Source organism: Marmota monax, unplaced genomic scaffold (assembly GCF_021218885.2).
Source record: "Marmota monax isolate L192 unplaced genomic scaffold, Marmota_monax_Labrador192_F-V1.1 WCK01_AAM20220418_F8-fsc00101, whole genome shotgun sequence".
Taxonomy (NCBI): Eukaryota; Metazoa; Chordata; class Mammalia; order Rodentia; family Sciuridae; genus Marmota; species Marmota monax.
This window is the reverse complement of record NW_026692786.1, coordinates 2675480-2736427: the sequence shown is the minus strand read 5'-3', so window position 1 is coordinate 2736427 and position 60948 is coordinate 2675480. Positions and strand designations below refer to the sequence as shown.

General features: G+C 50.6%; 2 protein-coding genes and 1 pseudogene across 3 annotated transcripts; 1 reads left to right on the top strand and 2 right to left on the bottom strand.

The window, feature by feature from the left end:
• Positions 1 to 1401: 1401 nt before the first annotated feature.
• LOC124094924 (high mobility group protein B1-like) lies at positions 1402 to 1878 on the bottom strand (annotated as a pseudogene).
• A 24668-nt stretch (positions 1879 to 26546) lies between these two features.
• Positions 26547 to 39077, top strand: Lrp3 (LDL receptor related protein 3). The gene is made up of 7 exons (XM_046447951.2): positions 26547 to 27031; positions 28782 to 28829; positions 34756 to 34894; positions 36149 to 36363; positions 36731 to 37847; positions 38062 to 38194; positions 38424 to 39077. Exons 1-7 carry the CDS (start codon positions 26959 to 26961, stop codon positions 39009 to 39011), a joined length of 2313 nt encoding a protein of 770 aa, XP_046303907.1. The 5' UTR covers positions 26547 to 26958; the 3' UTR covers positions 39012 to 39077.
• A 473-nt stretch (positions 39078 to 39550) lies between these two features.
• On the bottom strand, positions 39551 to 54041 carry Slc7a10 (solute carrier family 7 member 10). Of its 2 annotated transcripts, XM_046447952.2 has the most exons (11): positions 53789 to 54039; positions 45865 to 46069; positions 44002 to 44153; positions 43653 to 43778; positions 43429 to 43582; positions 42569 to 42692; positions 42381 to 42484; positions 41966 to 42062; positions 41594 to 41743; positions 40776 to 40953; positions 39554 to 40521 (listed from the first exon to the last, which is right to left on the bottom strand). In XM_046447952.2, exons 1-11 carry the CDS (start codon positions 53937 to 53939, stop codon positions 40388 to 40390), a joined length of 1575 nt encoding a protein of 524 aa, XP_046303908.1. In that variant the 5' UTR covers positions 53940 to 54039; the 3' UTR covers positions 39554 to 40387. The 2 variants fall into 2 exon arrangements, with proteins under 2 accessions (XP_058436419.1, XP_046303908.1); XM_058580436.1 differs by lacking the exon at positions 42381 to 42484 and having other exon boundaries at positions 39551 to 40521; positions 53789 to 54041.
• Positions 54042 to 60948: the final 6907 nt, after the last annotated feature.

Sequence of the window (60948 nt, the reverse complement as noted above, 5' to 3'; positions counted from 1 at the left end):
TTTGTGTGAACCTAAGTTTTTATTTTTCTACAGTAAATACCTAAGAGTGGGACTGATGGGCCATGGATTAATGTATGTTTGCATTTATAAGAAACTGGACGTTGTTTTTCAGCCTATACTGTTTTGCATTTTCACTTATAATGTGTAAGAGTTCAAGTTGTTCTGTAACTTTGGTATAATTATAATTTCATATACTGTTTTAAAATTTTTTAGTCCTATTAGTAAATGTGTAGTGGTATTTCATTGTGTTTTAAAAATATTTTACTTTGGAATGATTTTCAGCTTTCAAGAGAGTTGCAAAAATAGCACAGATAGTTCTTATATACTCTTTACTCAGCTTCCTACCTAACATATGTTTATCAAAACAAAATAATGATATATTGGTGCAGTACTGTTAACTAAACTGCAGATTTTATCCAGATTTCCCCAGCTTTTCACCAATGTCTGTTTTTGACTTTAGGATTCACTCCAGAGCCTGGTATTGAATGTGCTTTTCCCAACCTTGGATCTTTTGAAGAATACCAGTCAGGTGTTTTGTGGCACCTCCCTCAATTTAGATGTGTCTGATATTTTTTCATACTTAGAGTGAAGTTTGGATTTAGAGAGTGAATACCAAAGAAAAAAAAATTTAAAGCACTTCTTTATTTTTGGATTTGCCAGCTCTTGTTCTGTATTACCTGTCCCATCCTGGAATCAACCCATTCTACCTCCTCTCCAGGGATCCCTGTTTCCTTATATTGGAGAATGGGATTTAGAGATCAAGACTTGAGTGTTGAGCATGCTCATTGCTACTGGGGAGTAGCTGCTCCTGGAATCTTCTCAGTGGACAGCTAGGAAATTTATGTATGTATTCCAAACCATGCATATTTGTCTGCATCTATCTATGTACATATTTTTTTAATTAAAAAATTGTATTTACTTAGAAGCATTCAGAATGTCAACAAAACAGCTGCAACTTTTTTTTTTTTTTTTTGCAATTACAGAGTGGTATTCAGTTAACAGAACAACAATTATTTCATATAAGCTGCATCAGAGACAACTGAAGATGAAAAACTACCATCCCTATATATAACTAATTTGTGCTGTGCACCCACAAGGACCTGTTTAAATTTCCATGCCAATTTATAACCCCCATACTGTACCAGGCAAGGTTAGTGCCTTTGAAAATACCACCAGGACAGGGCTCTCTAAAGACACATTTGGTAGTGTGTTAACTGTACAAAAAAAGACACTGCACAGTTTAAAAACAAATCTTACACAGCCTTACATTTCAATTTTTTTCTTTAAAAGGAGTGAGTTGTGTACGGGGCAGGGTGTTAAATGCTTTATAGACAAGAAAAAAAACTGTGCTAGAACCAACTTATTCATCATCATCTTCTTCATCTTCCTCCTCCTCCTCCTCTTCATCTTTTCGTATTTTGCCTTCAGCTCAGCAGCTTTCTTTTCATAAGGCTGCTTGTCATCTGCAGCGGTGTGATGCCACCTCTCTCCCAGTTTCTTTGCAACATCACCAGTGGGTAGGCCAGGATGTTCTCCCTTGATTTTGGGGCGATACTCAGAACAGAACAAGAAGAAGGCCAGCGGAGGCCTCTTGGGTGCATTGGGATCCTTGAACTTCTTTTTTGTTTCCCCTTTAGGAGGGATATAGGTTTTCGTTTCTCTTTCATAACGGGCCTTGTCCGCCTTTGCCATGTCTTACAATTTTCCTTTCTGTTGAGCAGACATGGTCTTCCACCTCTCTGAGCACTTCTTAGAAAACTCTGAGAAGTTGACTGAAGCATTTGGGTGCTTCTTCTTGTGCTCCTCCCTGCAAGGTTGCACAAAGAATGCCTATGATGACCTTTGGTCTCTCAGCTTCTTGGGATCTTAGCCCATGTTTAGTTATTCTTCCTCAGCGAGGCACAGAGTCGCCCAGTGCCCATCCGGCTCTCACTTGCCCCAGCGCTGTCTCTATGGAGCTCAATGAACTGCAATGGCTCTCTATGTACATATTTTAATAGATGAGTTCATACTGAGATGTCCAGTTCTACTAGAATTCCCCCTGGCTTTCTGTGGTTAGTTCTTGATCATTCAGTAAACAGCCTGTCTTTTATCATCTCCGGTACATTTTCTTATTTGTTCAATCCTACTATACATGAAAAGTAGTTTTCAAAACCTGTATCCTTTTGAGAGGCAAATACATCAACTAGAACACACTTTGTATTCTTTTTTTTTTCCCCTTTAGAGTAGCTAGTCAAAACACTGTCTTAGTTTTTGTTTTCTTTGTCATTAGTGGAATTAAGATATCTATTTGTAAAGAGATTCATTTGTCATAGTGTTCATTCTATCTTGGGTTCCCCCAATATTCTGGGTGATTTCTAAAACTTTTCTTACAATAAAATTCACTTTTTGAGCCAGGTGTGGTTCGGGTGGCTGAGGCAGGAGGATTGTGAGTTCAAAGCTGGCCCCAGCAATTTAGTGAGGCCCTAAACAACCTAGTGATATCCTGTCTCTAAATAAAATATTTTTTTTAAAAGGGCTGGGGATGTGGCTCAGCGTTCAATCGCTGTACCAAAATAAAAAATAAATAAAATAAATTAATTCATTTTTTTTTTGACAAGTTACACTAATGGTTTTTCTAGTATTGAACCTGTCTTGCATTCCTGTGATAAATTCCATTTGGTTGTAATATGATTGTCTTACTATATTGCTGGATTAAATTTTAAAAATGTTTTGTTAAGGAATTTTGTGTCTATGTTTCTGTGGCATTTTGGTCTATAATTTTCTGTTCTTGCAAAGTGTTTGACTGGTTTGGGCATCAAGAATATTTTGGTTTCATAAAGTGAGTTGGGAAGTGTTTTCTGCTGTTTCTTTTCTTTTTTGAAGAATGTACAGAATTGGTATGACTCCTTCTTTAATTATTTGGTAGAATTCATCAGTGAAAACATCTGGGCATGAGGCTTTCTTTTTTGGAAGGTTTTAATCACAAAATAAATTTTCTTAATGGACACAGCACCATTCATATTATCTATTTCTTCTTGTGTGAGCTTTGGTAGCTTCTTATAAGATTAAACATTCACTTACCATATAATTCAGCAATTTAACTCCTAGGTATTCCCTGATGGAAACTGAAAATTTATGTGTACACCAAAGCCTTTCAATTCAGAAGTTTTATGGTACATTATAAGACTCCTACAGGAACTTCTTGGAATAACTCCTGCTTGGTATCAATTCTCTGGTCTTTAAAAACCAGTCAGGTATCCTTAACCATCGCTGGACACCTGACCCACGATGAACCCATGCAGTAAGTCTCTAGCCAAGGCTGGTCCAGTCTGAGCCTTTTCATAGAATTTGGAATTTCAGTGGCTGGCCTGTTATGTGCAGACTCTTGCTGTAGAAGGTGGTGGTTGTGGTGGGGTGCCATGTCTTCTGCCACGTGGTTGGAGGAAACAGAAGATGTTGGGCAAGAAAATAGGTCAGGTCCAGAGAGAGGGGCTGGGATGAAAAATCCAAACTACACTGATTTGCTCTCAAGTCGCCGCTCTCTGCATTCCTATTCTGAGCTCCATGAGGACCTCAGTCTAGAGTCCCTTAGGCAAAGTTAAGGTGGGTTTTGTTACTTAAGTACCAGAGCATTCTTTGGGGTTCTGAGGTTTGAACCCAGGGTTGTTTGACCACTGAGCAACATCCTCATCCCTTTTTATTTTGATACAGGTTCCCACTAAGTTGCTTAGGGCCTTGCTAAGTTGCTGAGGCTGGCTGTGAAGTTGCAATATTTCTTCCTCATCCTCCCAAGCCTGTGGGATTATAGGCATGTGCCACCACCTGCCTGGGCTAGCCCAGAACATTTGAATGCTAAAGTGCCTCTCTGTCCTTGGACAATTTGAGAGGAGGGTTTTTTTGTTTGTTTGTTTGTTTTAATCCATGCCGCCTGTCACTTTCCCCCAACTGACCTCTCTCTCCTTAGTCTAAGAGGCGGACCACTGTAACCAAGACATACATACTTCATCTCAGCTTGGATAAACTGTTCAAAGGACAACCATGACAAGGATGTTGTCAAAAGACACACAAAGGCTTGCCTGAGATCTTCTGAATACTGGGCTGATGTATATTGAAGAGTAACAATGACAATGAGGATAATGATTTCAGATTTTCACTTTCCCAGAGCTCAAAAAGAGCTTGTTGCCTTGAAGGTGTTACAGTTCCCTTGAGAGCTTTTATTGTTGTAGTTATCCTCATTGTTGTTACTACTATATACAATGATCCTGGTTACTCTCACAGTGACCCTGTGCATCTTTTTTTGGGGGGGGGAGGGAGTACCAGGATTGAACTCAGGGGCACTTAATCACTGAGCCACATCCTTAGCCCTATTTTATATTTTGTTTAGAGACAGGGTCTCGCTGAGTTGCTTAGTGCTTCACTTTGTGCTGAGGCTGGCTTTGAACTCGTGTTCCTCCTGCCTCAGCCTCCCAAGATGCTGGGATTACAGGCATGCATCACCACACTTGGCCCTGTGTATCATCACTGCCGCAGTCTGGCTGGGCACAATCAGGAGCCACTTGTCAAAAGAAACTAACTTTATTTTTAGAACCACACACGACAAACAAAATAGTCTCTCAGGAAAAACCCTCAGAGCCTCAACTGCCACCACCGGCTTTCCCCAAGCCTCTCTCTCCCACACAAGCTTCTCTCCACCTCCCACAATCCTCCTGCTCTTGAGGCTGATTGGCTGGGTCACGTGGGCGGAGCCAAAAAAGTCCCCCAATGAGCAGCTCCGTGGTCTGAAAGGGCAGGGAAACAGTCCAATGAGCATCACCGCAGAGGAGCCAATCAGCTAGATGTTGCTGGGGCCGAGGAGCCAATCAGCTAGATGTTGCTGGGGCCGCTGTGAGCCAATCATCAGCCAGCAGCTGGAAGTTTGCTGGCAGCTGGAAGTTTGCTGGGGCCCCTTTGGCTGTGGCTCTCAACATCTCCCCCTCTCTGTTTAAACAACAAGCATGTGGCTTAGGGACCGTGCCTGTTAGGCAGTCCAATTCAACATATGGTCCTTACCCGTCATCGGATGAACTGACCTCTAGGCGTCAGCCTCCTGTCTTAGGTTGGTACCACTGCAATTGGATCATACCCGTCACTGACTACCGGTCCAGCATACAGCCATACTTGTGGATAGGCCTTTGCACCTGTGGGGGGGTGAGGTTCTTTGCCTCACCTCTGTTGGCCCCCAAATTTTAGACCATCACTAGTAGAGGAGGATGCAAAATGCCATGACATTAAGCCAATTGAGGGCTCCTTTGAAAAATTGTACCACCGGTGACATCATCAGCAAAAATACTCCAGCACTACCACAATTCGCTGTACCAACAGATAGTTCACAATGCATACAGGTGAGCTCACAATGTGTCCAGGCAAGTTCTGCAAGCAGTTCAGTGATGGCTATTGTAGAAGCTGTAGATTGGTTTTATCTTTCACTTCACCAGCACTGGGATGAAGATAGGAATTCTGGCAATAATGGCTAAAGAAAAAATTATGTAACATTCCAGAAGGCACTAAAAGAAAACAATTTTCTTAACAATTTACATTGTCTTCACCGGCACTGGGATGAAGATAGGAATTCTGGCAATAATGGCTAAAGAAAAAATTATGTAACACTACAGAAGGCACTAAAAGAAAACAATTTTCTTAACAATTTACATTATCTTTAAGAGAATTATTAAATATAATGAAAAGGAAAGGTAAAAGTAAACAAACAGATCTGTTAACCTTCTTTTTTGTTTACATATTAAAACAATCCTCAACAGTTGTTTACCCAATTTAAATTAAACCATATAAATCACGTGAAAAAAAAATATTTGGATCCATTTTATCATGAGCGCTCATCATATATGATATATGGACATACGTACATTCAAATATATAACACAAAACACAAGTGTGCACACATAATATAATACATACAACACATAACATTATAGTAAAGGCCTTATAACTTTTTACAGGTGAAATCTCCATTGCAATGTTTAAAAACTCTATAGTCAAAAAATAGAACTGATCAGCAAAACATTAACCTAGGTCTGTATGAGCTCAAAAAACAAAATAGAACTTCATGATATGGCAAAGGGCAATAATAAAATAGATATTGAAAAAAGCATCCTGGTTCTGTTGCAGATGTAAGAATAGCCAAACTGGAGTTTTGGATATCAGTTGTTATGGATTTGAGCCAAATCATCTTCTTTTTGGTCTGTAGAAATCGATTTAGTTAATCTTTCTGGAATCCAAATCGGCTGCTGTTCTCCCTGTGGAAACACATAAACAGACTCCCGACTCCAGACAATCACTGGGTCAGGACCTTGGTTAATCTCTCTGGAATCCAAATCGGCTGCTGTTCTCCCTGTGGAAACACACAAACAGACCCCCGACTCCAGACAATTACTGGGTCAGGACCTTTCCATTGTCCTGTTAGAATATCCTTCCAAAGTACCTTGGGCTTATGTACATTTTTTGGACACATATGCCTTTCCGCAGCACTAAGTCCTGATGAATCCAAATTTAAAAAGTTTAGAGTAAAAAGGGTTATTTTAAGTTTATCTTTGGGGAATATATACCCCTTCCCAATTCCTTCTTTTTGCTTTAATAAGTACATTTTAATAGTTTGATGAGCTCTTTCAACTATGCCTTGTCCCTGTGGATTGTATGGGATTCCTGTTATATGAGTAATGCCAAATGTTGAGCAAAATTGTTTAAAAGAGGTAGAAGTATAACCAGGGGCATTATCTGTTTTTAACTGTTTTGGAACACCCACAGTGGCAAAATTTTGTAAGCAATGAGCTATAACATCTTTAGTTTTTTCTCCGGCATGAAGGGAGCCCATCAAAAATCCAGAAGAAGTATCAACTGTAACATGCAAATATTTTAATTTTCCAAATTCTGGCAAGTGTGTGATGTCCATCTGCCAAATATGGTTAGGTATCAATCCTCTAGGATTGACTCCAAGATTAACTTGTGGTAAAAAGGTCACACAATTTTGACATTGTTTTATTATTTGTCTAGCTTGTTCCTTAGTTATTTTAAAACGCTTTTGTAAAGTATTAGCATTGACATGGAACTTTTTATGAAAATTTATAGCTTCTTCTAGTGTAGAGAAAATATGTATGTCATGTGTAGTTTTATCTGCTAAATCATTGCCCAAACTAAGGGCTCCAGGCAATCCTGTATGTGCCCTGATATGTCCTATAAAGAATGGATCTTTTCTGTCCCAGATTAGACTTTGTATAGTGGAAAGCAAAGAGAAAACAGTAGAAGAAGGGGAAATCCTACCAGCATCTTCAAGAGATACTATAGCATTAACTATATACTGACTATCAGAAAATAAATTAAATACAGAATCTTTAAACATCACAAAAGCTTGTAAAACTGCATTAAGCTCTACTTTTTGAGCTGATTGTTTGGGTACTAAAAATGTAAAAGTTTGATCAGGGGTAACTACTGCTGCTGTACCATTATTTGACCCATCAGTGAATATATTTGGAGCATTCATGATAGGTGTTTTTCTTGTCATTTTTGGAAAAATTACAGGATGCAATGACCAAAAAGACAATAAAGGATTAGATGGTAAGTGGTTATCAAATGAAACATTAGATTTGCACATGATTATTGCCCAAGTATTTAACTCATTAGCTAACTCATCAATTTGATTCATAGTATATGGAGTAATAATTTTATTGGGAGAAATTCCAAACACTCCCTTTGCTGCTTTTATTCCTTTGAGTATTAATTGTCCTACAGCCTCAGGATACCTAGTAAGAATAGTGTTAGGAGAATAAGATAAATGTATCCATAATAATGGACCTTCTTGCCAAAATACTCCTGTAGGAATATTTTTTGTTGGTAGTACAATAAATAATAAAGGCAAACTTATATCAATTCTATCCAAATGCATATTTTCCATATATGTTTCAATGATTTTTAATGCCTTTCTTGCTTCAGGCGTTAACATTCGGGGTGAATTTGGATCTGATGGACCTTTTAGGATATCAAATAAAGGTCCCAACTCTCCTGTTGGTATACCTAAATAAGGCCTTATCCAATTTATGTCTCCTAATAACTTTTGAAAGTCATTAAGTGATTTGAGTTGATCTACTCGTATTTGAATTTTTGGTGGACGGACCATGGTTGAGGATAATAGAACTCCTAAATAATTAATTGGAAAATTTAATTGTACTTTATCTATTGCTATCTCTAGATTATAATTTTTTAATAAGTTTGTAAGTGTGGCATAACATTCTAGCAATGTGTTTTTATCTTTGTGTGCTAATAATACATCATCCATATAGTGAAATATTTGTAGTTCAGGATTTTGATTTCTAAGTGGCTGGATTACTTTGTTAACATAAATTTGACACATAGTTGGGCTGTTAGCCATCCCTTGAGGGAGTACTTTCCATTCATATCTCTGATCAGGACCTTCATGATTCAGTGCAGGGATAGTAAATGCAAAACGTGGACTATCCTCAGGATGAATTGGAATTGAAAAAAAACAATCTTTAATATCTATAACTAAAACATACCAGGTTTTTGGCAAAGCAGACAACTGAGGAATCCCTGATTGAGCAGGTCCCATAATAACCATCTCATTATTAATGGCTCTTAAATCTTGCAATAATCTCCATTTACCAGATTTCTTTTTGATGACAAAAATGGGAGTATTATGGGGAGATACAGAAGGTTGTATATGTCCTTCTGCTAATTGTTGTTTGACCAGGTCATGGGCTGCTTGTATCTTTTCTTTAGTCAGGGGCCACTGAGGAACCCATACTGGTCTTTCTGATTTCCAAGTAATTTTTATTGTCTCAGTGGCCCTTTCTGAAAATCCAACCCATGTCTGTCTGTTCCTTGATCTATTTGTATTGGTGCTGCTATACCTTGTTCTTGTTTTTCTAATCTTTTTCCTTTCCTAAAACCTTGTCTAGTCATAATAGTGGGTGCATTTTGGTTGATGTTATTTGTTAATGTCAAACCTAATTGATCTAGGACATCTCGTCCCCATAAATTTACGGGAAGATGATCCAATACATATGGCTGTATAGTTCCTTCACATCCTTCAGGATCCTTCCAATCTAATACCATTGCACTTCTATGGGGATTAGTCGCCACTCCTAGGCCTCGAAGCGTTTGAGTGGCTTGTTGTAATGGCCAATGTTTTGGCCATTCTTGACGAGAGATGATGCTAAGGTCTGCACCTGTATCCAGTAGCCCATTAAATTCATGTCCTTGAATATTTAGTTTTAGCATGGGGCGAGAATCTAAATTTAAAGAAAGCATAGCCCAATCTACACCTGTGGAGCCTAATCCCTTGGAACCTCTTTCTACAGTACGACTGGAAAATTTATCATGTAGGCTGGGTATTATTAGTAACTGTGCTATTCTATCTCCTGGTGAAATTACTGATATACCCTTTGGAGAACTGGCTATAATTTTTATTTCACCTTCATAATCGGGATCAATTACCCCAGGACTTATCATAAGTCCTTTTAGAGTAGAAGAGCTGCGTCCCAATAATAAGCCTACTGTTCCTTTGGGAAGAGGTCCTTTCACCCCTGTGGGAATGATTTGAACTCCCATCTCTGGAGTTAGTACTGCTCTGGCGGAGGCGCAGATGTCCAACCCTGCGCTCCCTCTGGTTTGTCTGATGAGGGATCTGATGGACAATGTGTCCTGGGCACTACCCTGATGGGGTTGCTGGGTTCCTCCAGTGCTCCGTATATTTGTGGTTTTGGGCCCCGGAGCATTGGGCCCCCCTGTCCATTTTTTGGCAATGGAGCCCAATGCCTTTTTCCACGATATCGTGGATAAACACCTGGTCCTTGTTCGTTTTTTGATGATGGAGTACCCTCTATGGTGGTTTGAGAACGGCATTCATTAGCCCAATGTCTCCCTCTACGGCATCGTGGGCAAATACCTGGTATTCTACTCCTTTGATACCTAGTTTTGTTAAACCCTCCTCCAATGGGGCAATTCCTTTTAAAATGTCCTGTTTGTTCACAATTGTAGCATGTTCTTGGCCTGGCATCTAAAGCCTGTTTTACTGCAGCTGCCACAATTTGCCCTTGTTCATTAATGTCTCTGGCATCTAAAGCCTGTTTTACTGCAGCTGCCACGACTTGCTCTTGTTCATTAATGTCTCTACATAATTTAATATATGTGTTTAAATCTTCATGTTTCCATGGTCTAATGATATCTCTGCACAAACGATTCGCTTGCTCATAAGCCAGGTGTTTTAGTAATGGCATTGCTTGTTCTGTATTCCCAAAAACTCTGGTAGCTGTTTGAATAAGCCTATCTACAAATTCAGCATAAGGTTCATTAGCTCCTTGTATTACCTTAGATAATTGACCTTGTAAACCTCCATGTCCTTGTAAAGTCTTCCATGCCTTAATTGCATCTGCAGCAATTTGTGCGTATACGCCAGGATCATATGCAATTTGTTGCTGCTGATCCTCATAAGGTCCCTTTCCTAACAACATATCTAGATTTCTCTGAGGATAACCAGCTGCTGCATTTCGCCTAGCCGTCTCCTTGCAAAATTCCTCATTGGCAACCTTCCATAACAGGTATTGTCCTCCATTTAGCACAGCTTTACACATATTAGCCCAATCTGCTGGCGTCATGTTCAAGTTGTTAATGGATTCGACCAAGCTTACAGTGAAGGGTGCTTGAGGACCATAGGTTGTTACAGCCTCTTTTAGCTGCTTCACTGTTTTGAAATTTAAAACTTGGTAAAATCGCTGCCCTCCTGCCTCAAATACAGGGCATGTTAATATTTGAGACCTTGTCTCAGGATCCCAACTATCAACTGCGGGGGTTGGGGGCCTCCCAGCATATGGAGGTGGCGCTGTTGGTTGGACACTTACGCCCTCTGGTGATAGAAAGGTGTTAGTAGCAGTCTCCTGTAGAGGTGGTGCTGTTGGTTGGACACTTACACCCTCTGGTGATACAAAGGTGTTAGTAGCAGTCTCCTGTTGTAACTTTCCCCCTGATGGCTTTTTCTGTTTTACACTTTCTTTCTCTGTCTGACTAGCTTGAGAGGCCTTCTCTTTTACTTGAATCTTTTCCTCTGTCTGACTAACTTGAGAGACCTTCTCTTTTACTTGAATCATTATGTCTTCTCCTTCCTCTACCATTGTCTGAACTGAAGGCTTTGGACTAAGCAAACAAGATACGAATGTCCACAATGGCAATGTGCCAACTGGCAGAGTCCCTGGGCTTTTCTTTTCTATTCTTTTTAAATCTTCACCATGATGGTTCCATTGTGATATATTCAACAACTCCTCCTTAAAAAGCCATGGGCTACATTTTTGTATTGTATCAACGTATGCCCTGACTGCTCTTGATTTTACTGAGATGCCTCCTTCCTCTAACAATTTACTTAACACTCTTTCAGTTTGTTTTTTACTAATTTCTGATCCCATATTTCTACTATAATACAACCCAACAAGATGACGCCAAACAAAACCGAGACAGAATGAAATAAAAAGGGAACAACAAAAAGTCATTATAGCCTTTCTATCCTCCTGACATGTGCATCCGTCCTTTCTCCCTATCTGTTCCTCAGACGTAAATAGTTTTTCCTCAGATGTGAGCGGTTTTTCTTCCGTCTCACTCATCTCCAGGGACAGGCAACTTAAAACAAAAGTGAAGCAAAATAAAAGAGGAATCTTAAAATGGCTACCCATCCTCTCGCCCTGCCCTCAGGGGCGAGCAGTTTCACTTACCCTCAGTCGCTCCCCGTGCGAGCCACCAAATGCCACAGTCTGGCTGGGCACAATCAGGAGCCACTTGTCAAAAGAAACTAACTTTATTTTTAGAACCACACACGACAAACAAAATAGTCTCTCAGGAAAAACCCTCAGAGCCTCAACTGCCACCACCGGCTTTCCCCAAGCCTCTCTCTCCCACACAAGCTTCTCTCCACCTCCCACAATCCTCCTGCTCTTGAGGCTGATTGGCTGGGTCACGTGGGCGGAGCCAAAAAAGTCCCCCAATGAGCAGCTCCGTGGTCTGAAAGGGCAGGGAAACAGTCCAATGAGCATCACCGCAGAGGAGCCAATCAGCTAGATGTTGCTGGGGCCGAGGAGCCAATCAGCTAGATGTTGCTGGGGCCGCTGTGAGCCAATCATCAGCCAGCAGCTGGAAGTTTGCTGGCAGCTGGAAGTTTGCTGGGGCCCCTTTGGCTGTGGCTCTCAACAATCACAGTGACCATGGGTATATTCACAATGAGCCTGGATATGTGCACAGTGACCCTGGGTATGCTCACAGTGACCCTGGGTATTGACCCTGGGCATGCTCATAGTGAGCCTGGGTATGCTCACAGTCAGTGAGGGCATGCTCACAGTGACCTTGGGCATGTTCACAGTGATCCTGGTTATGCTCACAGTGAGCCTGGGCATACTTACAGTGGACCCTGGGCATGCTCACAATGAGTCTAGGTATGCTCACACTGAGTGTGGATGAGCTCACAGTGACCCTGGGCATGCTTACAGTGACCCTAGCTATGCTCACAGTGACCTTGTATATCCCCAAACTGACCCTGGGTATGCTCACAATGAGTCTGGGTGTGCTCACAGTGACCCTAGATATGTTCTTAGTGACCCTGGGTAGGCTCACAGTGTCCCAGGGTTTGTTCACAGTGACCCTGGGTATGCTCACAGTGACCCTGGGCATGCTCACAATGATCTAGGAATGCTAATTTTCTTTCTGTTTCCTAATGTTTACCAGTTCATGGCTACCTGAGGCTACACTTTAGAAAAAATTAAATTAAGTAGTGGCTCTTGTTGTTAAAAATAAGGCAACTGGGATTATTTTCTGCTCTTTGGTTATAGAAACAAATAAAAAACTAAAGAAAAATGAAAATAACATTACCTCTGCTTTCTAAGTGGCATAGAATGTTATTTAAATAAAAAGTTAAATGAACTTTTTGGATGGCCATTACTGATGCTCATTTTCTGGGGAGAAAACCATTTCTCCCTTGTTTTTGCATGACTTCCTTTGTTTACATTATAGGGAGTCAAGTGTGGACAGCTTACTCCAAGGATCTTGATGACCTTGGCTGTACATAGTTCACTTGGTGCCAGGAACAAGTTACGCCAAATTTGGTTTCAATTGCCTATGGGAATGGAAATGTGTATTTCCAGTGCCAAATACCTCCTTTTTTCCCTTTGAATTTAGGAGCTGGAATGGTATTATAAGCTTCTTGGTGCTGATTATTTTGACTGCTGTGATGCTAATGATTCAGTAATTGAAAAAATAAAATATCATAGAAATCCTCTGCTGATGGAGGAATTTCAAAGCTTGCTCATTTGGTTGACAAATGTGCCCCTCGGAGATGCCTAAAGAGACACAATTTCTCTCTACTTTTGAATGCCTTTTTCCCTTGAAAGAAATCACAAAAAAAAAGTCAGACATGGTAGCAAGTGCCAAGAATCCTGGCCACTTGGGAGGCTGAGGCAGGAGGGTTGCAATTTGAGGCCAGCCTTAGCAACTAAGTGAGACCCTGTTTCAAAAAAAAAAAAATCAGTAAAGGTAGGAATAGGCAGTTCACAAAGGAAGAAAGACAAATGGCCAATAACATATGAAAATATGTGCAACAAAGGAAATGCAAATTGAAATAGTGAGGTTTTTTTCCCTCCTACCTCATAAGAAAAAAATACAGGCCTACTTTATTTTATTGTGCTTTGCAGATATTGCATTATTTACAAATTGGAGGCTTGTGGCAACCCATCATGGAATGAGTTATTGGTACCATTTTCCCAACAACGCATATGATCATTAACAATGGAGTGATTTTTAATTAAGGCATGAACACTGTTTTTTAAAAAAGATATAATACTCTTGCACATTTAACAGATCATAGTGGAGTGTAGATATATTTTTTTTATACACAGTGGGAAACAAAAAGCTTTGGGTCTGACTCACTTTACTGCAATATTCACTTTATTGCAATGGTCTCAGCTGAACCTGCAATATCCTCTAGGTATGCCTGTATTATACAAAGCCTTATGATAAGCCCCTGAATTGCTGAGAAAGCAAGTGATTTTTCTACTTTACTGGGGGTAGTGTGAATCGGCCCACCCTTAGGTGCAATCTGGTAATGTACATCAACACCTCAACGTGCATGCTTGCCCAGAAAACGGACTTCCAAGTGCTCATCTTAAGGACTTGATTGAGGATGAACACTGAGGTCATTGACTGAAGGAGGCTCAGGAGAGAGACTAGAAACAACCTAAAGTCCACCAACAGGGACTGGTTAGCTAAATGACTGTCCAGCTATTCATGGAATGGAGGGCAGGTACTAAACACGAGGACGCAGAACTTCATATGAGAATGAAAAGGGATGTTGCTGATGAATTGCTTGTAACAAGGAGTTACAAAACTATGCTTATTGTGATGCCTTTTCTGTTAAAAAAAAAATTGGTTTAGGTGCATTTTAAAAAGCAGTCTGGCCAATCACAAAGGGACAGATATCATATGATTCCACTTATTGAGGCACTTAGAGTAGTCAAATTTAGAGAGACAGTGGAATGGAATTTGCCAGGGGTTGGGGGTGGGGTTATGAGAGTTGCTGTTTAATAGAAATTGGGGAAGATGAAAATATTCTGAAGACGTATGGTAGTGATGATCGCAGAGCAATATGACTGTATTTAATGCCAGAGAACTAGGTACTTAAAAATAGTTACAACGGTGTATTGTATGTTAGGTATATTTTACCACAATAGCATTTTTCTTAAAAATAAAATGGCTGGAAGGATGTTTGCAAAAGTAATGGCATTGTTCTTTGGGTGGTCAGTCTTTGTTTTCTTTGCAGTGAGCACACAATATTTTTATATTCAACGAGATCATCTTGGCCAGCTAGTGAATCATGGATTCATTGAGTATCTCTATTTCTGTTCAAATTAAGAAATGTTATGTATACTCAGAGCCCGCCCCGCTCCCCGCCCCCATCTGCCGCTAAGTGGTTCTGTCTGAAAAGTTTAACTTGGAGGCAAATGTCTAGTTCTTATTCCCCTTGCTCCTCTCTTTCCCACCTCAAACTTCCCAAGACTGGCTGAGGGACCGACACTGGCTATGGATCCTGCCACCTGGCTTAGTTCTCAGCTCCTATAGAGCATTCTTATTCACAATGAAGTGGACACCACTGCCTTCATGGAATGAAGAAGTGGACACCACTGCCTTCATGGATTGAGTTATTGGTACCATTTTCTGGCTGCCAGTGGGATTTGTGGGTATCTGGAGAGGAGGGGGAAGCTCTGGGGTTTATGGAACCCATTACAGCAAAGCTGCATGCCAGCCGAGCACTGGCAGAACAGGGAGCTATCCCAAGGACCCGTCCAGGGCTTCCTGCCCCTTCCCTCCCGACTCCGGAGCAAAGGTTGGAGAAAAGTGGTGTGGGATCAGGGTAGGAAGCAGAGATGATAGACCCCTTATTCAATTCTCAGCTTGAAGGCTACCTGTGGCAGGTCTTGGCTGCTCAGGTGCATCCCTTGCCAGGCCAGCTGAGGTCCCTTGTATTATTTTCTCCAATGCCCTTGGCTTTCTCTAGAGTGTTGTGTTCACTTACTTACCTGCATGTTTACAGTCGCTCTGCATTATTCCTCATGCACAATCCTGATCTGCTCTGTTGCTTCGTCACTAGATCCTGAAACAGTGCCAGTGTGTAGTGGGGGTTCAAATATATTTTAAGAATAAAAGAAGGACTGAATCAGTATGAGAGCATTGAGGAGTCAAGACCCAACATGTGTGCCCAGCCTCATGACAGCGCTGCCCCGAGCATCCTCTGAGGGCTGAGGATGATGGCCAAGTCTTCCTCATGGGCAAGAACCCAGGATCCAATGCTAGCTCTTGGACAGGAGGAAGTGGCCAGATGTTGAAGAACACATTTGGGCTCTACATTGGTTGTATACTACTGCATAACAAATCACTCCAAAGATTAGTGACTTAAAAAAGGAAATAAGTATTATTTTGTAGTTCCTGTGGATCAGGAATCTGCACAGAGCTTAGCTGGGTGCTTCTGGATGCTCAGTCTCTCATGAGGCTGCAATTGAGGGTCTGGGCAGCAGTCTCATCTGAAGGCACCACTGGGGGAGGATCCATGTCCAACCAAGCTTATTCCCATGACTGCTAGCATGATTCCTCTCTGGCTTTGATGAGTCCTATCTCAGTCCTTGCCATCTGGGCCTATTCATAGAACAGCTCACAGTGTGGCTTCTCTTAGGATGAGCTACCAACTAGAGCAAATGAGAAAGGGTGAGAGAGGGCAGTCCAAGATGGAAGCCATAGATTTGTAATAACCTAATCATCTGTTGCATTTGCTATTCATTGGAAGAGAGACTAGCATTTGTCACCCACTGCATACTCAAGGGAGAATACTACACATGAGGAATCTGGGATCATTAGGACACATTAGGACCCTTTGTAGGCTGCTGACCAGAAACTCCAGTACAAAGCTCAGGGGTGAACTCAGTTGTGCATCCCCCATGACTCAGAAACTATCACATATATCAGCACTCCTGGTCATTGCTAAACTCCAAAACAGTCCAAATGTTCATTAGCAGAGGAACAGGTACATACATTCATCCATACATGGAATCATTCATTCTGGGTACAGTGGGGTAATAATAAGTAAAAAATTAAAAAGAACTGTGTTGGCTTTGGTACTCTGAGAAGGAGACACCAATATGGGATTAGATATACACATATTTTATGAAGGAAATATCTGAATTATTACAGGGACAGGGCCCAAGAAAGGGGATAGAATGTCCAGGCCAGGATGCAGACCCCTGTCAAAGCGGGAGGAAGAGGGATGAGGTGGGAATTTAAAGACAGGTTTAGTCAGGCTATTGGGGGGTCCTCAAGCCAAAACTGCATGCTAGAGGAGGCCCACATCCCACAGGAATAGGCTGGCATTTGGAGACTTTCCATGCTCAGCCAGCGGCCAGGAGCAGCAGGCAAGAAGTGTGGCCTGGGAGCCGTGCATTTCCGTGGCTTCTAGGTAAGTCAGCGTGGGGTGGTAAATCTCAAAGACATAGTGGCGAATGGGATAAGGCCAGGTGTCACAGGAAGCAAGCAATAGGTAGAAGTATAAAATACACAAAACAGTAGACATTGGTCATGTCTAACTAAGGATGTACCAAGAGTGTGGTCGTGCATTTAATAATGGGGACACATCCCGAGAAACTTGTTATTGATGACTTCGATGTTGTATGAATAGCATAGAGTGAATGTATGTAAACCTAGATGGTGTAGGTCAACGACTTGACTTGGCCTCTTGATACAATCAAGAGATGGCATGAATGTGAGATGCATGAGGCTGCTACCAGGATAACATTTCACATTTTTCTTTTTTAAGGCACTGGAGATTGAACCTGGGGGGACTTTACCACTGGGATACATCCCTACCCCCACTTTTTTTTCTTTAGTTGTAGATGAACACAATGACTTTATTTATTTATTTATTTATTTATTTATATTTCATGTGGTGCTGAGAATCAAACCCAGTGCCTCACACATGCTAGGTGAGCATTCTACCATTGAGCCACAACCCCAGCCCCCTAGCCCTTTGTATTTTTTATTTTTATCTTGCTAAGTTGCTGAGACTCTCCCTAAGTTACTGAGGCTGGCTTTGAACTGGTGGTCCCTCTGCCTTAGCTTCCCGAGCCACTGGGACGACAGGCGTGCACCCTCATGCCCAGCTGGTGATGGGAACTTTTTAGTTCCATTGTAATTTAATGGGACCACAGTTGTCTGTGTGATATGTTGTTGACTGAAATATCACAGTGCGGTGCATGGCTACATAAAAACAGAAGAGGAAGTGTGCACTGAGCTCAGATTGGAGTTAGGGAGGGAGTGGGCAGGATTCCCCAGAGGTGATACCTGATCCAAGGGGAAGCTGGAAAGTCCAATGGGACTTTCCCCATAGACTGTGACCTTAAAACTGATAGAATGAGAGACAGGAGACATGATGAAAGTGCAGGTTATCACCTGCAGGCATCTGAGCTGTGCTGTCACCTGCTTCAACCCAAGAGGGGGAATGCCTGCTGACCACCTGTACACAGTGCCAGCAGAGCTGCTCTGGGTGATGGGCATGTCTAAGGCAAATTAGAACTTCTAGGAGGATGATGCGGATGACCATGAAAATGAGCTCATAAATTACAAGAGGATGATGTGTGTGGCAGCAGGTTCCCATTCACAGTACGGAGGCAGCAGTAAGTGGGGAGGAAACTGAAGGGCAGAGAGAGGATAGTGGCCCTGGGTTCTGACAACTGAACAGGAGTTTTCCCAGAGGGGCCAGTCCCATCAGAGCTAGTATCTACAAAGCTCTTACTCTGTGCCAGGCACCTGTTGGAAGTACCTCATAGATGTCAATTCTTTTAGCTCTTAGTGAAGGAGGCATCGTCAGGTCCCCACGTACCCAAGGCACACAAAAGTAAAGAATCAAGCTCATGTGGAAGTCAAGAGTCAATGGGAGAGCTGAATTGACCTGAGAGTCCCCGCACTTGATCATACCAGGTATTCCTACTGTCAGGGGTGACTTCTGGTGGGATGGAGATGATCAGAGCTGTCATAGGCTACGGTAAGCACTGCGAACATCATTCTTCATTCAATTCCCTCTGAGTGCTTCTCACTTTGTTGAGGAGCAACTCTCAATTTTAATGCTTCTGTGCCTTGAATGCTCTAGACAAATTGCTAAATCTCCCTGGTGGAGGGAATGGGAGGGAGAGAGGAAGAAACAGAGAGAGATGGAGGAAGACAGACATAGATTTGGGCAACACAATCTATGTTTTGTTCCAGTTCTCCTTATATTTGTAGTTATCTATTTATGGTTAGTGATCTGACTTTACATTAGAGATGATGATATGAAACTTTCTTTTGAAGTAGGAATACTTCAACAACGACAAAAAAAAGTCAATTTAAATACAACCTTTAAATCCATAATAAAGATTTGCTGTCTGTGGTGAAGGGGCCCTAAGAGGTCAATAGTACTACCCTAGCCTCAGTGTGTCCCCCCAGAGAGTCCCAGGGCTCTAAAGGGAATGGTGGTCTCGTTCCGAGACACCTCAGGCTGGTTTCATCTCTCACAGGTGCTGAAAGTGAGCATGGCCTGCCCATCTCTGATTCCTCATGATCACAAAGGGGCAGCTCCAGCTGGGCACAGTGGTGGACACCTGTAATCCCAGTGACTCTGGAGGCTGAGGCAGGAGGATTGTCAGTTCAAAGCCAGCCTCAGCAGTTTAGTGAGGCATTAAGCAATTCAGTGAGACCCTGTCTCTAAATAAAATGCAAAATAGGGCTGGGGATGTGGCTCAGTGGCTAAGCACCCCTGGTTTCAATGCCTGGGACCAAAAAAAAAAAAACTGCTCCTGGGAAATACGTAGGCTCTCCTAATCTACCCCTCCAGTCTTGGTTTCCATGTTCTTTACTTGTGTCTCTGGACTCAGGCTCTCTCAGGGTGTCACCTTTATTCCTGCAGCAGCAACAGGGTTAAAAAAACAAACCTTACCCATTACCCCACCCCGGGGGTTCTAATGGCTTTGCTCCATTAATAATTTAGTGAGGTGGACTGAACTGGATTGATTCTGCCCCAAATCAATAAGCAAATGATTATCGTTTCAGGGCACTTTGGGATGCTTCAGCAAGGCAGAGGGGAGCTGTCTGATTGAACATTGGAACTGCACTCACTACTTAGAGTTACTGCAGACAGAGTTATGTAAACCAAGGCATGCCCCGGGTGCTGACATTTTTATGGCAATAAAAGCCCTGTTTTTGGAATGGTGCTTTTATGACATACTTAGTATGACTGTTCCAGACCTATAATTTTAAAATTACTGCTGAATACTGAAGGTGAAATGATTTTACTGCTGATGGTCTATTAAATTTGTAGGAACCAGCAATGGCTTGCAGAGGAGCTATGGCTAGATGCACTTGGCTGTATGAGCACACTGCCAAGGATATGACTGAAGATGCGGCAGGGCTGGGTGGGTGGACTGTGGCTGGCTGTGCCTGGGTATGTGCTATGGTTTGGATATGAGATGTTTCCCCAAAGCTCCGGTAATATAATAATAATTATTATTTTTTGGTATCAGGGATTGAATCCAGGGGTGCTTAGCCACTGAGCCATATCCCCAGCCCTTTTTATTTTTTATTTAGAGATAGGGTCTTGCTTAGGGCCTCGCTAAATTGCTGAGGCTGGCTTTGAACTGGCGATCCTCCTGCCTCAACCTCCTGAGCTGCTGGGATTACAGGTGTGTGCCACTGTGCCCAGCTAAGCTCCTGTATTATTGCAGGAATGTTTCAGAGTGATTGGATTGTGAGAGCTATGTCATTCCATCCTAGTCTGAATGGACTCACTGGGTGGTAACTGTAGGCAGGTGGGGCATGGCTGGAGAAGTTGGGTAATGGGTTATGTCCTGAAAGGTGCATTTTTCCATGGTCCCTCCACATCCTCTCTTTTTCTGCTTCCTGGCCACCATGAGCCGAGCAGTTCTCCTCTGGCAGGCCCTTCCTGCATGACATTCTCCCTCATCTTGGGCCCACAGCAATGGAGTCAGCACACTGTGAACTGAACCTCTGAAACGGTGAGCCAAAATAAACTTTTCCTCCTCTAAGTTGTTCTAGTCAGGTGTTTTGGTCACAGTGATGCAGAGCTGACTAACACAGTCCACCTGGCTAGATGGCCCCTGGCATAGGCGCTGTCTGGCTCACTGGGGGCCTCTGCATACAGGGCGGTTGGATAGACAGTTGAAGGCCTTGCCCGGGAGTTCTCTGTCCTCTGGGCTGACTTCAGGGCTCTGGAGGTCCCTGCTACCCTGCCACCTGCCTCACCTTCCTGCATCACCTCCACCACGTGAGAGCAGGGCCCAGGTGAACCGGCTTCCCTGTAGCTCCTGTCTCTGGGTGGCGGGCAGGCAGCCCCAGGACGTGCCCACACACAGCTCCCCCACGGCCGCACGCCAAGCCAACGCCAGAGCCAGGCCAAGAGCAGCAGTCTTGGGGCCTGCCCACCACCCACGTCCTGCCCGGCCTTCTGGGCCTGCTCCTGGGGGCAGGACTCGACTCCCATCCACACAGCAGCCCCCAGGAGGACAGGCCTCCCTCCCTGTGGGTCCCATCCTCAGGGATCTTTGCAAAGGCCCATCCCTCATGTTCCAGGCCCAGCCCCCAAAGCCTCCCAGGCCTTCAAGTCTGCTGCCCAGCCCCCTGCACCCTGCAAAGCCCTGACCACCTCCCCACCTCGATGCTTGTCACTCTGTCCCTCCCTTGGGCTCTGCTGGCTTCCTTCCGTCCTGTCCCTCGGGCAGCTGGCTCCTGCTGCTGGGACCTTGCACTGAGGCTCCCTCTGGGTCTTCACCTGGCTGGCTCTCTTCCTCGTCCAGGGTTCAGCTCTACTGCCACCTCCCAGGGAAGGCCTCCTGAAGTGGCCCCAGGTCACTGCCCGGTTCTGCCTCACTGCAAGTTCCCCTTGTTCTCGCGGCCTCACTTCTGTGGCTGTCACCTGTCTTCCTTGCTGGATTGTCAGCTGCGTGAGGGCGGGGACCATGCCTCTGTCATTCTCAGCGTGGAAGGGGCCTGCCTCTCAGGTTGTGGGCAGTCTACTTGTGTTTGTCGACCTGTGGTGAGCGGAGCTGTTTTCACCTGCTGGGCCCTTCTGCCATGACGTGATGCCTCACCCTGGGCTCAGAGCAATTGAGTTGGCTGACTAGGGACTGAGACCTCTGAAACTGTGAGCCCCAAATAGACTTTTCCTCCTCTAAATTGTTCTTGTCAGGTATTGGTGTCACAGCAATGAAAAGCTGACCAAAATAGTATTTGGACACAGTAGAGTGGGCTCTCAGCTCTGAGCTTTCCTCTCCCCCCACTCTGGCAGACCAATGCTCTGGAAAGACAGAGGCCATAGAAAGCTACACCAAACCCCAAGTTTATAAGCAAATGTTATAGCCATAAATTTTGCCACATATTTTTAGAATTTTAATTTATTTTTAATTTTTATTGTGGTAGATTAAAAAAAATTTTTTTTCGTTGTCAATAGACTTTATTTATTTTTATGTGATGCTGGGGATCGAACCCAGTCCTCACACATGCTAGGCAAGCGCTCTACCACTGAGCCACGACCCCAGCCCCTGTGGTAAACTTTTAAAGATTTAAAATCCCTCCCATCTCTTTCTTGGCACTGGGGATAGAAGCCAGAAACACTACCCCTGAGCTATATCCATAGCCTTTTTAAAAAGGCCATTCTTGAATTCACGATCCTCTTGCCATAGCCTCCTGAGCCGCTGGGATTATAAGCATGTGCCATAATGCCTGGCTTGGGGTTAACCATTTTTAAGTGCACAGTTGGGTGGTGTTAAGTAGATTTACATTTTTGTGCAACCATCTGTCTCAAAAACTCTTTTCATTTTGCCAAAGTGATATTTTCCCCTCTTTCTAGCCCAGGTAGCCACCACTTCACTTCTTGTTTATATGAATTTGACTACTCTAGGAACCTCATTTAAGTGGAATTGTATGGCATCTGTCATTTTGTGGCTGGCTTATTTTATTTATCATAATGTCCTAAAGGTGTCTCCATGTTCTGGCAGGCATCAGAATTTCCTTTCTTTCCATGGTTAATAGTCCATTGAATGCTTATAGCACATTTGGTGTATCCATTCATCAGTGAGCAGACCACCTTTTGTCTCTGGTGAGCATTGCAGCTACAAACATGGGCATACAGTATCTGTCAAGGTCCCTGCCTTTAATTCTTTTGGGTATATACCCAGAAGTAGAATTGCTGGTCACATGGTAATTCCATTTTTAATTATCTGAGGAACGGCCATAGTGTCCTATAGAGTTCACTATTGACATTCCTACCAGCAAGAGTTCCAGTTTCTCCGCATCCTTGCCAACACTTATTATTGCGTATTTTCTCCCCAATAGTCATCCTAATGAATTCATAGTACTATCTCATTGTGGTTTTTATATTTTATCCAATTAAACCTCAGCTTCCTTTCTCCAGAGCCATTTCCCGTCATCTTGCCTCCCTTTTCTATCCTCCCACCACCTCACTTCAAAATTATACGACATTATCTCCCATTTAGACATGTCATGTCACCGGTTTTCATGCTAATTTCTACCTGAATTGCTATGATTTAAAATTATCATTGGAGAGATAAGGAGAGTAGCTCAGTGGTAGAGCACTTGCCTAGCATGTGCAAGGGATAGTAGTAGTAGTAAATTAAAGAAAAAAAAATCTTTGGAGAAACATGGATTTTAATATACAAGAGCAAAAAACCATTTAGAAGACATTGTCTTTATAAGACGGGATCTTATAAAGCATCCTAAGACAGTTTCTTCCGGAGAAGAAATGGCCAAAGAGATGCACACAGACCTTCTTCTCTTGCTGCTAGCTTGAGTGAGCAGCTGGTTCTGGGTGCCTGAAGTTCTCTCCAAGGGAGCCCTGGAGGCCTGGGGATTCATCACTATGTCCACATAGTGTGTGCTAGAGAGGCTGCTCCCAAGGCTGAGAACATTCCTCTGAACTATGTCTGCCTCTACCTCTTGGATGTCCTCTTGGTGGGACGGAGGAAGAGTAGAAATAGCTCTGGGAAGAGTGGAAAAGTTCTAGGGCCAGAACAAGTTGATGGTGGATAGAGGTTTGGACAGGTAGCAGGTAGAGCTGGTCACACAGGATCACACAGCTTAAGATAAAAAACTCTGAGGTTTCTGGAACACTTTCTGCAGGGAGTGTGATCCAATGTGCATGGTAAAAATGTGGGAGATGGATTTGGAGGCATTCTGTAGAACTTCAGGAGAGAGGAGACAGTGACTGGAAGAAGGGGGGCTGGCCTTGGTGATGGAAAGATATGTGCAGATGTGAGATACACCATGTGCACCAGCAGGTCTTAGTGATGGATTGGACGTAGAGAGATTGCAGTAAAAGTTATTGAGTCAGTAAGTGATGTGGTCATGAAATGATTTGGGAACAATAAAGCAGGGGCAGATCACAGGAGTGAGAGGTATCTGGTCTGCAGCTCTGTTTGGAACAATGAAGGGGTTACCCTCCTGGGAAGACCTCTGATGAACCAGGTGGTTGTAAGATCTCGTTTCATCTTCATTTGCAAAAGCCACTTCGACTTTTCACGCTTGAATAGATTCTAGCGATTTGAAATCAAGGCAAATTGATCCAGCTCAGGATCTTCTTAATTAGTATCCAGTAAGCAGTTGGCTGAGAGGCTTGAGTTTGCATCTATGGGGGGCAAATGATGGAGGAGAAGACCCTCCTGTGACATTGGCTTTCTCCATGTCAGGTGGGGTTCTGGGTGTGTGACTGGTAAGTGAGCAACAGTAGTGGCCTTGTTGTCTGAGAAGGCAGTTAATGTGGGATGCCTCTGTGTGCCTTCTCCTCTCTGCCTGCCCTCTTGCTCCTTACTTCTGGAGCAGATATTGAAGGCCTCCTGGGCCTATGGTCCATGCCTCAGGAAATGCCCGGGAGTGCGATGCATGGGAGTAAAAACAGGGCTTTGCTTCCTCCTAACTAGGAAGCCCAGCTTCCTGCTGGGACTTTTGTCCTGTATCTGAGCTCCTCCACTCCACTGCAATTCCCTCACCTGCCCTAGCCATCCTGTTGTTTCAGATCTATTATTTACATCACTCCTTTCCCAGTAGTTGGAAGGTTTTGGTGATGACTAGAAACCTCCTGAATACAACTCAAGCTGAGTTGTATTTATTGCGAACAGGGGGGATCCAGGTGGCTGTAGCTAGGACAGAGGAACACGCAGCAAAGACAGAGATGTCAGGGACCATTCGAGAAGTGGTGAGAAGGTGGATGAGGGAGAAGACCGGGCAAGGGCTACACAGAGGACCCCCAGCAAGCCCCTACCCGGTGAGACAGCCTCTAGATCACCTTAAGGCTATGTGAGAAATGGAGTGTCAGATAACCAGATCTCAGTATGTGCAAGGGCAAGGGTATACCAGGGAAACACTCACATGGGCACAAAATTTGAGTGCCATAAAACTCAATACTAAAAATAAACCAAATTTTAATGCAAATTTAGAAATACAAACAACTGTAAAAAATATACATGATGAACACAATGAGGAATTGATATAATGACCAGTTGTTTTATGATCCTGCACAACTGTGCAATGGGGACAGTAGTTTCCTTTCAGCCCTAGGTTCCTAGATATTTTGGTCATTGCTTGCTGGGTGGGTTTGACAGTGGGCTGTGAACAGATTGAGGAACATGAAGCTTTATATATGGTCATGTTTTATGATTGTAGAGTTTTTTATTAACCTTTCCAACTTGGTTCAACATATGGGATGATAACTTGACTATATAGGGCTACATTTTCCTTTTGTCTCAGGCTCCAATGGGACTCCCTGTGGCATTGGTCTCTTGATTCCTTGTATAACTTGCAATATGGACATTGAAGTAGGCAACATTCTCAAGCAGGGACAAAACTCCCTGCCAAGGGCCCTGTCTATGTCGAACCATTTTGTCACGTATAAATAAATGCCTGGTCATGGGTGGTTAGGGATCTGAGGAAATTCTGAAAGCAAATTACACGCAGGCTAGTGCTTTATATTGCAAGTCAGAAATGTGTCTCATTTTTTGGTTTTTAAATCCTTTAATACATCATCTAAGAAAAAGCCTGCTTTGGAAAAATCACCAACCGAATTAGAAGAGAGAACAAGACAGATTAAAAAAACAAAACAAAACAAAAAAAAAAAAACTAAGGGTTTTCCCCAAAACATCTTCTTAAAAATGCGGGTGAGACCCAGGTGAAAATGAGTAAGATACTGCGTCTACAACATTCACTAATCAACTATCCATTCGTCTCAACCTTCTCTCCAGAGTATCTCTGTGTGTGTGTGTGTGTGTGTTCTCTACTGGACTCAACTCCTTGGTTGATAGCTGTAGGATGGCAACCCCAAGGCTGAAAGGCAAGCGACCTCTCCATTCCTCAGTGCCTGTGAGTTGACTGGGTGGCCCAGGGTCCCTGAGAGGGGCTGGGCCTCTCAGGGTGCTCACCAATCTGCCCTCACAGGCTTTGCTTTTTATAGAGGAATCACCTTTGAGATGTGAGGGGGTGGGGCACTTGAGCGGTGGCAAACAAGCACAGAAGAGCACCAACAGGGACCGGAGGAAGGCAGGCTGAGCTCTGAGTCACCACGCACTGCCTTGCTTTCAGGACCCCTGAGCCGCTCTAGGCCGCTCTTTCTCTGCCACCCAGCGGCTCTCTCCCTCCCCTTCCCGGCGCCGCCTTCTTCAGCTCCGGCTCTGGGAGAGAAGAGTTCGTGGGCTTGGGAGACCGGGCGGTCCCTGACTGGGACGCGGGCGCCTTGCCAGCCTTCGGCGCTTAGGCTGGAGGGCCAGAGGACGCGGGACCGGGCCAGGGCTGCGTGGCGGAGCTGTCCAGCATCCCGAGGCGGGGCGTGAGCCCCCGGCCCGCCCCAGCCGCCTCCGCCCGCCCCGTCAGCGCCACTGCGGCTCGGCGGGCGCGTCACGTGGCTGGCGCCGCGCGGCCTCCAGGCTCCGGGCTCGGGCAAGGGGCCCGGCGGGAGGACAGACAGACCCACGGAGGCACCATCGGCGGCACCCGGCCGGGCCGGCTGGGCGCGGCGCGGGGCGGTCCGGGGGCGCCGGGGCCGGACAGGCAGTGCGCCGCGGGGCATGGGTGCTCCGGGGGCCCCGGGGCGCAGGCCGGCCTCGGCGCGGCACCCAGGGCTTGGGGGCAGCGGCGGGCAGGGGTCCTGCCTGGCGGCCGCCGCTGACCCCCTCCGGGGCCCGTGACGCCGCGGCCGATGTGGCCCCGCAAGCTGCGGGCCTGCATCGCCGCAGCACAAAGAGGCCGCCGGAGCCGCCGCCTACAGCCCGGCCGCAGCAGCAGCGCGAGCCCCAGCCCGAGCCTGAGCCGGAGGGCAGGAGGCGGCGCCCGCGCGCGGCCGGCCCCGGCATGGACAAGCGGGCGGCCGCGGGGCTGGAGGGGGCGCCGGGCGCCCGGGCGCAGCTCGCCGTCGTCTGCCTGGGTGAGTGGGCCGCGCAGGCCTGGAGGGTCCGGGTCCCCAACCTCGCAGCTCCACGCCCCCCCCCCCCCGGCTGGACCTCTGCGCCCGCCCAGCCGGCGCTATCCGGGACCCGGGCTGGGGTGGCTCCTGCTCCCGAGCCCTCTCGGCCTGCTCGGGCCTTAGGCCTGGGAGGGCGGCTCCAGCGCGTAGTCCTGGCCCCTGCCCGGCTCCGAGTAGCACTCTGGCGCCGGCGGTGAGCGGCGCACAGGCGGCGGATTGGTGCAGGAGACGGGTCCGCCAGGGTCTGGGGTTGGCAGCAGCAGCTCAGCCCCGCCGGCCGGCACTCAGCTTGGTGGCGATCTGGGCCTCCAGAGCTGCTGACAAAGGCCCCCTGAAGAAGGAACTGTTTCCTGCCAGGAGTTTAGGCGGGGGTGGGTGCTAGCCAAAAGGGGACTCAGGATGCGGGGCCGGGGGAGGATTCCAGAGAGAAGGCAGCTGTGCGAATGACTCATTTTCCCTTTGTGTCGTCTCAGCCCCATCTCAGCCCCAGCGGGTGGGCCTGTTCAGCACAGGATGGCGAGTTCCTGGATGGCCAAAGACCTGTCCAGGCCTGGCACCTGGGCCAGGGCTCCTTTCCTCCTCAAGAGTTTTTCTGTCCACTTTTCCACGACCCACCTTGCGCAGAGGGGAAGGAAGGAGTTAAATGCTCAACTCACATGGCTCCTTTATTTACCTCCATGAAGGAGGAGGGAGGCCCTTAGCAGAGCTGAGGGTCATTAAGGGACAGGGTGATGTCACTGATGAGGGCTCTTTAACCTGACCAGTTTGCTGAAACGACTGAAATGACAAAGTGAAGAACAATTCCATTGGTTTTAAGCTGTATCCTCCTCTGTCCCCTACCAATCAGGGGGCTGTCCCCCAGCTGTGTGAGCTGGTCTTAATAAGGGACATAACCTTCAGAATGTCCACCTCTCAATTTGGCTGTGATCATGGGTTCTGGGTTCTGCATTGCTGTGTCCCCTGGTGAGCAGTTCCTTCCTGCTCAGATATGGGATATGGCTCTGCCTGGCAGAGTCTGGTTGTCCTGAAGTGGCCCAGGACAGGTGACCAGGTCTGCAATGACCCTCCAGAAATGCTCCCTGATTCACTGGCATCTTTGATGGGGGAGGGAAGCACTCTGAACCCCAGGAACTTAGGTCTGCCTTCCACTTTATCTGTGTTCTCTTCTGGGCCTGAGACCCCCCTGATCAGAGCAGTAGATAAAATCAAAAGAACCTTATGGAGGTGGGTACTTGAGGGGGTGGCAGGATAATTCTTTATTTTCCCTCTCAAGGTCAGAGTGGCTCAGGGAAGAGGGTCGCTGTTCTAGATGAGTGTCCCTGTAAGATGGGGATAATTAAAACTTCTTCCCTTCCTTTTCTGGCTGCTGGGTAGGTGACGTGGCTGAACCAGGTCTCTGTGATGGGTAGCCCTGAGAGGAAACCCCCTAAGTGATATGATGTGGTGTGACGGCACCAGACTAGCATGTTGCTCTCTCTGGCCATGGATGTGCCAGGTCTCTTTGGGGTCCTTGCCTCTATGCATCCCAGCAGAACTAGGGGTGGAGCAAAAGCCTCAAGCAGAACCCTGGGCCTTGCCCTGTGAAAGGGACCAGCCTTGGGTTCAGCTGTGTTGTTCTATGCCTCCGCAAGGCCTGCCACTGGCCCAGAGTAGGTGCCTGGGACCCTGAGGGCCACTATGCCCTTCTGACCCCTCTTTATGTCTCCCACAGTGAACCTCTTTCTCACGGGAAAGCTCAGCAGTGCAGTTCCAGCTCTAGGTAAGTAAGCGCTGTCTTCCTCTCCTTCCATTCCCTCTGGGTTGTTGACCTTTGAGGACCGGCCGTCAGATCCTAGCTCCACCCGGCAGTCTGCTGGCCTCTTATGGAGAAAATCAGTTCTTGTGAATCTTTTCTCCATCATAAAGGAGTTCTTAGGTGTTGGGCAAGCTTGAACTTCCCTGAGCCTCAGTTTCCTCTTATGTTAAATGGATGAATAAAGGTCTACATCAAAATATGGTCTTTATATTAAATATGAACCAATAAGGCAAGACACTCACCATGGTGTCTGGCATGTGTGGCTTATTACTACTGGCAAACTACCAGCACCCTGTGCAACTGACAGATTGTGCCTCCTGTAGGCCGTGGGGTTCCTTAGGGCCCTGAGATGCTGACCTGTGTTAAAATAATGATTCAACTTACAGAAGTAGGACCGAGTGATGACACAGAGAAACCAAGACCATTGGTAGAATTTTTGACTCCTCACGAGAGATGGGGACATGCCGTACCACACAGGGCCATGGGGGATTACTAGGTTTGGGAAAGGAGAGGCCAGAGCCTTTGTTGGGGTTTCCATGGGAAAGTCAAGGCAGACAGAGCAAACAGCTCAGGACAGGCCATTTTGAATAATCCTGGGGTCATGGGCTGTAGGGTGGTCTCTAGCTCCTGGTCCTGGGTCCTAGAATGCATCAGGGCTGGGGAATATGGGCTTGGTGTGTGAGAGGCAGGTAGAAGGCAGGTGAGGGCCTAACCTGGGATCACTGCACAGGAAAGGTGAGCATCGGGCTGCTGACTTGCAGGAGAGAGATCGACTTTGGCCAGTAGTACACACAGGATGCGAGGAGCACATTGAAGGCTCCGTGCTGGCCTCCTGCCTGTCAGTGTGGGTTGGTCATCCAGTGGCCATCTTAGGGCTCTGGCCTGGTGCCTAGCATAGCAAAGACTGTCAGGAGCAGGAGGGGCAGCCAAGAACATCTATCCTCCATCGCTGAGGGGTTGCCAGGGATTGGTGAATGGATAAATCCAGGCCTTTGTGGCCCTCGCTTCCATTCAGAGAGTTCTAAGAAAGGACACGAGGGGAGCCTGTACTGTAATTGATACACCCTGATAAACCTCACCATCTCTTACTCATTCCACCTATATACAGGCATCTTCAGCAAACCCTAAAATGCTTTTCAAGTAAGGACAGGTATTTGCATTAAAAACATTGGGTCAAAGTTAACTCAAAGTACTCAGGGAAGATGTGTGATGCCCAATCTGGGACCCTGGACTTGCTTTTTGTCTGCTGTGCTGCATGGTAGGGCAGGAGCTGTTTGAGGTTTCTAGTTCTGCTCAGGGGACTGGCTGGCTACAGAAACCCATTGAGCCTGGCTCAGGTATTAGGAACTCTCAGGGGGAGGTACCCTTGCTGGCTGCAGTCACAGGGATAGGAAGGTCAGGGCACAGAGGCTGGTCTGCCTGCCCGTCTCGAAGACTTGGCTTCTGCTTACCTCCTAAGTTTCTCTGCACCTGAGCTCCACACTCTCTGCAGCCACGTGTCCACTGCTGACCTGGGCTGGCCCAGGGCCTGGCCTTGCTCAGCACTGACCAGCCTAGTCCTGCTTGATGTCCCAGCAGAGAGGACATCCTGGTCTCCTATCCCAGTTTTCAAGAAAAGATTGGCTTAGCCAGAGTCAGATGTTTGTGGTCAGGGTAGAGTAGGAGAAAGGGACAAGAAGGTTTCACATCTCACAAACATGAGCCCCAGGCCAGTTCTTCTGCTAACGTGGTGGGTAGGCATGTTGCCCCAAACATATCTGCCACATTCAGGGTTGGAAAAGTGATGCTTCACAGAGAAGGACCACTCATGGAGCTTGGGGGAGAAAGACACCTGTCTGGGTCTTCATGTTTGGTTATTCTTAGCTTTTAAGATCTTGGGCCCGAGCAGGGTCCACATTGCTCAACTCCAGGGGTTGCTGTTTGCACATCAGTTCCCATGCATGGTGCCCTTGGTGTTGTGATTTGTACACACAGCTTGTGTGGTGATAGGTGGTAGTGTGGGACCCTAGCTCTGATCCCTCCAGCATTACTACCAGCTTCTGACTGACTGAGGCTCCCCCTTCCAATAATGTTTTGGACTCTGTTTTTGTAGAACTTTCTCTGCTGTTCCTATTGTGAAGGAGACCGACCACATCAGGAACCACTCCCCCAGCCCCTTCTCAGAACTGCCCTGGGCTCAGATAACCTCCAGGACCCAGCTAGGCTGCCAGGAACCTCACAGGTTTTTGTCCCTCAGTCTCTGCTCTGCCCCAGGTATGCCAGGGACTGACTGGATCAGAGGACCCACCTCCCACATCCCCCAGAACCCAGTGTGGCCCCAAGAGGTGAGCCTGGGCAGGGTTCATGCTGCCTGACACTCACCTGACGACTTCCCGGAGTGTCTGGGGTGGGTCTCCAAGCTCCCTGTCATCAGGTTACACAGATGGGTTGTCCAGAGTATCGATCTCACCTCTGGAAATCAGATCTGCAAATTGTGCTTCATCAGTTCTTGCTCATGTCCTCTCAGGAGTATTTGACAACTTTTGGGCCAGGAAAAAAGGACACTGTCCTTTAAAGTGCCCAGTCATCTCTTTCCCACTTACGCGGGCATCGAGAGCAGAGGCAATCTTCTGCCAGAGTGAGGTCAGCTCAGACATTCCTCTCTGTGTGCCCCAAACACCCCTGAAGCCCTCTCCTGCATTCTCTCCCACCTCTCCTCTGTCAACCCACCCTACGGACCCTCACTTCCTGGAGAGTCCCCTTCCCCACTGATAGGCCCCCCATCACTTAAATCATCCCACTGAGACAAGCAACATACACTGATTCCATTTTACTGACAGACAAGCTAGGCTCAGGGCAGAATATTGACGCTGGGATTGGATTCATGACCTTATCCCTGTCTGGCCCCGGGCCCTGGGGTGGTGCAGTGGGGTGCGATGAGGCTGCCTTTACAGAGACAGAGCTGGAGGACCCCCATCTGAGCTGGGGGCACCCACCAGGTCCATGGCCAAGTGGCATCCAGTCAAGAGTCCCTGATGGAGCTCCAGTTCCTGGAAGACCCCAGCCTCCCTTCTGCTCCACACTCTGTCTGCACCAGGCTGGGCTGGTGGCTGCAGACACCCTCCCCCTACCCGTGACCCCCTCTGGAGAAGAGCAGACAGTTAACAGAGGGCCAATGCCCTTGATGCCCCTGACGTGGGGATTTCTGGGGAAGTGCTGGGGGCCTTTGGAGTTGAGGCCATCTGGGAGGACATGTCACTGGTATTTTGTGGAAAGCTAGAGCTTGGCAGGTACTGGTCCAGTCATCCGGACAGGCTTCCCAACCCTTGAGCGAATGGCCAGCCACAGGGGGTAGCAGGGAGATGTATTCTGGCTACGGCAGTTGGGAAGAGACTGAAGTGGCTGGTGACACTGGAGGGGCCTGGCTTTCCTTGGCCAGTGTGGGCGAGATACCTGGCCTCTTATTGACCTGACAAGACGAGTAGGTCTCTGTCTATCCCCTGTGGGGCTGGGGCAGCCCTGTCCTTGGAGCTGAGAATAAAGATGAACAAGGGCTATTTCCTGCCCTTGCTGACCCAGAGGCCTGGTGCTCTGGTTTAATGTGCTCTAGAGACTTGACATGGGAGCAAGCTGTGCCCTCAGCCTTGCTGGGCCCTCCATTCTCAGGCACCTCCTTTCTAGCACCTTCTGGAGAGAGAAACCTTCCCAGGCATCCCAGGTCAGCACTCAGGTCTCTGGGAGTTCCATGTGACCAATGGCCTCACCCATCAACAGGAACTAGGCTGGGGCTGGGGGTCCCTCACACTTTTGGCTAAGACCTGTTCCATTTGTTTAGTGCTTGTCTTCTTGTCCTGGGAGTGGTCACGTGGCTCCCATTTCCTGGAAAGGGAGGAACCTGAGGCACAGAAGGCTGTCTCCCAGGACCATGTGGAAGCACCAGGTCCAGGGGCACTGGCTTATAAACTTGCTGAGCTAGGACTGTTGAGGCTCTGATGGCCTTATGGTGGCCAAGCTTCTTTAGGGCCAAGGGTGGCATTTCTGTTCTAGCCTTTTTATGCTCTTGTGAGCAGTCAGCGGGGGTGACCAGTTTGCGGTTATAATGTTGGATAATCTGGACCCCGCGGTCATGACTGGTCCCGAGCAGAAGGAGCCTCAGCTCACAGCTTGTGCCTCAGCATGATGCTCAGTGGGTACATGGATTGACCACTCAGTGGTCCAGGGTGACTGGCTATGTGTGGCAGGCTCCTGGGGTCAGGGTGTTAGGCTAGAGCATCACAGCCCTTCCATCTTGTGGAAGCCTGTCATCAACCCATTCTGGGGAGGAGAGGGAAATCCCTGTCCTGGTAGATGCTAGGGAGGAGAGGTGGAGGATGGGGACTTCACTGGGGCAGCCTGGGAAGGGCGTCTCCGAGAAGGGACCTGGGACCTGACAGCTGAAGCTGAGCATGAAATAGGAGAGTAGGGAAAACCCTTCAGGGCTCAGCAGGAGCAAGATCTCTCCATGTGCAGCACCAAGGGGCTTGGGGTTATGGGAGCCCTGAGGCTGATGGGTGGGTGAGTGAATCTTGTGCTTGTCCCAAGAGCATGGAGTGTAGGGAGACCAGAAGGCTTTCCTTCTTACTGCAGCTGCCCCATTTGGGGTCCCAGAGAGTCTTGCTGAGGAGGTAGAGAGAACGTGGCTTCTGGGGCAGAGTGGGATTAAGGGGGGGGGGTCACTTGATCATCACTTGTTTCTCTGAGCCTCCGTTTCTCCATCTATAAAATGGATCTTGCGTTTGTCCCAGATTAGATCAGATAAACTGACATGGTGCAGGCTTGAGGGCACTGTGAGAAGGTGCGCCAAGTGTATAGGCCCACTGCCTGGCCCTGGGAATGCCTGGGTATTCTGTACTGCCCCTGCGGTCTGGTGTCTTCAGGCTGGGTGTTCTCAGCTAGCAGGTGGAGGCTGCAGATAATGAATCAGTTAAAGGGAAGCCAGTAGTGTGGTGGGCTCCTCAGTCACACTGGCCAGTGTGCTGCTCTGTGTCGATCCTGGACATGGCATACAGTTGACACTTTATAAATGCTTGTTGGCTTAGGGCTGGCTGTGAGAGGCTGAGCTCGTTAAGGACCAGAGTGAATCCTGACTCTGTCATTCACTGGCTGTGTGGCCCTGGGCAAGTCATTTATCCTCTCTGAGCCTCTTTCCTTCTCTGGTTATGACCTCTACCTTCAGTGGCTTTCCATGTGTACTCAGGGTAAGACCCCAGCTCTGTATAAGGTGCACTCAGCCCCAGCCTGTGTTTCCAGCCATCCTGGACATTGCTGCCTCCCTTAGGGCCTGTTTCATAATCGTCACCAGGCCTTCTGTATAAGTCATCTGCATCCCTCCCCAGCCTGTGAGTTCCACAGGGCAGGGCTTTTGCCTGCCTTATTCAGCATGCCTATCACTTTTGTTTGGTACAGAGTAGGTGCTCAGTGAATGTGAGCAAAGCCCCTCTCCTCCCAGGGCTGATCTGCATTCGGCAGGCCCCAGGAAGGACAGGCAGGGGACCCCAGTGAGATGGCTGGTAAGCCTAGCAGGCCTAGGGTGCAGAATTCTCTCTGAGCTGAGGCCCTGAGGCAATGGTGCTGCACTTGCAGGTGCTGGTTGCCAGGGGGAGTTGGTGGCTCACTCTCAGCCCTCTCAGAGACCTGGGCTTTGGCATACAGCATGGGATGGGCGCTGTGCTGCCCCAAGTCCAGGAGAACCTTCCTGGACCTCCCCCACCCTCACTACTTCTATGAAGTCTTGAGCTCATGGCCGGCCATGGCCTGGCTACCCTTAGCTGCACTTGATGGCACCACGGGAAAGACCTGCGCTCAAGCACACCCCTGACCCACTCTCCACCCAGATGTGGGGTGGGCACTTCTCAGCCTCCTCTCCTGACAGCTGCCTGCAGTGGGAAGCTGGAGCAGCACACAGAACGGCGCGGTGTCATCTACAGCCCTGCCTGGCCCCTCAACTACCCACCAGGCACCAACTGCAGCTGGTACATCCAAGGCGACCGTGGGGACATGATTACCATCAGGTAGGAGGACCTTGAAGGTGTTGGGGGCAGTCAGTGTGGGACCTTACATGCTGGGGGAGCATATGGACAGATGCGTGAGTGTGCACATGCGTTTGTGGACTTGCACAAGCCCATTCCTGAGCAGGCATCAAGGACCTGTGTGTGAGCACATGCACATGCATGAGCCCATGTCTGTAGATGCAGGGAGCGCATGCATGAGGTGTCTGAGAGGGCACGTGTGACCATGTGTGCGCCTATGTGAATGCACATGAGCATGTGAGCATGCCCAGTTCCCTGGGCCTCTGTGACTGGGTGTTCCAAGCCAGGTCTCTTGTCCTGAGCCCTGGGAACTGGTGGCCTGATCTGACTGCCTCTGAGGTAGCAGAGCTATCCCCTGTCCTGCAGGGGTGGCTTGAGGCCAGGCTGGCACAGAGCCCAGATCACAGTTTTCCCAAGGGGCCTGCGGTGGTCTCAGCAGGGAAGGGAACCAGGCAGGAGCTGTGCCCTTGAGCTGCAGAGATGTGCAGAAGGAAACGAGGGGTGGGAACAGATAGCGGCACTGAGGAGCTGGAAGGCCTGGCTTGAGATGGCCATGGGGACATTTAGTTAGGGGGTTACTGTGGGTTCCATCTGCTGTTGTTCTCCTAAATGCCAAAGTCCAGACACCCCTGGCACCCCGCTGCCCAGGGCCCAGTTACTCCACAGCTCCCAAAGACAGGGATGTGAAGGCCTTGAACAGGGGCTATCTTGGTTTCTGTGCCTCAGTTTCCCTATGACCACAGACCATGGCTCCAGTGCCAGGGTTCCTCCCTAGGTGATTAGCTGTCACCCAGCTGCAGCACTGGCCCTGTGGGCACAGCCTTATCTTCAGTGCCTGTCTCTGGGAGTTTGTGCTGGGTCTGTTCCAGTTGACCAGGTCTGGGAGGGATGGGGGCCCTTCTGCCTCCACCCTTCAGGGGAAAGTGTCTAGGTGGCTCCTGACCCTCCCACTGTGGCTTTGGGCTGGGGTGCTGTGTGTGTGATGGAGGAAGACAGGGAGCTGCAACCAAGTTGAGTGTGACCGATGCTGTCCACCGATGTCATTCATGATTCTTTGGACCTCTAGGTGGGGACAGGACTAAGAGTGGAAGAGTAGGCAGTTTGGGAGACAGAGGGCAGGGGTAGTGGGTGGGGCAGGCTGGCCATTGTTGCTGTGAGTTCTGGCCTGACCACTCTGCCAGTCCATGCCATCTCTGCCTGCCCCACCCATTTCTGTGGTTCTGTCTGTCCCTGTAGTTTCCGCAACTTTGATGTGGAGGAGTCCCATCAGTGCTCCCTGGACTGGCTCCTGCTGGGTCCAGCGGCCCCGCCTCGACAAGAGGCCTTCCGGCTCTGCGGCTCTGCCATCCCGCCGGCCTTCATCTCTGCCCGGGACCATGTCTGGATCTTCTTCCACTCAGATGCTTCTAGCTCTGGCCAAGCCCAGGGCTTCCGCCTCTCCTACATCAGAGGTGATGCCAACCAGAGATCAGGGTGGGGACAGCATGGAATGCTCAGTGTTTGGCTCCTGGGTTGGGGCAGTGCCCTCTACTCCTTGCAGGGTTCACTCTGACCAGCCCTGTCCATCTTAGGATGTGGGTGGGACTGTTAAGCTGCTGCACCAGAACCTCTCCAGGTCACTGACCCCACTTCACAGACTTGGCCCCTCAGCCCAAGGTCGGGTCAGAGAATGAGCCCACTTAGGAATCCCAGTGGCCTGGCCCTTCCTGGCCCCAGCTGCATTGGGGGGTGCTCCTGTCCACTCTTGGCCCCAAGCCCCCATGCTGGAGGGGGGCTCTGCTCTCCCCTAACTGCCTCCTGCTACCTCCTTGCCTATAGGGAAGTTGGGCCAGGTGTCCTGCCAGCCAGATGAATTCCGCTGTGACAACGGCAAGTGCCTTCCGGGCCCGTGGCAGTGCAACACTGTGGATGAGTGTGGAGATGGCTCTGATGAGGGCAACTGCTCTGCCCCTGCCTCTGAGCCTCCAGGCAGCCTGTGCCCTGGGGGCACCTTTCCCTGCAGTGGGGCACGGTCCACGCGCTGCCTGCCTGTGGAGCGGCGCTGCGACGGCACACAGGACTGCGGCGACGGTTCTGATGAGGCTGGCTGCCCGGACCTGGCATGCGGTCGGCGGCTGGGCAGCTTCTACGGCTCCTTCGCCTCCCCAGACCTGTTTGGTGCGGCCCGCGGGCCCTCGGACCTTCACTGCACGTGGCTGGTGGACACACAGGACCCTCGCCGTGTGCTGCTGCAGCTGGAGCTGCGGCTGGGTTACGACGACTATGTGCAGGTGTATGAGGGCCTGGGCGAGCGCGGGGACCGCCTGCTGCAGACGCTGTCTTACCGCAGCAACCACCGGCCGGTGAGCCTCGAGGCCGCGCAGGGCCGCCTCACTGTGGCCTACCATGCCCGCGCCCGCAGCGCCGGCCATGGCTTCAATGCCACCTACCAGGTGAAGGGCTACTGCCTCCCGTGGGAGCAGCCGTGCGGGAGCAGCAGCGAGGGGGATGACAGTGGCACCGGAGACCAGGGTTGCTTCTCAGAGCCACAGCGCTGTGATGGCTGGTGGCACTGTGCCAGCGGCCGGGATGAGCAGGGCTGCCCCGCCTGCCCACCCGACCAATACCCCTGCGAGGGTGGCAGTGGCCTCTGCTATGCACCTGCTGACCGCTGCAACAACCAGAAAAGCTGCCCAGATGGCGCTGACGAGAAGAACTGCTTCTCCTGCCAGCCCGGCACCTTCCACTGTGGGACCAACCTGTGCATTTTTGAGACGTGGCGGTGTGACGGCCAGGAGGACTGCCAGGACGGCAGCGATGAGCACGGCTGCCTGGCCGCTGTGCCCCGCAAGGTCATCACCGCTGCCCTCATCGGCAGCCTGGTGTGTGGCCTGCTGCTTGTCATCGCCCTGGGCTGCGCGTTCAAGCTCTACTCACTGCGCACGCAGGAGTACAGGTGGGTGCCCCTCCGTGGCTGGGGCCCTTGGTTTCCCTGCTCACCATGCATGCAGCTGTGGGTTTGCCCAAGGAGGCTCAGGCCTTCCCGGTGGGCACTGCTGGGTCTGGGCAGCACATTTTCCAGATGGAGGGGCAGAGTCCCTGAGTCCTGTTGGGGACCACCAGGAAGTTGGCCAGCCCTGCCATACTTCCCTTCTGTCCACTGCTTTCAGGGCCTTCGAGACCCAGATGACGCGCTTAGAGGCCGAGTTTGTGCGGCGGGAGGCACCCCCATCCTACGGTCAGCTCATTGCACAGGGTCTCATCCCACCCGTGGAGGATTTTCCTGTCTACAGTGCATCCCAGGTGAGCCTCAGCAGGCGTGACCCAAGACCAGAGGACAAAGGGCCAGGAAGGACAGCGTGTGGGACAGCCTGGTCCAGGGGTCACAGAAGGGGGAGGTGAGACCTGGGCTAGGTGACCTAAGGAGACCCCAGCCAGGTAGAGGGGGTGCAAGTTGGTCTTGGGTTCCTTGGGGGTGTGCTGACCTCTGCCCCTAAGTGGCCACTCCCTTAGCTGCTGCCCCACCCTCTAGGCCTCGGTGCTACAGAACCTTCGCACAGCCATGCGGAGACAGATGCGCCGGCACGCCTCCCGCCGGGGCCCCTCCCGCCGCCGTCTGGGCCGCCTCTGGAACCGGCTTTTTCACCGGCCACGGGCACCTCGGGGCCAGATTCCACTGCTGACTGCTGCACGCACATCACAGACGGTGCTGGGAGACGGGCTCCTCCAGCCTGCACCTGGGGCTGTCCCGGATCCCCCAGCATCCCACACAGACACAGGCAGCCCCAGAGCAGCTGGGGATGGACCTCCCAGTGCCCCTGGCCATGCACCAGAGGTGGGAACTTCAGTGTCACCCCCGCCCTCCGGCCTGCGAGACCCAGAGTATGGGCCTGTGAACAAGGACAGAAAGGCCTGTAGGGAACCTCTGGTGGATAGCCCGGCCCCTCCGGACACAATTCCTGAGCCCTGCTTGGCCCAGGACCCTTACCCCCAGGCTCCCACTGCCAGCAGCACCTCAGACCCCCACTCCCCAGAGCCACTGGAGGTCTGCAGGAGCTCCCCACCACCCTGCTCCCCAACACTGGAGGCCAGTGACGATGAGGCTCTGCTGGTCTGCTGACCCACAACACACGCTGGTGACCGCCATAGCCCCGCTTTGTAACCAGGGAATACACAGTCATTTCTACCCTGCCTCCGCGTCCTTTCTTGCAGAGCGAAAGGCCCACCAGCAGCCCCATTGGAGGGTCTGGGCCCTGAGCCAGCAGCCTGCATCAACTTGGGTGGGCATGGCAGAGAGGGGCTGGGGGTTGGCTTGGGGAAAGAGGGTGGAGTGACGAGCCTATCTTTGGGGTCCCAGCACACATAAGCACCTTGGGGTCTCACTTCTACCGATTCCTCCACTCCAGTTCAAACCTGGGAATCCATTTCCACAGAGTCAGGGAGGCCAGGGCAGGGCTCTCTGGGGTGTGTTTTGTGTGGCTTCTTGCTTCATTCCCCCTATGGTGGCACCAGCTACTCCCAGAGCTGTGCCAGAAGCTATAGTAATAGGTCTGAAAGGGGCCCTGGGGGTATTGGGCTTCACCAGTGGTGAGGGCTCTGTCCACACTGAGCCCTCTTCCCATCCTTCCTAGCAGGGCCCCCCGAGGAGCTGGGCGAGGTGGTTCTGCTCCATGAAGCCATCTTGGGCCTGGCCAGGCTGGTGCCCTTTGCCATTTGTGATCTGACCGAGGGGTCAACCTCCAGGGGACTATGGCAGGGCTGGAAATGTTGGTATGAGGTTGAGGGCCATGAGACCTTTTGCAAGCCCTGAGATTCCCAGGACATCCTGCTCTGTACTTTCTCAGGGGACAGAAGCTGAGGCACCAAGGGATAGTAGCCAAATCCATCCCATCCTGTCTCAGGGTCTCAGTTTCCCCACCTGTAGACCAAGGTGAGGCTGTGTGCACTCAAGTCATGACATTCACTCTGGTGACTTATGAGAAGAAAGATGATCCTGACCAGGAATCCCTGGGCTCCCCTGAGGTTGGCATGGAGTGACCCAGGGAAGGGGCAGATGGAGCAGCTTTCCCTCACTGTCCCTCTTGGGCAGGTTGGTTCTGGGCTTCACTGAGCCAGCCCTAGGTCAAGCGTCAAGACCCTCAGATACTAAGAGCCTCCTCAGTGGCATCTCCTCCAGGGTCTGCCATGGCATCTTCCCAACTAGCAATGTGCGTGCCTCCCAGTGAGGTATGCCACCACCTGCCCCCATCAGGGTCCACCAGGGACTCCCCTGAGCACAAGCGAACAACCAGCCCTGTTTATTTGTAGGCCTTTTCAGAAAAAGCTAGCAGGGCAGTGCTAAGACAGGAAACCCCGTCCACCTTGTCTGGGCTTCCTTACGATAGGCCTCTAAGAGTCATATCTCTTCTTTCCAGAAAAAAAAAAAGTTTTTGCAAAAACACCTCCTCAATAAACAACATGTAAACAGAAACAGCTGCTTCAGTCTCTACAAATGTCTCATTGTGTCTTTAAGGGCTTGTCCGTGGCCGGCAGTGGGAAGGTCTGGTAGGGGCCATTTTCCTCCTCCTCCTCGGGGGAGCACTGGGGGTAAACCACGAAACACAACTCCTGGCCCCAGCGTGTCATGGACTCTGAGGACAGACAGAGGGGCAGATGGACCTTGGGATCTGATCCTTTGGGACAGGGGTGACCCCACCTCTGGACACCTCCCCTGGGCAGGGGTCTTCGGGGCGCTTTTCCCTCTTCGGCCACATCTTGGGGAGACATGTGGAAGGGGCTGGACCCTCTGTTACCAGATGAGCGTCTGGGAGACCCTGTTCTGAATCGGGATCCCAAGAGGGTCCCCTCTCCAAGCCCTGGACACTCAGCAAGGCCGGCGGCTCACCTGTGAGTCTGTGTACACACTTTGGTTTCCTCCTCCAGAACACTCCCAGGAAGAAAATGGGCACCCCTGTGAGGATGATGATGACGCCAACCCCACAGACCATGGGCTCTGAGATGAAGCTGAAGACCAGCAGGAATGCCCAGAATACCAGGTACGCCACCGGGACCAGCAGGTTCACCTGCGGAAGGACGGACGAGACTGCAGATGGTGCAAGATCCCCGGTGTCTCTCCTGCCCTACACCCAACCCCCGGGGTCTGAGGCTTTCTTTCCTGTCCTGGGAGCTGGGGCCTGAGAGGTCCCCCTTCTGGCCAGCAGCCCCTTGTGCTAGAAGCCAATACATGGGTTGACCAGTTAACCAAACTGTTGAGCCTTGGTCACTTTTTGACCTCAACACAGCTGTTGTGTGTGGATTTTTTTTTTTTTGCTTGCACTTGGCTGGAGTTCAGCTATTTTGGGGGGTTTCACATTTCAGGCACTGAGCACTTCTCCACTTTGCTTTGTGTGCAAATGGGGGGCTTTTACTTTTAGCTTGGTTTACTGTCTTTTGCTTTCACGTGGGATGGCGGATGCTGTGTGACCTTGAGTAAGTTCCTTAGCCTCATTTTCTCTATCTGTAGACTTGGAGTATTCAAAGCACTCCCCTCGTGGGGTCATTATGAGGAGCAAATATATCAGTGCTTAGAAACCCAGCCTTCTGCAAAAGGTGTAGTCACTGTCACTGTAGTCATTGGCCCTGTCCCTGGTGCCCAGCTCAGACGAAAGGATGGCCCTGACAGTTTCTGGCATATCAGCCTACCTTTTCTCTCCTGGGCCTCACCTTGATGGGCCTGTGGAGTGCTGGCCGCCTCCAGCGCAGAACAAGCAGGCCCAGGATGGTGATGCCGTAGCAGAGGTAGTTGATGAAGGACACGTAGTTGATGAGTGTGTACGTGTCTCCCACAAGCATGATCACCGCGGTGGCCCCGCACTGGGAGAGGACCTGAGGCTGACAGCTGGCCTCCCACCTGCCTTCTGCCCTCCCCGGCAGCCCTGGCCTCTCCCATTCTGGCCCGGAGGTGGCATGAATCCCCACCCCATCCCCATTCTCCATGGGCTGTCCACCACGGCCATCCCTGGCATTGTCCAGAAATCCCCCATTGCTGGGTGGCCCTGGCTCCACATGCTGCCTGGCCTGGGTCCCCCAACTTACACAGACAAGGAGGGCAGGGATAGGGGTGCAGTGTCTGACATGGATCATTGCTAGCAGGCTGGGCAAGTGCCCCTCTCGGGCTCCAGAGAAGCACAGCCTGGGGGTGGGAACAGAATGGGTAGGGGCCGTGAGCCCAGCCTCAGCACCTTCCTACCAGCTAGATCCCGGATCTCAGCTCTGGACCTCAAGCTGTCACCTCTGACCCACTTCAGGCCCTAGCAGCCCCCACAGGGCAGCTCTCACCCTCAGCTAGCCTGCTTCTTTCTTGCTGGCTTTACCTTAGGGTTGGGATCACACATTTGTTACTGGCAGGTCATCATCTCAGCTTTCCTTTCCAGTAGTCCCCAGCACGGTTCACAGACATCAAGGCACGTGCCTTGCCTCACCATGACAACCCCCTCCCCAGCCTAGTCACCTGGAGGAGGTGAACAGGTAGCCATTGATCCCTCCAAAAGTGGAAAGAGCCACGGAGACGGGCATGACCCATGAAAAGTAGCCCAGCAGCTTCTCCCCGAAGGTCTGAGTGGGCACAGAAGAGAGGCAGCACATGAGGCTGGGGTAGGGTGGGGCAGGGCTGGGGATCAGGCAGGTGCCCCCACTCACCACAGCCACTGCGTTAGAAGACAGCAGCTCTTGGGGTGACATGGCGGTGAAGTAGGCAACGTTGGTGAATGTGTACACGAAGGTCACCAGAGGGATAGAGATAAAGATGGCACGAGGTAGGTTCCTGGAGGCATCAGAGGAGGGAGTCAGTGTCAGTCCCTGGTGGGGGACATCTGGGGCCCAGGGAGGGGCCAAGGGACCCAGCAACAGAAGCAGCATTAAGTCTCATCTCCTGGGTCCACTGGGGGTGTTGGGGCAGGAGTGGGTACAGTACTGTAATTTGGGACATTGCTGTCTACCTTTCCTTCCACTCCTCTCTGACCACAGGCTGGGAGGAGAAAGAGCAGACGAAAGAGGAAGCCATGTCTATCCTGAGGGTGGGGTCTCTCTAACATTTGCACATAAGGAGAAAACTGAATACAGCCAATATTTGCCTGGACAATCCTGTGAGTTCCCCTAAAGCCCAGTCTGCAGGTCTAGGGTCCCCCCGGGGATTCTCTATTTGTCTCAGCCCAAAGATCCCTGGCTGAGTATCAAATAGAGTCATTGGCTTCATTTGTAGGCACCATGTTGTGTGCATATGTATAATTTTGGGCCAAATGCAAATCACTGGATCTATTTAAAGCAGGACGATGATACTCTGTCTTTCTGAAGCCCAGCAAGGGGCTCTGATGCATCCACAGCCACACAGAATGGGACCAGGCTAGAACACAGTGTCCTGGCTTTCTTTCCAGGACTGTTCCTACGGGGCAGCAGATGACCAGTCCGAGCCACAGGTAACAGCGGATCTGTGCAGACAGGCTGCTTCTCCCATTAGCTGGACCTACCCCTCCCATTAGCTGGCCAGATGCCTCACTCACTTTCGAGGGTCAACCAGCTCCTCGGTGACATAGTTGAGGAAGTTCCAGCCGCTGAAGGCAAAGGAGCCCTGGAGAAAGGCCAGGGCCAGGTGACCCACAGAGGGCGTCATCCAGAAGGTGAAGGCATTGCTGGGCCTCAGTTCCTCGAAATGTCCTGGGGGTCCAGACATCAGGGATCAGCATGGTCCCCCCCATCCCTGCCCACACCCACACCCTGGCCCTACCTTGGAAGATCTGGACAAAGCCAATGCCAATGATGAGGGACAGGGCCAGCAGCTTCCCACCCGTGAAGATGTCCTGGATGCGCGTGGCCCAGCGTACACTGGAGCCATTCACCCATGTCAGGAGCACTGGGGAGGGAAGCAGGGAGGACCTGTGGCTCAATGTGGACCACAGGCAGGTCCAGCCCAGGCAGCAGCCAGAATGCAAGAACATGGTTCTCAAGATGACACTGGAGGGAGCTGACAGCTGGGGGATCCCATCTGTCTGTCCCTGCACCCAGAGCAGAGAGCAGTATGGGGTATGGGGCAGTCAGCTGCTCTGGGGACAGAGGCTCATCAGGGGGCCACTCACTCAGGCAGGCCATGGAGAGCACGCGAGAGGCCGTAGCTGGGGGGATGCAGTTGGGGAACACAGGTTGCAGCACGTAGTTGGAGAAGGTCATGGAGATGACAGCCAGGCTGGTGGGGTACATGATGAGGACAGCACTCCAGAGCAGCAGGAATCTGGAAGGAGCAGAGGCCAGGGTGGCACAAGCATCTCCAGGACCTTTGGTCTGTGGGAAGTGGACCCTGAAAGGGGCCCTGCCTGTGTGTGTGGGGGGGGGCTGGTAGTGGGAATCATGATTTATGTCTCTTTTACTAGAATCTTACCTCTGCAGGGGGCGCATGGTGGGCTGGGGGCTCTGTTCCCAGGGTCTTTGCCTGCACCCTTGGGAAGGTCTGCCTTTGTGTCCTAGGTCCTAGGTCCTAGGTCCTGGTCTGCCCTTGAGGATGGGGAGTACCTTATCAGGAATACCAGAACTCCTGGGTCACTAAGCCTCCTACCCTTTCTTTGTACAGCCCTCCCTCCTCGGCTTCTGGGACATTCTAGCTTGATAGTCCTTCCTTGCTGGATGTCCCCTCTAAACTCTCCTCCATGCTGGGTGACTGTGGGTCCTGACCCTTTTCTCTCTCAGTGTTCTCTCCAGGGCCACAGCATGATTCTTCTACTTCTTTGAGTCCCAGCCCCTTTGAGAACCTTCTCCCTGTAAGATGAACAGCCACAGACATCCATAGGGGTGTGCATGCCCTGCCAGGGCTTCATGCAGAGTTGCCAAGTTCAGAACTTCTGGCCCAAGTCATTCAGAATCAAACTTTGTAACTTCAGCCTGGATCCTCCATCCAAGACCTGACCCCCCTGCACATGCCACACACACCACTGCAACTTGAGAATCTCCACACCGATCTCCCATCCCCATCCCAGGGACCACCATCTATGAAGCCTCTCAGGTGGGACAATGGATATCAACCTGCTGTATCCACCTAACCTTACCAGTCCTGAATTAGGCTCCTAAATGATTTTTGTATCTGCCTGTACCTTTAAGGCCCTTGGCAGGACTCTGGACAATTGCAACAACTCCAAATCCCCATCTTCTTCAAGCCCTGGTGCCTGTCAGGGATCTGATCTTACCTCTAGCTAGCTACAGCAGACTGCACTGGCCAGGCACCATGCCCTCTGTGCTTGCTCCCACCAAATGCCCTCGTCACTGGCCAGGAAGCTGAGAAAAAAACTATATTCTTTCTATACTTGGTGCAAATGTGGATTTTCCTGGCAAGCACCCTGTTCTCTGTTCGGTGGCTGCTGCCTCTTGCCCACACCCTCGAAGCGAGGGTCCTCTGGGTCATGTCACATTTGAGGGGCTGTTCGTCTCTGCTTTGTGAGCAATTTGAGGACACGAACAGAACTTTTTATTGCAGCATCCCCAGCCCTTAACTCAAAGCAGGTGCTCAGCAAATGTTCATGGATGAATAAAGAATGTCAGGAAGCTGTGTGAGGGGGACCCGTGACAGGGTCTGGGAGGAGGAGGATATCATGCTCCTCCCTCTCCTCATGGAGCAGATGGATTTACTAAAATCAAAGCCCTCCTTGCCTGGGTACAGCATCGTCTAAAGGTTTCAGATAGTAAAGGGTTCCTCCCTCCTAAGCAGTGGGGCTTTGAGGAATCTCTATTTAAAAGGAGACACAGAGAGGTCAAGGGGTCAGCAGATACCCATGGAGTGGGGTAAGCATAGGTGTCCCCACCTTGGTCTCAGAAGGCTACCAGACACCCCCGCCCCTTCTTTCCATCCACTTTCCTGTAATATGGGAAGTAGAAGAGGAGACTGAGGCCCAGGGTTCGAGAGCTGTCCTATTTCAGAGAAATTGTCCCCGACCCCACCAGAGCCCCACACTCACCCAGCCAGGCCCCCGAAGATCTCTGTGACGTAGGCGTAGTCCCCGCCGGACTTGGGGATGGCAACTCCCAGCTCTGCATAGCAGAGAGAGCCCAGAGCTGTCACGCCCCCACCCAGGACCCAGACGAAGAGGGCCAGACCCACGGAGCCTGAGTGCTCAAGGACACCCTTGGGTGAGATGAAGATGCCCGAGCCAATGATGTTCCCTGTAGGGGAGAGATGGGAGGCATCAGGCCTGGGGCCCCCTTTAGCAGCCCAGCCTTCTCTGGGGGGGTCCGGATACTGCATTGAGGAAGGAAGCCTGGGTGCTCCCTGGAGGAGGAGTGGGGTGGGGGTGCTGGAGACGTGTGGATGCCACTGGGCCCCTGGAACCCAGCAAGGCCCATTCTGGGTTCATCATCAGCCTCCTGCTCAGTCCCTGGCATGGGAAATGGCACCTTGTCCAGCCAGCCAGAGACAGGTCCTGAGTTCCTCTGTCCACTCTCCTACTCCTGCATGAGAGGGAGTCAGCAAAGGGAGGGGCCCAACACCTGAACCACAACAGGTGGCCACTCCTGTGCATCTCCACATGGACCCCCTCTAGCTCAGGTCCCCAGTCTTGTCATGTCAGCCTCCGGCCATCTGTCCTTCTTTCAACCTGCTGCCTAGAGCTCTGCTTGCCTGAGCCAGGTGTGGGGTCCTCTGCTCACCTCACGGCCTCACTCTAGGTTTCTGTAGCTTCTATTTCCCTTTTTCCTATCAGGGAGCCCCTCCTTGACCTCGAACCCAGGCTGTGGACATAGACTCTGAAGAGATCATGTTTCTTTGAGCTGTTCACATGTTTCCAGTTCTGGGCAAGGGCCAGTGGGGTGAGGCAGAGAACTGGTGCATTTTCAGGGCTGGGAGTTGTCAGGGCAGGGATGGGTCAGGCAATGACAGCTGGTAGAGACTCTTGGCCCAGTCTGGGGTCTGTACACAGACTGCCTGCCATTCCCCTTGGGTCTGCCCCTGATTACACAATGTGAAACCCAGCTGGGCCCTGAAGGCCTGTGCCTGCTCCCTGCTCAGGCGGGAAGGTCTTGCTGCTGACCTCCCTAAACCTGTAAAACAGGGTTGTTATGAGGGCTCAGGGAGACACACTATGTGAGGCCCCCAGCTCATTTACAGCTGTTGCCAGATGTGTTGCGCGCCCCTGTGTGGTCCTGTGCGTAGCTCCTGCCCCCCTCAGCAGTCACCCACTCTGCCTTGCCTTATCACCTCACGGCCCCACGCCCTGCAGGTGCTCAGAAGGCATGTGCTGAGTAAACTGATGGGTGACTACACAGCCCAATGCCCAGAGTGGCATCCAGACCTTGACATGAAGGACTAATTTCCTTGTCTGTGAAGTGAGGGCACCAGGCCCCACTCAGCCCTCCCACTGGGGGTCTCTGAGGAGGAGTGAAGGAGTTGCAGGCTCCTGAGGTCCCATGCAAATGGAATCTGCCACAGTTCTGTAAGGCCTGCCTTGTGCTTGGGCAAAAGACTCATCCTTCTGGGTCTTCAAAGGATGTGGGCAGAGGGGGCTGCTCCTGTGGCCTCCAGATGTCTGGGAGTGGAAAGGGGATGTGCCCCTCTGCTTCTTGAAACAATGGGAAATGTTCAGAGATGAGCTGTGGCCTGCAGAGCAGACTCCCAGGGCAAGTGAGACTCAGCCTCTGTTCAGCCCTGAGCTCCCTGGCAATTAGAAAGGAGTAGGGCTATGGCTGCTCACGTGGGTCTCACCAACCTGCAAATGAATCAGGTAACTTCACTAGAGATCTGCATTCGGGTCCGCCCAAGAGGAAAGAATCCCAGACCCACAGGCCACATGGACAAAAACAGCACTGGTGGGACCTGGGGCTCAGCGCCCCTGGACAAGGATTACTCCCACCTGGTGGGGCCCAGGGAGGGGGTCACACATCCATCAAGGCTGAGTCTGCCCACTCCACCTGCCAAGCCCATAGGCGGGGCTGGACGAGGACACGGCTGTGGCCTCCAATCTGCATTCACTCCTTGTCCACGGTGCTACCCCTCACCCCCGTCCCCGGTCGACACAGATTTCTAGTCTGGACCGCCACGAGAGCCCCATTTGGTTTTCTGGTCACATCCCAGGAGCCCTAAATACATCCAGATAAGGATGAAATAATTCCTGTGCCTCAAGCCCCAGAGGTAAGCTGCGCCCTTGGTCTGCTTCTGGGGGGCAGGGGAGAGGGGCCACCTCCTGCACCCACCGCGATGGGCCTTGGGCCTGGGTGGGCTGTGGGTTTTCCAAAGGGCCTTTGAGTTGGCTCCATCCGGCAGTTCTCAGGACCTGGCGGAGCAGGATTTGCCAAAAGCCAGTGAGGTTGGAAGCCAGCGGGGGCTGGGTGGCCTCGAAAGGAGCCGGGGATGTTGGAGCTGGGGGCATCCAGGGCCCTGAGCCACCCACCCCGTGGAGACCCCACCCCTGTACACAGCTCAGCCTGGCTGAGCCTCACAGATCTAATACTTGGGGGAGCCACACCTTGTACCTCACCTTCCTGAGCTGGGGTCTGAAAAGGGCATAGCATTATTCAGGTGCCAAGTGGCTGGGACTCAGATGCTGGTTTCTGGGGGTGGGTAGCGGTGGTGGCAGGGAGGATCACTATTGTTTTGGACATGTGGCCTCGGGCTACCATTCAGGACTTCTTCCCCTGTGGTTCAAAGGACCATCTGAGCAAACCAGTGTCTCTGAGGTCCTCAGGGGCCTCTCCCTGTGGGCCTGAAGAGGCCTGAAGTAACTGCCCCAGGCTCATGCTCAGGGTGGGCTTGATGAGTGGCAGAGGATCAGGAGGAAGGAGGATGCTGAGGACAGGGCTGGGAGCCCTCGGGTGCTCGAATAGAGGAGGAACTGCTGGAGCTGCATGGATGTCACCCAGGTGCCTGCCTAGCTCCTCCTTCCTCAGACCCTGTGTTCAGGCCCAGCAGATCTGCCTGATGAGGGCAACAGCAGTGGACAAGTCCAGCCCTTGAGGAATCCTACTCTTCAGGAAAAAGAGAAGCAGGAACTTGGCCTAATAGGACATAAGGTGGGCCAAGAGATACTGCTGAGCATCTGTTGGGTGTCTGATTGACAACCAGAGGGATGCTGGTCCTGAGGCCTCCATGTTCTTCTCTACCCAATGGGACACCTAGTCCCTGTTGGTCCCTCAGCAGGCAGCTAAGCCAGGCGAGGGTCAGATGCAAGTTTCCCCGTCTAGCAGGCCTCCCTTGAGTCTCCTCCTCCCGCCCTTCTTCCCTGAGCCTTTCCTGGGTGGTTTTTATCACATTAAGATGTTTGGCCTGATGGGGCTTACCCGGCTCCTTGGAGGATTGAAGAAAGGGCCATTGTTCCCTGCGGGTGCTGCTGTGCGTGCTGACCTATTTCTGAGAGGCAGCAGCAGACTGTGGAGGTCGCAGGAGTGGGCCAAGGAGGTCTGGTTGGTAGAAGGAGCCGCCTGCCCGTGGGGTGTGTGTTGTGGGAATATACAGTCGGATTCGGGGAGGGGTGGGGAAGTCAAGCCAGGCCAGGACACTGGCTGCAACCTTATCCCTAGAAACACGGAGGAGTCAGCCACGTGACCTCAGATCAGTACTGCCCTTCTGAGACTCAGTTTCCCCAATTTCCAGGTGGGGCCATTGGACTAGCGGGCAGCAGAGAGCTAGTCTGACCCTGACTTTGGCAGAGAGGATGCACCTTGCACATCTGTATTGGGCCCAAGGAGACACTCTGCTCGAGGCAGAACATCCCACTCTTGGGCAGCCCTCTCTCCAGGTCAACACTACGCACAGCAAGCTTCCACTGGCTCTAGAACCTGAACCCTGCTCCACTGTCACAGTGCCAGGAGAATGGCCAGGAAGGGCTGGAAGACCGTGGAAATGGCTTATGGATCCCACTCTGTCATCCACCTTGGAGACCCCACCCAAGACACTTAGTCTTTCCTCTGGAGACCTGAGTCCCACGGACCCCCAACACCCTGGTGTGAGCAGCCAGAACCCTATTGAGACCTGGGTGAAGCCTGTCCTCCAAGTACACAAATGTCCTTGTGTCCTCATAGTAAGCATGTGTCAGGTACCTCCCTGGAATGACAGATGCTCCCACTGAGGTCTTGGTAGTACCCCAAGGCAGTGAGTGGGGACATCCAGGACGTGACTAGAATCACTAATTTGCTGGCAGGCACCTCCAGCCTAACCCACTTTCCTGTGGAGAGAGGGGATGAGCAGAGCATAGAGCCTCTGCCTACATCAGTGCATCCTGCCTAGCTTAGGAAATCTTGCCTGTGCCCCACCTCCAGGCTGAGTCTTGTCATGGTCCCCAGTGAGCTCCACATTGCTGAATCCAACAGTCAAGCCCTAGCCCACATCTTACTTGACTCATCAGTGGCCTGTGACGGAGCGATCACCCTCTTTACTCCGCCTCCTGACCCTTCTACCTGGCTGGTGGCTCTTTCTTGCTGGTCCCTTTTCTTGTCTGACTTCTAAACACTGAGTGGCCTTGATCATTCCCTTGGTGATCTCATCCAGCCCCCTGGCTTCTGTTGGCAAATCCCAAATTCATATCCCTGCCATGCACCGTTCTACCAAACTCAGCCTGTGTACCAAACAAACAGGCATCTCACACTCGACATGTTCAAAACAGCATTCCTGACTTTTGTGTCCCCTTTCCCTGAACCTGCTCTTCTCCTCATCTTCCCTGATCAATCAATCAATAACAAACCATCCTCCCAACTGCTCAGACCTTGACCTATGTCATCCCTGACCTTTCTCTTTCTTCCACACCCCACACTCAGCCCCTCCACAGCTGCCACCCTGCTCTGAGCCACCACTGCCTCTTGTCCAGGTGACTCAAGTGGCTTCCTGCCTGGCCTTCCTGCCCTCACAGAGTCTCCTCCATAGTGAGTGCAGTAAGTCATCCCACTCCTCTTCTTCCAAACCCTTCCAGGGCTCCCACCTCCTAAGGAGAAAAAGGCAAACTCCTATCACTCTTTGCGAAGCCTCGAACAAACCCCACCCACCTCCTCACTCATCCAACCTTCCACCCCGCTCCCAGCACTTCAGGTCCTCCTCCCGGCTCAGTTGTCTGGTCTCAGTGCTTCTCATGACCCCTTGGCCACACATTTGGCTTGTGGGTTCGTTTGCTGTTGGTATGTCTGCTCTAGGAGGAGAGGAACTCCTCCTCTGCCTTGTCCCCTCTTAGGTGGTGCCCAGCACTGCTGGATAAATGAACGAATGTATCAAGGGTTGGCAGGTCCCCATCCTTGTAGTTGGATCATCCTGTCCTCCAAAAGTGTTCCAGAATGCCTCAAGGACATGTGATCCTGGGCAGGTTGCAGCCTAGGGTCCTCAGTTTCCTCATCTGTAAATGGGACGTTGGTGACATGTGGATAGACTCCTATGTAGTTTTATGTCTCTTCTGGCTCCTAATGAGGAGGGGCTGGGGTTCTGCAGAGGCCCATCCTCTCTGAGCAGCCCAGCTAAATTCAAGCCCTAGAGACCATGTACCAGGACCTGACAGAGGCTGGATGAACTGGGATTGGCTCCTGGGAAGATGAAGTTTGTGAAGTTACTTCCTGGAGTCCCTGAATATACTTGAGCCTGATCCCCAAACACCTACATGAACTGAACATCCAAGTCACAGGAACAGAGTGGAGGAAGAACCTGGTCAGCAGACCCAAGGTGACCCCTCTGCCGGGTCTAGGCACATCTCTTCTTTGGTTATGGATCACATGAGGCAGATGGCTGAAGTCCCTAAGCCAAGATGAGAGGCCCTCTATGTACCGCTGCCAGAGAGACCCAGCGTCCCTCCCCATCTATTTGTACCTCCATAATGGAGTGGAGAGCTCAATCTACCTTGTTGGATGAGCCTGCAGCTCAAGCCCCAGCCTTCCCCATCAAGGGCTCTGAGTCTGGCCCCAATTTGCTCAGCTCGGTGTGAAGGGCACTGAACAGAGGGTTGAATCCAGATCTGGTTCCAAATCTTGAGCCCACAACTTGCAGCCATGTCACTTAACTTCCAACCTCAGTTTCTACATTTGTATAATGGGTACAAAAATTCCCATCTTGCAAGGTGGGCATGAGAATCAAAGGAGGAAAGGAAGAACGTGTTTTTATAATGTAAAAAGAAGTGATTCTCTGAACAATGGTTGGATGTGATTGTGCTGTCCTGCACAGTCCTGCCCAGCTGGCTTGATTTACTCTGGTCTGGATTAGTACCCCCTGCAAGCTTTGCTTGTTTTTACCAGCTAAACGTATTTCAGGTGGAGTCTCACTGCTGCCTAGAGCCAGTTCTTCCATATCTCCTCATTCCTGAAATTCTTACTCTTCAGCCTGGGATGGGACAGAGAATATAATAAAGGAGGGAATTATAGGATCTCCTGGGATGAACTTTAGACGTTTGGGAAATCAGTTAAGCGACTGCTAATAAACAAGGATAGATTATAAAGCAGGATATAAGTTCTGAAGTGTGGAATGCTAAAATATGATACTTTGCAGACTTTTGACTTTGACTAGACTTCCCAGGTTAGTATGTAGAGAAAAATGGGCCCACCTAGATGGGAGGCTGAATGGGGGTAGGTGGGCCCCGGAGTAGTGAATGGGGAGAGATGGGACCCTTAGTGCCCATCTCAGTTTTCCCTTCCTAGAGAACAGAGAAGGCATGGGCTGGAGCAAAGCTCTAACAAGTACTCCGACCCAATTCCCAGAACCAGTCCTTCTTTCTAGCAGATAGTCAGAAGCACCTAGGCCAGGAAGCTCCCAGGGCCAGGTCAGGGCCAGCTCCTGGGAGATAGGATTCTAGGAGGAAGCAGGAGAGACAGTGGAGCCACCTGCCTGGGACTGTGTTCAGGGGCAACTCTCAATGTGAGGGCAGGGCATGGCCAAGAGCCAGACTGCAGCTGTGGCCCTGGAGCTTCTAATATGGGGGCAGAGCAGAGGAGGTGAAGACACTAGTTCTGCCCCGTTGAGCCCCTCAAACTTCCTCCATCTCCAGGAGTCTGAGGGTAGAAGGGTAATGGTGAACAAGCAGCTCCCACTGACTGGGGACCAGTCACAGGGGGTAAGGCCCCAGGAATTCATCCCCCAAGCCTATATCTTCTGGATGCAGGGAACAGAAAATGTCCCTCAGGAGGGCTCAGAGACACTTGGGCTGAGTTAGCCCGGTTCCCAGAAGTAAGTATTCACATCTTGGGACAGAAGGAGAAAACTCCACCACCCTGCCTACCCAGAAGCCCCTTTGTGGAAGCGGACAGGGCACTGGGGGCACACAGATCCATGCACAAGTGGAAGCTGGGGCCAGCAGTTCAGGCCATGGGCTGTCCGTTGAGATACCAGCCAGGGAGCAGGTGGCCCTTCTGCAGGGTTGGTCTGCCCACTACTGTCCCCAGCCGTGGGCTATTCCACTTCCTTTCCCTGGTTCCAGCTGCCAAACCTGGTAGTAATTTACATGCTCTGAACCTATTTTTCCTCTGTGCAGGCTCTACCTGTCCAGCCTACCTGCAATTCTGCCTGCTTTCCAAGATGAGATCACTCACTCTGCATGGTACCTGGACCTAGCAAACAGTAGGGATTCACCATGACCCATAACCCAGAACTTGCCCAGCTCCTGCACTAGAGGCAAGACTATAGTCATCATTTCCATTTCATAGAGCAAATGGCCTTGCCGAAGACGGAAGACCCATAGGGAGGTAAAGGAGGATTCCAGCGGTGGAGGGGACCCACAACTTCCTGAGCTGCAAATTTTCAGGGCGGCCAGGGAGACGGGAGCAAAAATCTCTGAACCTTGGTGCTCCCTGCCTCGGCTTTCCAGGGGTCCCTGTGAACCAGACCGGTAAGAAAGCCAGGAGATGGGGTGCCCCTGGTTTGGAGCTGCTTGCATGCCCCCTCAGCCTTGGCCCTGCAGTCCAGGGCACCCACCCGCCTCGGGCCCTGCTCACCGACGATGATGGTACAGGCGCTCACCAGTCCGATCTCCTTCTTGAGCGCTACCCTCTCTGAGGCGCCAGGGCCCGGGCCCGGGCCGGGGGAAGGCGAGGGCGCAGGACCGGTGTTCCCGCGCCCGCTTGGCTGTTGTATGTGGCCGGTCATGTCGCTCTCCCGCCGCGTCCCGGCTCCCTGCGCTGCCCCGTCTGTCCGGCGGACTGCCAGTCCGTCGGTCGGTCTGTCTGTCGGTGCGCTCGCAGCCCTCGCAGCCGGGACAGCGCCCACAGGCGGGCGCATGCGCTGGCGCGGGGCCCGGACTTTGGTCCCCCCAGGCCGGAGGGGGGCCAGGGAGGGGCGGAAGGAGGGCCGGCCGGAGCCCCCTCCCCCACGGCCCTTAAAGGGAACTTCCCCTCCCCCCCAATCCTGGTCTGGGAAGGAGAGAACTTGAGATAGACCTAGGGAGAACTTCCCAGTTGAGTGAAAGAAGGAGCCAGCCCTCCCATCGCCTCAGTTGCATCCAGAGGTTGTGTGGGGTGGAGAAGAAGAGCTCAAAACCAAAACCATCCCTGCCCTCAGGAGGCTGAGGAAAGGCTACAGTGACAGCTGTCTGTATTATTGGGAACCCACTGCATGCCAGCGCTCCGTACTCCCTACATTCAGACACGCCCCCAATTAGTGTGTGTGTGTGTGTGTGTGTGCACGCGCGCGCGCGCACGCGGGGGTGTATGTATGTGTCCATTCTACAGGTGAAAGCTGAGGTCCAGAGACAGGTACCCACTACGGGGCAGGTGACACACTTGAGAAAGGGTGCAGACACACAGCCTTTCTCGTGCCTTCTTGGCCTCCAGGTGTTGATGACTGTGGTAGGGGTGGCGGCTGCACCCCATAACTCTTCTGGGTTGGGGGGGCGGGGTCATGAGATTCTGGGGTGGGGTCCTGATCAAAGGCCTGGGGAGACAGGATTAAGGTGAAGGCTTCGGAATCCCCAACCCTAATCCAGGGAGTGACCCAAGGCCTCGTGGGAATTTTGGAGAGCGCCCCCACCCCCTTGCTCTGGCCTGCGTCTGGCTTTAGGTCCCCATCGATCATTGCACACTCCTGGTCACAGGTCAGAATGAGGACTCGGCGGACTGTAACTCTGGGGCAGGCCCGGCGTGGACCAGCCCTGCTCACAGTAGCCAGGCCACTTGAAGGGCCCTGGTGACACCGAAAAGGTGGCTGTGGTCGGGAAAAGGTCTGATGGGAAGGATTCGAGGGAGGCTACCTCCTCTCGGACGCCGTCCGGACCGTGCAGCCCGACCCACCCGGCAGAGTCAGGGGGGCCGCGTCGGGGCCACCGGGGCGGCGGGCGGGGCGAGGCTGGCACTGCGCGGCCGGCGGCGGAACAGCCTTTGTCTCTTTCTGGCGGCCGCCGCGACGCGCCGTCCCCTGCATGTGGATGAGGCCGAGCGGAGCGCAGGGTACTCCCCCCACTCGCTGCCTCTGAGTTTGTGGGGCCCGGCAGGGGTGCGACAGCGGCAGAGTGGATTTGAAATGGAACCAGGGTCTGGTCGGGAGAGCCTGGAGGTGGGAGCATGGCTGGGGGGAGAGGTGCGGGGGACAGCGAAGGACGGTGGCGGTTTGCTGGCGGGAGGGAACTTCGAAGTTGGGGTGGGGACCCGAGAGTAAGAGTTGAAGCCGGAGAACCCTGGGTGGATGTGCTGGGGGGATTGGAAGGGGGAGGCCACCAGGCAAAGCTTCATCCTTCGCCCTCCGCTCTCCCCGTTGTCGTCGGAGCCCGACATTCTTGGCGACTTCAGCCTCCCGCCCCAGAGACGCGTTCAGCAGCTGACTCTCTTAAAGGAGTCTGTCTCAGGGTGGGATGGGGGAGCAGCCCTGGCCTGGAACACTCAGGATTGACGCAGGTGGTAGGGACCTGGGGCCTCTACCATGGCCCCAGTCCCAGGAGATTGACCCCTACCGTGCCTGTTTTAGTCCTAGGGTCTGCTGGTTGAGGATCCAGCTAGAGGTAGTGCCCTCAGGGACTGGTCGCAGAGGGGCTAGCATGAGCCTCAAGGGCCAGAGAGGCCTGTGGTTTTTCAGGAGTGATCCTCTTTCAGAACTTGGATGTGGAGTTTGTGCTTGAAGGAAACAAGGAGAACATAAGACACTGTGCTGGACGGAGCTTGCAAGTATTTTTCCAAACACATAGCTCAGGAGACCATTTTATTGTCATTCAACTAGAACCTGCAAATGCCAATGGGAACAAAGGGTTACCAAGATTAGTTTGACACCCCCAAATCAAGCAGTATGATACCCCAGTTATCGAGGAAAAAAAGGTGGATTATAGGACTTTCTGGGTAGAATAGCAAAACCATTCATTCATGATTTAAACAAACAAACTCTTAGCAAGAAGCAGGAAAGAACTTCCTTTATTCAGTAAAGCTATCTACTTAAGAACAAATCCCTAAGAAGCAGAAAACGGAAACTCTGCAATTATCATCATACTTAATGGTGAAATCTTTAATGCTTTTTCACTGAGATTGGAAGTGAGAAGGGATGCTGACACTCATCAGTACAATTCTGAATTGGAGATCCTAGCCAGTGTAATAAGGCAGGAAAAAAGAGTAAAGTTTGAAGATAGGAAAAGAAGCCATAAAACATGTCATTCACATGTGACATGATTGGATATGTAAAAAAAAATTTTTTTAAACTGTAAGTAAGTTGATATGTTCAGTTAGTAAAGTCACTGGATACAAATTCAATATCAAAAACTAATTGTATTTCTTTATACCAGCAATAATTAGAAAATGAAATTTATAATAACATAAAAATCAAATGCCTAAAAATAAACCTAGTGAATGATGAGTACAATTTCTATACAGAAACGAAAAACACCAGTGAAACAAATTGTTAAAGATATGAATTCAACAGGGGAATATAACATGTTTGGGGATTGGAATTTAAGATGTTTTCCCTCAAATTGATCTTAGCATTGATCAGTCCATCTGCTGCAATCTCAATCAAAGTAACCAGACGGGTTTGTTGTCTGACTGTCATTGTCATCGTCTCTTTCTCCTCCTCAGTTTCCTCCTCCTTCTCCTTCTTTGGTGAAACTTGACAAGTTGATGCTACAGTGTATATGAAGAACAACACCATTGGAGGACTTACACATCATACTATAAAGAAGACAGTGTAGTATTGGTGCAAGGATAAACAATCTACTAGTGGAACAAAACACAAAATGCAGAAGCAGCTCCATCCTGGTTTATCAGGGTGAAGATGATAGTGTAGAGCAGTGGAGAAAGTCCAGATTTTTCAATAAATGGTGGTGGATTGCCGCAGTCCGGCTGCAGCAAAATAACCGGGGGGTGACGAATAATTTGTGTACATTGATACAGCAGGAGTGGGAGCCGTTTATTGCAGGACAGGAGCAGTATTTATACATTCCACACAGCTTATCTAATTAACATAAACTAGATACATCAGTCAACCAATAAGGAATCTCCACACTTAATGGCTTGCTTTTGTTACTTCTCAAACCACTCCCTCTGGCATTTTGCCAGGCACCATCCAGACTTGTTTACAAACTCTAACATTCCCCTGGCAAAATGCCAGGTGTTATTTTGACTTGTTTACAGACTCTAACAGTGGATCAATTGAGTATCTATATTTGGAAAAAAAAAACACTCCCATCCCTACACCATACTCTAAAACCAATTTGTATTCGTCAACTTTCTGTTACTGTAACAAATACCTGACATAATCAACTGGTAAAGATAAAGGATTTATTTTGGCTCTGTTTTGGGGGTTCTGGTCCATGACTGGTTGGCCCCATTGCTTTTGGGCTTGTGGGTGATGCAGCACATCGTGGCAGGGAGTATGTGGAAGCTGCTAACCTCATGGCAGCCAGAAAGCAAAAAAAAAAAAAAAAAAAGTGAGAGAGGGAAAGAAGCAGAGGGGTCAGGTTTCCATCATCTCCACTATATCCTTTATAGCCGTGCACCCATGGCCTACCATCTTCCACTAGGCCCCACCTTTTAAAGCACTGAGCTGTGCAACAAACCTTTAACACATGGGTCTATGGAGGACAATCTAGATCCAAACTACAGCCCAATCCCAGGTGAAACGACAGCTAGAAAAAGACCTAGAGGAGAGAATAAATTCATTTTCCTAAACAAGACGCAAGAAACACTATTAGTGACTAAACACTGAAAGTGACAGATTAGACTGCATTAAAATTTGAAACTTCTGTGTTAGGATTTGGATCTGAACAGTTCCTTAAAAGCCCATGTGTTGAAGACTTGGTTCCTCGTACAGCAATGTCCAGAGGTGGGGCTTTGGAGAAGTGATTAGATCATGATGACTCTAACCTCATCAGTGGATTAATCCATTTGGTGGATTCACAATTTGAATGGACTCCTGGGAGGAGGTGGAAGCTGTAGGCAGGTGGGGAATGGTTTGGAGAAAGCAGGAAGTAGGCATGCCCTTCCTATTTCCTACTTCCTGTAGACCAAGACTACATCTTGTCCTGGGTCGCTCCCCTCCCCCCACCCCCCACTTCCCAGCCGCCATGGCCTGATGGCCTCTTTCCTGGGCCATGCCCTTCTGCCTCGCCTCAGTCCCAGAGCAATGAAGCTGGCTGACCATGGACTGAGACTTCTGAAACCATGAGCCAAATAAAATTTTCCTCTTCCAAAGTTGATTTTCTCAGTCATTGTCACAGTGATGAGAAGTTGACGTGCGCATTCTGTTAATCAAAAGACACGACTTTCAGATGGAAGAAGGTGGGAGGACACCAGGGGAATCTCACTTTGTAATCCTCTCTCAGCAAGACTCACTCACTCCTGAGAGCAGTGGCCAGGGCCTAGAGAATGGTGTGAATTCCTCTGAATGACCTGCGCACCTCTGCAGGCCTCCACCTCTCAGCACCTCCATAGGCAATCAAGTTTCAGCGTGAGTTTTGGCAGTGACAGACCACGTCCTGCCTTCCTTCTCCTCACCTTCTCAACCTTTGTCCTGAATCACCTCTCTCCTCCTTCTGCACCCTCCTTGGCTGCCCTCCACCCACACCAGCCCTCTCACTGGTGGGCCTAGGGCAGCTACACGGGGCTCCACGTGGCTAAATAGAAGTTCCAGTGAAAACTATTCCCATGACAAAGACTTCATTCACACCCTGGCCCTGCGCCTACTCCTGGGGGCATGGTCTCCCCAGGCCAGTCCTGAGGGTCACCAGGGTAGGATGGAAGCTAGGGTGCTCAAGGTTCCTGGGTGAGGGCACACCTGGGATGGGCCTGGCCTGCACACCCCTTCCTCCCACTTCACTTTTCCAACCGTGGATTTTTTTCAGACTATTCTAATCTCCCCAAATTGCACTCTGTCCTTGGTGATTGGGGGCATCCAGTTTTTAGCAAGAGCATCATCTCTTTCTCTGGCTTCCCAGGCTGTCCAACACCACAAGATACCAACTCCTTCCCATGACTGGAACCTGGGTCCCAGTCTCTGGGCCAAGAGCTTCAAGACTGTGCTCTGTCTTACTGACGGCCCCTTCACCATGCACTCCTCCACCAGATGCCTTCCACACCCTACATTCTCCTCCAAACTGACAGCAGCCTCTTCCCTACCCCAGGGCTGCTCCAGGGGCAAACCTAATCCCTTCCCACCCCAAACTGTCCTGGTCCAGTGCAGCCACAATGAGGAGCACCCCTCCCAGACTGAGGCTTAAGGCCCCAACTTGGACCTTTTGAAAATGAAAGGAGGCACTGTGAGTAATTATGCCAGGAAGACAGGTGTAAAGCTGGGTGTCCAAGGAAACTGGGGTGAGTGTCACTCTTTGAAACAACTCCCCTCCTCTGCAAGCTGAGAGACAGCAGACTGGTGGTCACATTGCTTTGCCCATGCTGCTCCTTGGCCTACATGTCCTCACTTGTGCCTCAGGAATCAGACAGACATCACCTCCCGGAAGCCTCCCTGGTTCTCAGAGTGGATGACATGCCCATTCTGTGCCCACCTTGCCACCTCTGCTTGCAGTTTCTCTCCGTGTGAGGCTGCTCAAAAGCAGGGAGCTGATCTTATGCCTTTCTCATGGTAGTTCCTCAGGGAAGATTCCAGGTGTCTTTCTTATCTGGGAACTAGGAGAGGTAGTCTCTTGTCCCAGCTCTGCCACTGGCTTATAAATTGGATGTCAGTTAATATCCAGAGTCTTGGATCTTCCCCATGAGAACAGTGCCCCACAGCTGTCCGGAGGGGCTGTTTGCTTGAACTTGTCACCCAAGCTGTGGGGTTCCTGGGCTCCCTGGCTATAGGATAGGTGACCTGTTGGACAGGTCAGGATTCCCATATTCCTGTGTTGCAGAGAGGGCCTGGGATCACACACTGCCCTGTGCACACTGCCCTGTGCAGCACTCTATTGGTTGTTGTGGAGTCTGTGAGTCATAGAAGACTGGGGCTTGGGACTCTGCTCTGAAAGAGGGCTCTCATTTCTCTCTGGTGGTCCCAACCCTGAAAGGTGCAGGATCAGTCTCCCGGACCAAGGCAGCTCTCCCTGGGACCTTTACCATATCCCTCCACTCAAGGACACCTGTCATTCTAATAGTCACCACCAGAGGGCAGACTTCCTGTCAGACTTTGAGCCCCGTCTTTGGGCTGGAACCCGATTGGCCTGCCTCTCAGGGAAATCAAGAAATCTGGGTCTCTTCCGGATTTGGGAGAAGGTCCAGGAGAGCCAGATGGGCTCCCCGAGACTAATACCCAGCCTCTCCCGGGACCACCAGAATCAGGGAAGTCCTTCCTGAGGTTTGCCTTCTGGCCTGAGAGGTGCAGAGGAGGCCCCTGGGGCTGTGGGTGCTGGCCTGGGTCAGGAAACTCATAGTGAAACCAGAGAAGTCGGGTAATGAAATTCATTCTGGGCAGCACACCTGCCTGAGGCAGGGCTGGGAGGGACGGGGGCGATGGAGCCTCCTGCGGTGGCGGTAGTGACAGTACCTGCGGGGAGGGCCCAGCGCCTTATCTGATGGGCCCCAGCCTTTTTCACAGCTGAGTAGAGCTGCCCTGCCGGGCCCACCATGGCTAGTGGGCTGGGACTGCAGGCCCGTGGCTCAGATCCCCACCTGCCTAACAGACAGAGAGGCCAGGAGCATGGGAAAAGCGAGGGCGGCACAGGGGCTGCCCCTGAAGGGCAGTGGACATTGTGGGG

Excerpts from the sequence above, each read along its gene's own strand:
- Lrp3 (XM_046447951.2), top strand. The coding sequence starts at position 26,959 with ATGGACAAGCGGGCGGCCGCGGGGCTGGAGGGGGCGCCGGGCGCCCGG. Across the intron at positions 28,830-34,755 it reads CAGTGCAGTTCCAGCTCTAG|CTGCCTGCAGTGGGAAGCTG; the intron begins GTAAGTAAGCGC and ends CTCTCCTGACAG. Across the intron at positions 37,848-38,061 it reads CTGCGCACGCAGGAGTACAG|GGCCTTCGAGACCCAGATGA; the intron begins GTGGGTGCCCCT and ends CACTGCTTTCAG.
- Slc7a10 (XM_046447952.2), bottom strand. The coding sequence starts at position 53,939 with ATGACCGGCCACATACAACAGCCAAGCGGGCGCGGGAACACCGGTCCT. Across the intron at positions 42,063-42,380 it reads TACCTGTTCACCTCCTCCAG|GCTGTGCTTCTCTGGAGCCC; the intron begins GTGACTAGGCTG and ends TCCCACCCCCAG. Across the intron at positions 40,522-40,775 it reads GTGTGTACACAGACTCACAG|AGTCCATGACACGCTGGGGC; the intron begins GTGAGCCGCCGG and ends GTCTGTCCTCAG.